General features: G+C 32.7%; 6 protein-coding genes across 6 annotated transcripts; 2 read left to right on the top strand and 4 right to left on the bottom strand.

Moving 5' to 3' along the window:
• Window positions 1–6,858: 6,858 nt before the first annotated feature.
• On the bottom strand, window positions 6,859–8,005 carry LOC120191689 (cytochrome P450 714C2-like). The gene is made up of 3 exons (XM_039194602.1): window positions 7,717–8,005; window positions 7,400–7,629; window positions 6,859–7,146 (listed from the first exon to the last, which is right to left on the bottom strand). The coding sequence occupies exons 1-3, from the start codon at window positions 8,003–8,005 to the stop codon at window positions 6,859–6,861; spliced, it is 807 nt and encodes a 268-aa protein (XP_039050533.1).
• Window positions 8,006–23,823: 15,818 nt separating this feature from the next.
• Window positions 23,824–24,608, top strand: LOC120191779 (actin-depolymerizing factor 7-like). The gene is made up of 3 exons (XM_039194697.1): window positions 23,824–23,906; window positions 24,001–24,260; window positions 24,381–24,608. Exons 1-3 carry the CDS (start codon window positions 23,904–23,906, stop codon window positions 24,529–24,531), a joined length of 414 nt encoding a protein of 137 aa, XP_039050628.1. The 5' UTR covers window positions 23,824–23,903; the 3' UTR covers window positions 24,532–24,608.
• Window positions 24,609–27,347: 2,739 nt separating this feature from the next.
• Window positions 27,348–30,316, bottom strand: LOC120192171 (pre-mRNA cleavage factor Im 25 kDa subunit 2). The gene is made up of 7 exons (XM_039195003.1): window positions 30,112–30,316; window positions 29,593–29,638; window positions 28,363–28,456; window positions 28,154–28,227; window positions 27,930–28,016; window positions 27,740–27,850; window positions 27,348–27,645 (listed from the first exon to the last, which is right to left on the bottom strand). The coding sequence occupies exons 1-7, from the start codon at window positions 30,228–30,230 to the stop codon at window positions 27,574–27,576; spliced, it is 603 nt and encodes a 200-aa protein (XP_039050934.1). The 5' UTR covers window positions 30,231–30,316; the 3' UTR covers window positions 27,348–27,573.
• An 8,974-nt stretch (window positions 30,317–39,290) lies between these two features.
• LOC120191858 (protein phosphatase inhibitor 2-like) lies at window positions 39,291–41,067 on the top strand. Its single transcript, XM_039194746.1, has 4 exons — window positions 39,291–39,336; window positions 40,026–40,141; window positions 40,312–40,488; window positions 40,910–41,067. Exons 1-4 carry the CDS (start codon window positions 39,332–39,334, stop codon window positions 41,065–41,067), a joined length of 456 nt encoding a protein of 151 aa, XP_039050677.1. The 5' UTR covers window positions 39,291–39,331.
• A 4,323-nt stretch (window positions 41,068–45,390) lies between these two features.
• LOC120191806 (berberine bridge enzyme-like 18) lies at window positions 45,391–46,998 on the bottom strand. Its single transcript, XM_039194714.1, has one exon. The coding sequence runs from the start codon at window positions 46,996–46,998 to the stop codon at window positions 45,391–45,393; it is 1,608 nt and encodes a 535-aa protein (XP_039050645.1).
• Window positions 46,999–58,380: 11,382 nt separating this feature from the next.
• On the bottom strand, window positions 58,381–62,540 carry LOC120192062 (leucine-rich repeat receptor protein kinase EMS1-like). The gene has a single exon (XM_039194916.1). It carries the CDS (start codon window positions 62,322–62,324, stop codon window positions 58,503–58,505), a length of 3,822 nt encoding a protein of 1,273 aa, XP_039050847.1. The 5' UTR covers window positions 62,325–62,540; the 3' UTR covers window positions 58,381–58,502.
• Between the last annotated feature and the right edge of the window lie 9,549 nt (window positions 62,541–72,089).

Genomic DNA, 72,089 nt, shown 5'->3' with positions numbered 1-72,089 from the left:
ACATGTCTTAACTCTAATTCCTAATAAAATAATAACTAAAAATATTGTTTTAACCCAACCTTATTTCCTAATAAAATAATAAATCTGATCCTAAAAGATAATTCATCATCCCATAATAAATTATATTACAAATAATCAATATAAATATTCGTAATATTTACAAAATCCCGTATTAATCCCATATAGGATTTCCTGTATGCACTGTCTTCAGTAAAATGGTCATATGGAGTGGGGGCTAAAGTTTTGGCTATAATTCAATTCTCGAAGGCAATGCGCAAGGAAGAGTCGACCTTCTTGGTTGTCTTGGTGTGTGATGAGCAAGTCACAACCAAGGAAGTTACCGACGTGGTGAGTCATGTTTTGGCAGAATTCAAAGATGTGATGTCTACTTAGTTGCCTCCAAAGAGTGAGGTAGATTACAATATTTAGCTTGTGCAAATACGGAACCAGCTGCCCGAGCCCCTTACGAATGGCTCCGCCCAAGTTAGAGGAGATATGAAAATAGTTGAAGGATCTCCTTGATGATGGATACATCCGACCATCCAAGTCCCCCTATGGTACACCAGTGTTGTTTTAAAAGAAGCATAATGGTTATTTACGGATGTGCATCGATTACCGAGCTTTGAATAAGTTCACTGTAAAGAACAAGTACCCAATTACTCTCATTGTGGACTTGTTTAATCAGTTTGGTGATGCAAGGTGATTCACCAAGTTGTATTTACGATCAGGCTATTACCAAGTCAGGATAGCCGAGGGAGATGAACTGAAGACAGCTTGTGTGACTAGGTATGGTTCCTATGAGTACTTTGTGATGCCCTTTGGCCTCATGAATGCTTCTACCACTTTCTGTACCCTGATGAACAAGGTTTTACAACCATTTTCGGATCGAGTCATTGTAGTTTACCTCAACTACATCGTTATCTATAGCAAGATGTTAGAGGAGCATATTGAACACTTGAGGCAAGTGTTCCTAGTTTTACGATAGAATAAACTCTTTGTTAAAGAAGAGAAATGCTCATTTGCCAAAAAAGAGGTTTATTTCCTTGGCCACATTGTTGGAGGTGGCAAGATTTGGATGAATAGGGACAAAATTTGATCCATTGATGAATAGGATATGCCAACCAAGGTGATGTAGCTAAGGTCATTCTTAGGGTTGGTGTTCGCGTGTTGTGAGTACTATAAATTATACGCAAATAATGTGCAAATATACACAATCGCTCAAGTAATATAATGATGAGTGAGTATCGTCTCCATAGGGATTGGGTGAAATTACAAAAGTCTAACCAAAGAAATGCACTATTCTATCTAAGTATAGTTAGTTTTGATATATACAAATGTCACGGCAATGTAAATGTGTATGCTGGTGGATATGGAGTGATGGTCTGATGGTGTAGCAAATAGAAATGCAATGGCAATGATGGATGTTTAATTTTGAGTATGGTGAAATGTAAAGGCAATGAAAAATGGTAAAAACAGTAAATAAAAAGAGAATAGAATGTAAAGAAAATAATCCTCACATGACAAGCTTCCAAGAGAATGAATGGTAGGGATTGATCTAAGTTTGCTAAACTTATTTCTCAAGTATATTTAAGCTACTTGGTCTTTACTTACTCGACAGAGCTTTCCTAAAGTGTTCAAAAGAACCTAACAGAATAGGATGCCAAGGCATCTGCTCTCACTCAACGATGTTGGCCAGCCTACCCTATTGATAAAGACGCCCTTTTTAGTCGTTGAAATCCTATCCTAGTCTCTTCCGAGATCTAAGGGATTAAGTTATAATATTCCTAGGCCGGTTCAAAGCCCCTTGAAAATACTATAACTCATTGCATATGAGGATCTTATCTTGCATTTCTTCCGAATACTTACAAGTATTTTTATTATAGGATTCTTCCGAATACCTAACTTTCATCTAAGAAATGGACATTTACATGCCTCTTACAAGCCTAGATGGTGAAGCATTCATAAGCAAAGAAAATAAAGAACCAAAATAAACTTAAATATACCATTAAAAATAAAGTTCAAACAACCATTAAATCAACCACCACCAAATAAGTTAGTTCATGGTGGGGTTCAAAATATCCAAACACAAAGTCATGAAAATATTTGTTCCAACAACCCACAAATAAATATAAAATAGCAGCAAAAAGGGAAGTTGAGAAGAAGCCTTCGACGTGCCACCGGAGGTCTCCTCTCGGCCACCGTGAACCACCTAGCTCGCTAGCTCATTTCGGAGCCTAGCTTGTCACTCCTTGGAGCTTTATCAATGGAGGAACATTCCAAAGAAGAAGAAAGGAAAAAGAAAATAAAAATCTGAGTTTTGCTACAGTATGCGTGTGCGTGAATCCTCTCTTCTTCTCTCCCATGAGGTGTCATATATAATAAAAAAATATCTAGGGGTAATGATGATATTGTTGGGTGCAAAATACCCCTCATACCCCTAGAATCACATGTTGAGCGTGAATTTTATCCTCCAAGTGGCAGTTGTCCTCTGGCGGCTCTGGCAGGCAGTTACAGCAGTCCTTCACGTGCAGCGACAGCTGTCTAGTGCCGGCTGTCCTTGTGCAGAAATATCTTTTTTTTCTTTTTATGCGCCAGAAATATCAAGGCATTTCATTTTGCTTTAGCAACGTGTGATGCCGCGGCATTGCTTCCCAAAGAATCCTTTTTCTTGCTTTTCCCTGCACACCACAAACAAACTGCACCTTTCCCTCAAGCAGTACCATTAAGAAATAAAATAACACTACCACCACAAATGCAACTATATGCAACTACATGATCCTAAAATGCCTAAAATGAGCTTTTAAACAAACAATAACTTAAGTGAAAAAGCCTTAAAAGTAGCCTTTTTAGGAAGTTATCAGTTGGCCAACTATTTCCGGAGGTTTGTCAAGGGTTACTCAAAAATCACCACCCCATTGACTAAATTATTGAAGAAAGACAAGACGTGGGATTGGGGCCCGAAGTGTCAAAGTGCCTTTGACGAAATCAAGCTTGCTATGTTAAACGAGCCAGTTTTGGTGTTGCCAGATCAACCAAGCAATTTGAGGTATTCATTGATGCATCCAACGTTGTCATTGGTGGGGTTCTAATGCAAGAAGGGCATATGATTGCTTATGAAACCCGGAAGCTCAATGAGATCGAGATGAGATACACAATCTATGAGAAAGAAATGATTGCAGTTGTACACTGTTTACGTACATATCGATATTATTTGCTTAGATCCAGTTCATGGTGTTTACCGACAATGTTGCCAACATTTACTTCTTAACCCAGAAAAAGTTATCATCAATGCAGGCTCGTTGACAAGAGTTTCTTACCAAGTTTAATTTATCCTTGTAGCACAAACCAAGGAAAGTGAATTCTGTGGCTGATGTCTTAAGCTGAAGGTATGACATGGAGCTTTTAAGTTTACCGACGGGACAGATGCATGAACGCATCAAGGAGGGGTTGTCCCATGATCCGATGGCCCACTTCATTGATTGAGTTTGCCAATGAGGGCAAGACTCCAAAGTTTTGGCTCAATGGAGGCTTGTTGTATGCTCAAGAGAACCACCTCTATGTGCTACAATTTGAAGGATTATGAAAGGAGCTCATGAATGAATGTCATGATTCCAAGTGGGAGGGACATCTGGGGATTCACTATACTTTGGCCTTGATAGCGGAACACTATTATTGGTCGTACATGGGCAATGATGTTGAGGCATATGTGAAGACTTGTCTTGTGTGCCAGCAAGACAAGGTAGAGTAGAAGAGACCAGTTGTTACAACATTTGTCAATCCTCGAAAGACCATGGGAAAGTGTTTCCATGGATTTCCTTATCGGCTTGCCTGTTTCCGATGAATTTTCTAGCATCATGGTCATGATTGATAGATTTTCCAAGTATGGAACGTTATTCCAGCATGCATCCAAAGTATGCCCAGCCGAGGAGGCAACCCATCTATTTCTCAAGTACGTGGTGAAGTACTAGGGTGTCCCAAAGACGATTATCAGTGACCAGGGACACAAGGTTTACTAGGAGGTTCTGGACAGAGTTGTTCAAATTGATGGGGTCAAGCTTGAACTTCTCGACGAGTGTTTATCCATAGACTGATGGGTAAAAAAGAGAGTGAATACAGTCGTAAAGATCTACTTGAGGCATTATGTGAGTGCCACGCAACGTGACTGACCGAAATTGTTGGATATAGCCCAGTTTCTTACAATTTGCTGAGGAGTGAAACGAAAAATCAAATTCCATTTGAGATTGTTACAGGGCAGCAGCCGCTCACACCAAGTTGTGACCGGGCACAAGGGGCCGAATCCAACAGTATACCAATTTGCCAATGAGTGACAAGAACAATATGAATTAGCCCGAGCTTGTTTACACAAGGCCGAGAAGTGAACCAAAAAGTGGGTGGATCGAAAGTGTCGTGACATAAATTTTGAGGTTGACGATCTAGTCCTTGCCAAATTAAGTGGGATCTTGTGCAACCCATACCACAAAGAGATTGTGCGAAGATACGAGGGGCCGTTTAAAATTGTGAAGCGGGTAGGCACTATGGCCTATAGATTGGAGTTACCTTCGACCATCCGAGCTCATCATGTGTTCCATGTGAGTTTGTTGAAATCGTACCATCAAGATGAGGAGGAGCTAGATCGAGGCAAGTCACTCCGAGTTCCAGTTGGTGTAAAGGTCTCTTACGAGAAAGAAGTAGAAGTCATCCACACCGAGGGAGTCTTTCATCGAGTGGGACAACGACCAAGGCATGAATACTTTATTCAATGGAAGGGGCTTCCCGAGAGTGCGGGAAGTTAGGAACCTTCTGAAGCCCTATGACAATTTCGAGATATGATAGACCAATTTCACTTTAGTCGTGCAACGAGGGCGTCACTAGAACTAGTAGGGGAGAATTTCATGGACCACCAGCCCATGATCGAGCCCAATTCTTTCAAAGCTGCCAGAGACTACCTTTACCACATTTTGGGCCTTCCAGAAGACCTAGAAGAGCTAGCCCATCCACCTTGGAGTGTGATAAGGTATGATAATTATTTGAAATTATCTTACAGATAATTCCCACAAGTATTCCTTATTTTTAGCTTGTAGGTAAAGTAGGGCTCTCATCTTGACCCTTGATGTAATCTAATCTTGATTGTTGATTGTAGGGGGCTCCAAATATAAAAGTAAGCTCACCCCCACTTCATTTACACACTTCAGATTAAGGAATACAAGTTAGCATTCACTCAAAACTCTCTCATTTTTCTTTGTGCACCCATCTCATTATCTTTCACCATTTCCTTTGTTTTTGCAACGTTCTAAGCTTTCTTGATTAGTGAAGGTTTGGGTTACTTAGTCGATTTTCGACCTTGAAAACGTCTAAGTCCGCACGAGCTTGCTAGCAGTAATCTAGTCCCGTGACATTATGCATATTAAGTGAATGAATTCAAATTATTATTTAACTGTAAATAATTAAATTTATTAATAAATATACATTTATACATTTTTTATTTTGAAATAGTGATTTTTTTTGTTATAAACCCAGCATAAATAGAATTTGATTTAGGGAATAAAAAAATGAATGGAAATAAATGTAGAAAAAGAAAAGTAAATTTGCGTTATATATGAGGAATAAAAAATTATTCTCTTCTTATTCTAAATTTGGGTGTTCCACTTTTATCCGTCCAATGCAATTAGAATTCATTAGATAAATTGCTTCTACTCAGTGTCGAATCCACAAATTTAATAATAGGGGTCTAAAATTTTAATTTTTTTTTCTTAAAAATAATGGGTATGTAAAAATTGTAATTTTTTCTTTTTTCCTTAACACATTAAGTTAAATTTAACCACATTTCTAAAATAATGGGGATGCACTTAACCCTTATAGAGGCTTAGTACATCCGCCACTACTTCTAGTTTCCATCGTTATCGGTAAGCGGTAGTTTCGTGAAGAAACCTTCCTCCATAAATTAAAATGGCATGGTGTAACAAAAAAAAAACTAATATTTCATCAAATAATCACTATAATCCATATTCTTCCTTTTTAAGTATTTTGACTCTTAACGATTTATTTTAAAGTAAAAAGACTTATATATAGATTGCAATTGTTATTTAACAAATTATTAACATTTTAAAATATGAATTTTTTTTTATCTTAAAATGAAAACTTTCAGAGCCAAAATGTAAATAAAAAATAACAATGGCAAAAGTAACTATTTGATCAAATGTTATGAGATTTTTTATCATAAAAATGAAATTTTAAGGGGCCAAAAATGTTCCAAAAGAAAGAATAAGGGTATAAATGATATTTTAGTAAATGTTTGGACTAATTTTGGTATTATGCCAATTAAAATTGGCTAAATATAATTTTTTATATTGGTTATCCAGCATTAGTCCGTCATAGAAGCACAAAAAAATTCTAGTCACTGTTTAGGCTTTATGGTTCGCCCGTAATAAGTACCATGATCAAGACATGTTAACGAGAAAGGAAGAACTAATTACCTTTTTTTGGTGCACAATGTGGTGATTTCTCCGGTGTCAATTCAAAGTATTCATGGTTCATATCTGCACTCCCCTGTTCGATGGAAACCTTCCACTTTCCCGATTGTAAAAGTGAATTTTGATAACCAACAATCAGTTAGTCTAGTGGGATAAGACACTAGATTCTATAAGTAAAGTCAATGATTCTAATTTGAGTGTTTGTGAATGAAGCAAACTGAATTAGGAGGATTGCCCTTGCCTTTGCAGTATCCGATCTAGATTAGTCGATCAATAAATTGAATACCACTTATTAACTCAAAAATGAATTTTGATACTTGATTCTCACTATCTCAAAATCAAGCATGGTCAGGGGTCATAATTGGTGGTCGTGGTATATGGCTATATATTAACAAAGTTTTCTGGCTTCTAGGTTTTTCTTGAGACAAACCCATTTGCTGAAAGGAACACCCACGTAGCGGTTGGAGTTGAAAAGTGTGATTTGTGCGGCTCTCAATTTTTCATACACTTCACTCCCCATTTGGCTGCTCAAACCGAAGCTCGTCCTCGCAATGATCTTCGCTGCCGTGGTTGTGATTTCTCTTTCCACACCGATTTCGGGTTGACCCGAGCTTACTAGGGTTGCCCACTTGTTCAGCATCATCGTGGTCGGCTCCACCATCAAACTCGCCATAGGCTACATTATCAAAATTAGAATCAATTTTCGTACGCATGGTACACAACGTGATTCAGTAGTATAATTAGAATAATTTTCGTACACGACGTGATTCAGTAGTAAAATTAAATATTATTCTTAAAAATCGTGTTTGAACATTTATATAGAATATACTTTGTTAATAATTAAAAAATATTTTAAACGAATACTATCTTATAATCACCGTAAAATCAAGGAAAAAAAGTATTTTACGAAAGTGGGAAAGAAGAGATACCTTCAAGTTAGATGGGGAGAATGCAGGAGTGATAACATGGCGATGACGAACCCAATCGTCTCCTTCAACCATCAATAATCCACTTCTGAACATAGGCTTCCTATCAAGTTTAAACACCAAGGGTTTTCCCCAGCTCTTCCCCACAACTCCCGAAGATATTTTCTTAAGGAACTCCGGCTCAGCAATATACAAAAATGGTTCAGTCCCCAACCAGTAGATGAAAACTTTTCCTGCAAACCAAACAGAACAAAAAAGTTCGTCACCATCAAATTCAGGGTTTGAAACTTACAAGTATATGAAACCAGGCAAAGACTTACCATGAGTCTTTTGCCACTTTGCAAAATAAGGAAACGCCGATGAGTGTATATCATGGGAAATACTTGAGAATCCAAGTGAAGAATCGTTAACATTCTTACTATTTTTCATCTCTGTAATATTTCCCAGTGGAAAACTAGGAGTTGGACCTCCAAACCCATTCTTCTTAATCCTAAGGTAAGCTCGAATGGGAAGAACCCACCAAGAGAATAACAATCTCAAGAAGAAATAAAGAAGACAAGCCGCCATGGCTAAGCTGAGAAAATCTTGGGATAGCTCCAAGAACTCCATGTATAAAGCTACTTAAGAATAGAGTGTAAGATGAATTTGATTTGATGTTGAATGAAGAGAATGGAATGGGTATTTATAGAAGACGAGGGGGGTAGTTCAACTTCAAGAATGTCGGAGTTTTGACTAATTGATTCACAGGTTTTTTTGTTTGAATTTTTGTTTTTTGTTTTCATCTTTTTCAAGCTTTCTTTTCATACAATATGCGTAATATATTCATATACGATTGCAATAATAAAAAGAAAGATTTTTCTTTTATTAAGTAACGACATTTCACATATATAAATATAAACACGTATTAAGTATAAAATGAAATGAAAAATTTAAATTACTCAAATAGTCATCACACTTTTAGGGTATTTGCATTTGGTCATTGAACTTTTAAAACTTGCAAACAGTCATTGAACTTTTGATTCACTTTTATTATGATCACTATTATCAACTGCCACTAAGAAATAGGGTAAATTGTATGTTTAGTACCTAAACTATTACTTTTTTCCGTTTTGGAACCTTAACTTTTTTTAAAAAAGCATATCTAACATTTAGTTTATGTTTCATTTTGATACTTTGTCGTTAAAAACTTAATGGAATTTTTGTATGTGGCATTTTTTATGGATAAATTATATCATTCATCACTCAACTATCTTCTCACTCCTATTTGGTAACTAAAGTTTAGAAATCTTCTATTTAATTACTCAACTTTCAAATTGTTCTGTTTTAATCACTCTAATTTATTTTATTAGTATTTTTTGTGAGATGATTTTTTATTATTATTTTATTAATATATAATTAAAATTGAAAAAATAAATTTAAAATTATACCCAAACTCAAAAATCACAAAGCCCTCGTATATTAATAAAATAAGTTAGAGTGATTAAAATATGAGTAATTTGAAAGTTAAGTGATTAAATTAAAAAAATAAACTTTAGTGACCAATATAAAAGTGAGAAGATAGTTGGGCGATGAATTGTAACATCTCAAAACAGGGTTGGTGACTAAAAGTTAAATTTTGAAAACTTTGTGCTCAATTTCGAAACAAGTTAAAAGTTCATGGACTTAATTAGAGAATTTTGATGTTGGATTGATTAGCAAAGTTGTAAAGATGGGAGGGTATAATGGTCATTTCATAAAGAAGATTTTTATTTTCCATTATATAGGATATAACAACGTGGAATGAGAGAAAAAAAAAATCTAGAACCTTGCATGTCTTCTTCCTCTGCCGTGAACTTCATTTCCAAAGGTAAGTTCTGAAAATTGGTTAGTTTCTTCAAATTTTTGGTGGTTGGTTTTAAGCATGGGTGTTATACAAGCTTAAAGTGATTTAAACTAAAAGATGGACAAGTTATGGGTGATTTTTAAAAAGGGTTTTTAAGTGAAATTGTGAATAAGAGTTAGTAAATGGGTTTTGAAGTTGAATTTGACTTGACATAAGTTGAAATAAGTAATTCAAAGTGTTAGAAATGAATTTGGAGCATGTTGATTTATTGGCATGATTATTGAATTCAAGTGTACAAGTTAGATATGGGAGGTTAAGATGAGTTAAATAGTTGATTTGAATAAGTGTGGTTGAGTTTAAAAGCTTGAAAGAAGAGTAAAATAAGGAAATTAGCTGAGTATGAGTGATTTTTCGGGTTAAAATAAATAATTTTAGGGCATGGGGTATTGGTATTGTTCATCTAGTACTGATACTTCAAAGCAAAATGAGTAGAAATTTAGCTTTGGTATCGATACTGAAGGAACAATATCGATACCATATGATAAAATCGGATGAAATCTTTAAGAAGTATCATACCTAAAAGGTGGTATCAGTATTGGTTGAAGGGGTATCGATACCAAGTATCTACTATCGATACCATTATCAAATTGTTGATATCGAATGTAAAAATGGTATTAGTACCGAAGAGGGGTATCGACATCATAGAAGAGTAGTATCGGTACTATATGGGGAGTATCGATACTATGGAATATAAAATGTTCAGTTAAGTGTTTCTTTCAGCTTATGTTTTATTGATTGGTTATAAACGATTTGAACTCTGATATTTATAGAAGTCGTATAATTGTGCAGATGTTAATCAGAAGCAAGTATCTGATGAGTCAACGAGATAAGATTGAGCAAGAAAGAGATAAGTGCACGACTTGAACTAGTGAGGATAAGGTGAGTGCATGTTATTATGTATAGTGTTTTATGAAAATAAGACTTGCGAGAAGTCTATTTATACTACTAGATTGTATGAATCCATGAATGCAAGTGTAATATTGATATAATTTCTTTGTGGACATGAATACATGCATATGTTTATATGTTAAGTATGTGATTATTAGCCATGAGAAAATATATTTATATGATACACTCTATGTAACCATGATATATGTGTTAGGTTATATATGTGACCACATGATAATATTATATAAGTTATGGGTTACTAAACTAATGAAATATGTGAAAAGGTGGTATGAGCTATGTGATGAGTATATATGTATTCATATGTTCATGAGAACATATGATAATAAGATATAAGTCATGTGACATGTGATATGAGATATGAGATATATGATAAGAAGATATGAGACTCCATGTGAGTATTACATGATATATGTGATAAGAAGCCATGAGTTTATATGTTTATGTGATATGAATATGTGAATGTGTGATAACATAAATAATAATGCCTATATTATGTGTTATGAGAGCTAGGGGTATAGTTGGCATGCCAAGAGTCGAGGGTTCTACGTGGTCCTTCAGGACATATATGTAATCCTTTAGAACATATATATGGTACTTCGGTACACTTATTTGATCCATTAGAATATGTATGTGGTTCTTAAGAAGTGGTCATTCGGGATATATGTGTTATATGTGGTCCTTCGGGATATATATGTGGTCATTCAGGACAAATCCTATATGCCCCTAGTGGGAATTATACGAGCTGTGGTGACAACATATGTGCACAACCTCTATGTACTCGTATATCTTTAGTTCTCACATGTGCACATAGGCTAATAAAGATATAACAATAAATATATTACATGTGATGCATATGCTTTTGTGATATGAAATGTGTTACAAAAATTATATAATGATGTGTACATTGTTTGGATAATAATGTTAGGTACAAGAGCTTATAATTAAGAGATATGAATGATAATAATGTTAATAAGGATAATGAAATGATAAGTATATGTATGTATTTATGCTTTGATGCATAATGTGTTCTATAGTTTAATATTATTATGAAGTATGCATAGTAGGAATTAGTAATGAGATGTTATAGTTAAGTTTAATTATGCATCACTGAGTCATCAACTTAGCGTGTGAGTGTTTCACACATAGGTTCCAAGAAGCAAGAAGAAAAGCTAAGAGGAGCAAGACAGGTCAGTCATTCATTTACTATGATCAGATCAGACAAGAGTATTGAATCATATGTATTATGTTTATTGAAAGTAGTTGGCATGTAATTAATGTTTTAAATTATATACGCTCTGATCAATTTTGAAGACATTTTATTTGTAATAATATGAATTATGAAATTTTATTTAATATAAGTGGAAATTTTTCATATTTGTATACAAGTATAAGTTTTGAAAAGTCAATGTTACACCTCGGATTTGGATCCGGGTCGAATACGGGTTGGGGTGTTACATTTAATGGTATCAAAGCTAAGGTTTAACCAATTCTAGGCTTAAGCCAAAGGTAAATGAGTTTTAAAATGTGTACATGCCAACACAAAGTGAAAAATTTCTGATCTGACGGTGTAAGGAGTATGTTGTTTTTCTAATAGAATAAGATTAAAATAATAGAAATCTGATTATGAGAATTTACGAAGAAAAGTGAGAGGTGATAAATCTGATGGTGGTAGTAATTCACCTGCCCTGGCCAGACAGGATGAAGAGCAGACACCTCGGGAAGTACCTCGTAAGATCAAATGTTGATTTTATAAAGTTGAAACCATGTTATAATAGTGATAGAAGATCTCTATTGTTTTGAATCGGAAAAGTGATATGGAGTAGTTTTGTTATTATGTGGATAAGATAGAATATGGTGGATAATTGTCACCATAAGAATGTTAAAAGATCAAAGGATATGGTTGGAATTTGTAGAAGAGTTCAAGAATAAGTGCCTTAGTGACAAATGTATAAGATAAATGAAACCAGAGTTTACGAGTTTGAAACAAAGGAATAGTATTATGTATAAGTAAGAGTGTGAATATGATAAAGGTTTGCATTCTAGATTGAAAGAGTTGACGTTGGCTAACAAGGGTATGTGATGGAGAGTGTATTGGAGCTATAAGATTTGAAGATATTGTCAGGTTAAGTTAACCAAATATGAAGTGGATCTGACTATGGTTGTGTATTTTAATCATGTAAATGTGATATAGTGAAGGAGATGAGGATTTGTATGTTTGAGTGAAGCTAAGGATTGATAGAAAAGTTTAAAATGATAAAAAAAATGATATGTGTATTGTGATTTGAACAAGGATTTTACAAAGAATATGATTTGTTTAAGTAATGTTGACTATTAGAGTTATGAAGATACGAAAAAGATTGGTGATCAGGGATAAGTATGAGTGATATGAAAAGAGTATGGAAGCATAAGGGAAAAGATATAACTTAAGTTATTAGGAGATTTTGATTTTTGGAGTAATAAATGAATAAGGAAAGTGAAAGATGGAGTTTAAAGGATCAGATATGATAAAGGTTATATTGAAGTATAGATTCTAAGGTTGGTTAAAAGTAAGAAAGATATGTCAAGTGATGTGAAGGATTATTTGATTTTGTAAAGTGTATGTTTTAATTATTTGATTTTGTAAAGTAAGAAAGATTATTTGATTTTGTAAAGTTTATGTTTTAATTATATATGATGAAGGTTTAAGGTTGTGTTTCTTGGTCAAGTAGACGTAGTTAGAGAGATAAAGAATGATTTATATATATTAAGGAAGTTTAAGAGGTAGCAAATGATGATAGAATAAAATTTTGGGTATTATTGCAAGGTAATTAGAGATTGATGAGGAAATTGATTAATTTATGATTTTGAGTGATAAGAACTGATGTTACTTTCTACATGATAAGTGACATGATATGGATTTTCAAAGGTCAAAACTAAGTGTACAATAGAATGAGAGAAAAGATAGAAATGGATCGGGTTCTTTAGAAATTGAAAACAAATTATTATTGCAACTACGAAGGGTTAGAGTAGAGGAAACAACATGAAAACATTAGAGGATATGTTCTTATCGGTGTGTGCAGTGAAAATTCTAGGACAAATTTTCTTAAAGGATGGGAGATTTGTAACATCTCAAAACAGGGCTGATGACTAAAAGGTAAATTTTGAAAACTTTGTGCTCAATTTTGAAACAAGCTAAAAGTTCAAGGTCTTAATTAGAGGATTATGATGTTGGATTGATTAGCAAAATTGGAAACATGAGAGGTTATAATGGTCATTTCATAAGGAAGATTTTTATTTTCCTTTATATAGGATATAAAAACGTGGAATGAGAGAAAAAGAAAAGAGAAGTCTGGAACCTTGCTTGTCTTCTTCCTCTGCCATGAGCTTCATTTCCAAAGGTAAGTTTTGAAAATTGGTTACTTTCTTCAAATTTTTGGTGGTTGGTTTTAAACATGGGTGTTATACAAGCTTAAGGAAAGCTTAAAGTGATTTAAACTAAAAAATGGACAAGTTATGGCTGATTTTTAAAAAAGGGTTTTAAGTGAAATTGTGAATAACAGTTAGTAAATGGATTTTGAAGTTGAATTTGACTTGACATAAGTTGAAATAAGTAATTCAGAGTGTTATAAATGAATTTGGAGCATGTTGATTTATTGGCATGAATATTGAATTCAAGTGTACTAGTTAGATATGGGAGGTTAAGATGAGTTAAAGTGAAAATAATTGATTTGAATAAGTGTGGTTGAGTTTAAAAGCTTTAAAGAATAGTAAAATAAGGAAATTAGCTGAGTATGAGTGATTTTTCGGGTTAAAATAAATAATTTATGGGTATGGGGTATCGGTATTGTTCATCCAGTACCGATATTTCAAAGCAAAATGAGTAGAAATTTAGCTTAGGGTATCGATACTGAAGGAAAAATATTGATACCATATGATAAAATCGAATGAAATCTTTAAGAAGTATTGATACCTAAAAGGTGGTATCGGCATTGGTTGAAGGGGTATTGATACCAAGTATCTAGTATCGATACCATTATCAAATTGTAGATATCGAATGTAAAAATGAAATCGGTACCGAGGAGAGGTATCGATACTATAGAAGAGTAGTATCGTTACTATATGGGGAGTATCGATACTATGGAGTATAAAATGTTAAGTTAAGTGTTTCTTTCAGCTTATCTTATATTGATTGGTTATAAATGATTCGAACTCCGATATTTATAGAAGTAGTATAATTGTGTAGATGTCAATCGGAAGCAAATATCTGATTAGTCAACGAGATAAAATCGAGCAAGAAAGAGATAAGTGCATGACTTGAACTAGTGAGGCTAAGGTGGGTGCATGTTATTATGTATAGGGTGTTTTATGGAAATAAGACTTGCGAGGAGTCTATTTCCACTATTAGATTGTATGAATCCATGAATGCAAGTGTAGTATTGATATAATTTCTTTGTGGACATGAATACATGCATATGTTTATATGTTAAGTATGTGATTATTAGCCATGAGAAAATATATTTATATGATACATTCTATGTGACCATGATATATGTGTTAGGTGATATATGTGACAACATTATAATATGATATAAGTTATTGGATACTAAACTAATGAAATATGTGAAAAGGTGGTATGAGCTATGTGATGAGTATCTATGTGTTCATATGTTCATGAGAAGATATGAGAACAAGATATAAGTCATATGACATGTGATATGAGATATGAGATATATTATAAGAAGATATGAGACTCCATGTGAGTATTACATTATATATGTGATAATAAGCCATGAGTTTATATGATTATGTGATATGAATGTGTGAATGTGTGATAACATAAATAATAATGCCCATGTTATGTGTTATGAGAACTAGGGGTATAATTGGCATGCCAAGAGTCGAGGGTTCTACGTGGTCCTTCGGGATATATATGTAATCCTTTGGAACATATATGCAGTACTTCGGTACACTTATTTGTTCCATTGGAATATATATGTGGTCCTTAAGGAGTGGTCCTTCGGGATATATATATTATATGTGGTCCTTCGAGACATCTATGTGGTCCTTCGGGACAAATCATATGTACCCCTAGTGGGAATTATACGAGCTGTGGTGACAGCATTTGTGCACAACCTCTATGTACTCGTATATATTTAGTTCTCACATGTGCACATGGGCTAATAAAGAGATAACAATAAACATATTACATGTGATGCATATGCTTTTGTGATATGAAATGTGTTACAAATATTATATAATGATGTGTACATTGTTTGGATAATAATGTTAGGTACAAGAGCTTATAATTAAGAGATATGAATGATAATAATGTTAATAAGGATAATGAAATGATATGTATATGTATGTATTTATGCTTTGATGCATAATGTGTTCTATAGTTTAATATTATTATGAAGTGTGCATAGTAGGAATTAGTAATGAGATGTTATAGTTAAGTTTAATTATGCATCACTGAGTCATCAACTTAGCGTGTGAGTGTTTCACACTTAGGTTCCGAGAAGCAAGAAGAGAAGCTAAGAGGAGTAAGACAGGTCAACCACTCCTTTACTATGATCATATCATACAAGAGTGTTGAATCATATGTATTATGTTTATTGAAAGTAATTGGCATGTAATTAATGTTTTAAATTATATACGCTCTGATCAATTTTGAACACATTTTATTTGTAATAATATGAATTATGAAATTTTATTTAATATAAGTGGAATTTTTTATATTTCTATACAAGTATAAGTTTTAAAAAGTCAATGTAACACCTCGGACTCAGATCTGGGTCAGATACGGGTTGGGGGTGTTACATGAATAGTGTAATTTACCCATAAAAAATGTCACGTACAACAGTTTCATTAAGTTTTTAAAGGTGGGGGTGCTAAAATGAAATCTAAACCAAACATTACGTATGATTTTTTAAGATTTAAAAAAAAACTAAAGTTTAGATACCAAAATAGAACAAAAGTAATAGTTTAGATACTAATCATGTAGTTTACCCTAAGAAATATTAACATGGCACATTAAAATTATCTTCCTTCCTAGAAAACCCTAAGTTTATCAAACCTAAAATTAAAAGTCATTGCTCTATTTTTTGTCGTTTTTATAGTTGTTTGGTGGTTTTTTTGGTCGAAAAGATTACCAAACTACTATTCTTTTTCTTCTCTTTCTTTCTTTTCAGTTGAAAATTGAAAAATAATCTTCCAATCTCCTCAAATCTCAATTGAAACTAAAAGTTATTTTTTTATTTGCCACTATCAACCATTGAATCTACTTAAAATTGAACTATGTTAATATTCTGGCTAAACGAGGTCTTCTCACCATTAGAAATGATTGAAATCTACTTTGTTCATCCAAAATTTGCCGAGGCTAAGATGGATAGTTTTCTTTCTTTTTTTTTCCTTTTTTTTTGTTGTTTACTATCTATAATCATTGGTAATTGTGATTGTTGACGAATACCAAATAAGATTTTTGATGGTGGCTTGGGGTTAGTATGGTCATGAATAGTGATTGTTGCTTGTGGTTGTGATATTTAAAACTTGGATGAAATGGTTATCGTGGGAAGATGATAAGACACTTGATTATGATGAGTGTTTAGTTTGCAAGTGACGATGATCGAAAGAACGTCGAACGATAACAACACAAACGAAAAGAGGTTGATATATGCCAGTTATTTTAATAAACTTATGAGTTTAATGACTCTAAAGTTCCACGTTAGACGAAGATTGTGATTCTATTGAGAGCAAATTAAAAGTTTTATTATTGTAGTATAAGTTTTAAAAGTTTGATAAACAAAATGTAAATATCCTAAAATTTTGATGACTATTTATACAATTTACCCTTAAGAATTGTTTCTTTTTGATTTTGCCGCGTGATTATTTTGTCTTTGTCAAAGCTTCGTTGGTCATGCATAGGAGTGTAAACGAGCCGAGTCGAGCTCGATTATTGTGGAGCTCGACTCGACTCGAATCGAAAACTCTAAAATGGAGCTCGACTCGACTCGAAAACTCGCGAGCTTAAAATTTTCAAGCTCGACTTGAACTCGAAATTCTGAACTGAAGCTCGTGAGCAGTTCGAAAAGGCTCGAAATGAAAAAAATTTCTTAAACTTAACTCTATTAAAGCCTCAAACTCAAACATGAACCTTAAATACATGAAATCTTACTGTATTTTTAAAAAAAATCAATACATAAATATTAATATTATTATTAATTTATTTTTTAAAATAAAATCTTAATACATTATATTTTCGAGCTACTCACGAGCTTTTCGAGTCAAATATCGAGTAGCTTGTTTCAACTCGTTAAGAACTCGAGTCGAGCTCGAGTCGAGTCCATTCGATCCGAGTATTTATCGAGCCTTGATCGAGTTGATCTCGAATAACTCGCGATCTGTCTCGTCTCATTTACAGCCCTAGTCATGCGGATTAACCATACACGGTAGGAAATAAACAATGTTTTGAAAACCGGATCGGTCGGTTCAACCGGGAACCGCTCTCTGGTTCGGTCTATTCTAACCTGGTTGAACCGGTTCTAGTGAACCGCAAGAAACCTTTCAAACCGGCTTTGAACCGCTAGAACCAGACCGGACCGTGAACCGGTTCAACTTAAATTTTTTTGATTTTTTATTAAATGTTTTTGATACTTTTATTTAATTTTTTAAATAATTATGACGTCGTTCGATTTTTACGACCGATTCAACCGGTTAAATTAGTGAATCGGTAGTACGATCGGTTTGCTGACCGGTCCGGTTATGAAAATCATAGAAATAAAAGTCTGGTCAGCTTCTGCGCAATAAATTCACTCCAAGTAGGATACTTTTGACACATTCACCTCTGCTTTCCACACTTAAAGTTGTTTATATATATATATATATATCCATTAATATATAGGAAGCTTACCTTTTTACTCACAATTTAATGCAACTTTTTAAAAAAAAAATAAATTAAAATATCTACCGTTGATACTAATAATCAATTTTTTTATTATAATGCTCTTTAAAAATGATTCGTTACAAAATATTTATCGTTTTCTTAAATTTATTACGAAAAACCATACTAGTTTAAGAAATTATAAATATGTGACCATAAATCATTTAAAAATCCCCACCATAGATATTAAATAACACCTTTTGTTCTTCCCTGGTTTGGACAGTGGGAGAGTGGAATTCCCTATTGGATTCTTTGAGGAATAATATGATGATTTATATATTTAATGAGTTTTTGACTCAGCAGGGTTTCACTGTTTGAAATATCATCTGTTAAAAGTCAAAGCCCACTTATCATATTCATAACATTGATATTATATGTATTCTTTATTTTTTTTTAATTTTATTATACTGCATCTTTACTTTTCTCTTATTTTTTTAGTTTTTAATAACTTTATTTTTATGGTACGTTTTTATCTACCTTTAAAATATTGGCATGTTATTTTACCTTTTTTTGTCAGTCGTTTGATATTCTTTTCGTTTAATTATCTCATGGTTAGATTTGACATCATTATTATTGATTATTATCAATAGTAAAATACAATTGGACACATGATCATATGTTATTATATATTTCACGTCAAAATAAAAATAATTTCTACATGAATTGTACTAATTAAAAAATTAAACGAGTAAATATAATTCAAAAATAATTTTAGTACACAATAGTAGATATGGAATTATCAGTACATTTATGAAACTAACCTTGAAAATGATCATGTGTAAAAATTAAAAAAATGAAATTAAAGTTGGACCTCAATTAGATAATTTTTGTTTTAAAGACTGAATTGAACAAAATACAAAACTAAATTTAAGAATATATCAATATAATTTAAATTAATTTAAGAATATATTAAATATAATTAATTCCAATCTTAGGTTAACCTAAATACTAATTTTGTCTATAATATAAGAATTTTGAGGTTTGGTCTAGTGGTTAGGTGTTGCCTTTCTTTCCTAAGAGACTTAGGTTTAACACTTTGATTGAGATCCTTATTTTCAAAAAAAAAATTCTTCAATAAATGATGGCATGGCATGTTCTTATTGGATGGTATATTAAATAAAAATATTATAAAAAAATATTGGACTAAATTATAAAAAAATAAAAATGATAGTAGTGAATTTCAAATTAAATAAACTTTTTTAGGATTAAATTGAAAAATAAAATAGTATAAATATTTTAACTGATGAAAATACAATGTAGACCCAAGTTAAGTTGCAAATATTTCCTAGGAATAGAACACAAATCACTTTGAATTTGGTAATTTTAATAAAATTGTTTTCTAATTTGATCAAATTTATTTTTAATCTTATCAAATTAACCGCTCAACTTTTATTTTAGTCAAATTTATCAAAGGTGGCTTGCAATCTCAACTTAGGCCGCCACCAAAGTAAAATTAAAAGCACCTTTAGTACTTAAATTTTCAAGTTATTTACAAATTAGTCTCTAGAGTTAAACTAAATGCATGTCTAATTATTTTTCATTTGAGATAATCTCAACCATCTCTCCCGTTTAGTTATATTTTTTCCCACTTTCTAAAGAAATTTTATTTGTTTGTAATAGTTTGGGGACAGTGAAGTTATCATCCGACGGTAACATCTGAGTAGATAACATTGCATTGAACCTCATAAATTCGATATATTTTTATTATTTATTTTATCTATTCAATATTATATTTTTTCATTGTATCTCGATATTCAATAGTTTGAGGGGTTTATCTGTTGTGCATTTCAATAGTTTTAATCTTTTCATTTCAGCTCAGTTTTGAAGTTACATTCGTGTGAAAAAAATACTAAAATTTTCTAACAAAATTATCCCCTACACTTAGCAAGTTTAATCAAATTTACCATAAACTTTGAAAATATAACACAAATTGTTCCATAAGATTAACACATATTTTTAAAAATGAAATTAAAACCGTCATTATTTATCGATAATGTCACAATCTTAATGGTCCACATTGATAGAATATAAAAAAAATTAACACAGTTAATCTTATAGACCACTTTATGACACATTTTCAAAGTTTGGGGATAATTTAACCAAACTTATTAAATTCAAAGACCAATTTAACCAAAATAATCTCAGGACCAATTTGATCAAATTTAAAGGAATGACTTGGATTTTGGAAAGTGGTATGGTTTGAAAGGGAATTAAAATTTTCTGCCAACAATTCCTCCTCCCTCATGCATTCAACTCCAGAAACGGCTGCAATATTCAACTCCCATACACACATATTATATTTACTTAATTAATACTCAAATATATTCTTATTTCTGTAGTACAAAGATTATTTATGAACCTTTCACTTTATCATATATTCATGTAAAAAAAACAGAGACGAACATATAATTTTATAATAGGAAACATATTTATAAATTTTTAGAAAACGAATTTATGAAATTTTAGATTAAAAACATATTGTCAATAGAACATACTTAATTATTTAAGGATTTAAAGTTTTCAATCGGTCCCCTAAGTCTTTCCTTGTAAATAAATTTCACTTGTTTAATTTTTTATTCCTTTAGCAAGTGTATTAGATAATTATTAATAGATTAATTCGCAAGATCAATTTTAAAATATTATAGTACATTAAATTAGGAAAAATGTACACGTAATGTCTATCCTCTTATAATATAGGGTAAACTCACGTTTAGTACCTTAACTATCACTTTTGTTCTAATTTGGTCACTCTACTATTTTTTTCAAAATCATACATAATTTTACGTTTTGACCACCCACTGTAAAAATTAACAAAACTGATGGTGTATCATTTTTTAATTTTTCAATGATGACATGACATTATCTTATAATGACAGATCATTATCATTAATTTTTAACGATAAGTAATCAAAATGAAACAAAAATAACAATTGAGATACTAAACTTGCATTTTACCAAATAATATATATATATATATATATATATATATATATAAACACGAGTTGCATGTCCAGCTCATTTGGTAGAGCACAAGGCTCTTAACCTTGTGGTCGTGGGATCGAGTCCCACGGCGGGCAATTCATAATTCGGAGGTCTCCTACGGAAGTTGCTCTCAATCTGACGTTAGAGACACAGTCTACTAACCTGACGTTGGGGACAGTCTACTATCCTACCTCCCCCTTACTCAATTACATATGGGAATAAGGGTAAGCTGGTTTTATATATATATAAACACGCGCACAAACAGAGAACATTTTCCAAGCTTGGAAAGTGTTTAGTTGGAGTCAAAGATGAAAATGTTGAATACGTGTATACTGCGAAAGGGGAGTATTTCTAGAAGTAAACTTTTTTTTTTGCCCCCTTAATTACTTATCTTCTGTATTTAGGTGCTGTTTTTCTTTAATTCAACAATGATATTCTAAAAACAATTATAATATAATTATATACGATACATAATACATTAAAAAAAGAAGGAAAGAAAGAGACACGAGCACCTGTCCTTGACACACAAAATTTCAGGTGCCCGACAAAACAATAATATAATAAACTCTTTTGTACGAATAAAAAAGTCAAAGTTGGTCGGGCGAGTTTTTTTTTAATTTTTAATTTAATTATAATCTATTTTCAAGTTTCGTGTTTAAGCTTCAACGATGATTAAAGTGTATATATTTTTTACATTTTAATTTTAATCACGTTCTTACTTAAAGTGAGGAAATGAGAATTTAGGGAAAAAAGATGAGAGTACTCCTCAACGAGTCTAGATTTAATAATCTAAGTAAAGATGAGCAGTTTGGCTAATGGCCAAATGTATTTGCTCATTAAAATATATTTTAAGATACTAACAATCAATTGGTCTTATAAGATAAGATATTAAATCTATTAAGTAAAGTTAAAAATTTAAATTTTAATGTTGTGAATAAAATATAATAGATTAGGAGGATCGCTTTCATAATCGATCTTTATAATACTTGATATGGATTAATTGGTCAATAGATTGAATATCAATTATTAAGCAAAAATATATATATATATACTTTTTAATATGGTAAAATATACCATGATCACTAATATTTTATTTTTTTTATTTTAGACACTAAACTTTTAAAACTAACATTTTAATCGTTAAAATTATTGACAATTTACATAATAAGCAGTGAGACGTTCTCTCTCATTAGATTGATAACATGAGACATTAATAATAATAAGATCAAAAAATCAATTTAGTTCATCTATCACATCATCAATCACTTTGAACGGTCATGTCAACACCGTAAATTACCATGTCACTATCGTGAATCACTATGTCAGCACCGTAAATTGATATGCCAGTATCGTAACGGCCAACGACGAAAAACGTTGGTTAAAGGATAACAATATTGACTTTGTTTTCTAAGTTGAAAGGTCATATTAGATAAAAATAATTTAATTGTCACATTAATTTTTTTCTAAAATAAAATGCAAGTAACTCAACTATCTTTTTACCAATAATATATAATTATTCTATAATTTACAAGCATTTATGATGGATAAGTCTATAGCACACGTCGTATACCGTAACGTATACCGAAACGTATCACAAGTAAATTTGCCCTTATTATGTTAATATTAAAAGGTATAAAGATTTATTTAGAATTAATCATTTATTAAAATTTAATTGTAATGTTAACTTATATAACTTAAAAATTCTAATTCTAAACAAATTAAATTACTTAAATTAATTATTAATTTTAATTAAAAATTATATTTTAATTATAATTCTATTAAAATTTAACGAGAACCGGAAGTCATGGCTGGTCTGGCTGGGATGGACAACGGTCGAGAATAATTATTCGAAGGTTACCGTGCATAAAAAAAAAGGAAAAACAAACGAACTACAGTTGACGCAAACAACAAAGCTTCTCTTTTGGGACACTCGCTCTAGCGAAGCCAGTTTATTATATTTTGAATTTTTTTTTATAAATTTAGTATAAAAAAATAATAATAAATAAATATATCCTCCCATTGCCATATCCTCTACACATGAGTGCACTATAGAACCTCTTACACATAATGTGATGTGCACTATAGAACCTCTTGCACATGAGTGTAGAAGTGCAAATTAGTCTCATCCGAGGAGAGGGCGAATCTATCCTCCCATTGCCATATCCTCTACACAAGTACTCTCGATAATTCTCTTGAAGCCTCCGAATAATTTTATGTTTCAAATTAATATTTCTGTACGGTAATATTATTTAAGGTTAACTATTATTTTATTATTATTGTATTATTTCTAATAAGTACTATTGATACTTGATTTATTAGTCGATTAATTTAAATCATATCTTACCGAAGATAACTATAGAACAATCCTCCAAATTCATTTTTCTTCGTTCGCAATATAAAGATGTGAATGTATGACTTTTGATTAATGTACTTAACATCTTGGTAGTTGTTACTATTATCCTTATGATATGCCAAAATTTTTGAGCTTCTGTGATAAAACTAATCTGATAATAAGGGATAAAATGTCAAACGAAACAAGTTTACTGAAAATAGGGAACAGAAAACTGGCCATGTAACCAGAAACCAACGAGCGTTTTGCTGATATTCAAAACAATTGTTGTTGTGGACATGGTTAGCCTTTGGAGAGATGTTTACCATTGTTCTGCCCTCAAATTTCTCTTCACCACCTTATTCCTCTCAATATCTTCCCTCTTCCCTCAACTATGATCTCTTCCCCATCCTTCTTCATTTCTTCCTTTCCTCTTCTTCTTCCTCTTTTCCCTCTCACAGAATTTGCTTCCCTTGGACACGACAAAATGGTGAGTTCCCTTTCCCCCACATTTTATATTGATTTGATTCATATATTTATTGATTCTCTTTTATGTCACATGTGGATCTTGAACTTGGAATTAGGCGAACGCGGCATCTGGAATGGCTGTAGATGATGCATGTAAACTGAAATTCTTGGAGCTAAAAGCGAAGAGGAATTACAGGTTCATCGTTTTCAAGATTCATGACCAGCAGGTGGTGATCGATAAACTCGGCGGCCCTGGCGAAACCTATGAAGATTTCTCCGCAGCTCTTCCTGCCGATGAATGCCGCTATGCTGTCTTCGATTTCGATTTCACCACTAATGAGAACTGCCAGAAAAGCAAAATCTTCTTCATTGCATGGTATCGGTCAGGGACTTAAATTGCTTTAAGCGTCCTTATTTATCGTGATCACAGACATAATGAATATCATTGCACTCATTCATTCATCATAGATTCGAATAAAAGTCTCTAAACTTACAGGGCACCCGATGCATCGAGGGTGAGAAGTAAGATGGTATATGCAAGCTCAAAAGACAGATTCAAGAGGGAATTGGATGGCATTCAACTTGAGTTGCAGGCAACAGATCCAAGTGAAATGAGCTTCGACATTATAAAAGCTCGGGCATGCTAAAAACGCAGCCTTCTTGCTTCTCCCTCTCCCTATGCATATTATTACCATTTGAGAACATTGCCTAATTGCATTGTTTTTAAGAATTTTTCTTCTTGTCAAAACTCTTTTTTTTTTTTGACTAATTAATGTGTGGGTTTTACAGTGGACTCTTGTAGTTTTAATGTAACATTATCCATACTTTTATGCAAAAGTTTTACTTTTTTCAATAATTTCTGGTTGGTATTAGTTACATGTCTTGTACTCTTAATTTGTTTGAAATTTTCAGAACTTCGTTTGGCGTGAAGAACAAATTTTATTTCATTTAATTTATAAACAACGAAAAGCTAGAATTATATGGCTGTTAAAGGATAAATATTATACAGTATTTTAATTTGATTTAATAGGACATTATTTGGGATAAATATTGTATATACAAATAGTTATATTTATTTGATATGAAAAATAATAGATGTGTTTTTATAATGTGTATAATTGAATCAAAATTTAAATTTTATGTACAACTAAATCAAAATAAAATTTATCATATATGACAGAACAAAATCAAAATCAAAATCAATATATAATATTATACATTTGATGGAAATTTATATATAATTTTAATTTATATATATATATATATATATATATATATATATATATATATTTTAAAAATCTAAATTAAAAGTGTATTAAAATATTGTTGGTTGATAACTAAATAATATGAATTAAAAATAACTGTTAAAATAGAATATAAAGATATATGTGATTTGATTAACTATTTACTATTAGTGTTTCATGCACTCTGACTTACTTAGACGCAGAAACAACCAAGAATTGTAAAGGATCATCTAAGGTTGCACGTCTCGTCATAGCGAAAGTATAGAAGATAATGGCAAGTCTGGTGACCGCGTAATAAAATAAACACTAAGATTTCACGTGATAAATTAAATAAATTTTTTTTTGAAAAAAAATCATGAGCAAAAGAAGAAAATTGCCACTAATGTAAAAAATAGAAGAAATTTGCATAGTAATAAATCTACTCTAACTATGTTTTATACACTTAATCAACGTAAAATAGAATATACTTCATACTTTCAATCAAACTAGGTTTCTTACTTTCCACAATCAATTTGAGTCAGATTGAAATAGGATCAAATTCTAATAATACTCACCTTGTTACGAATTTTGAAAATACAATGAGTTCAAGACAAAATCTCAAATTTGATGAAACACCAAAACTAAAAAAAACAATTCTTCACATCGACAAACAAGTTGTCCACCTTTTCTAGGAAATCTCTTAAATGGATATTATTCAAGAATGATTGTCAATCGAGTCCAAGCCAGATACTAGCTTGAATATACGAGGTAACTTGGTCTTTACATCGATAAGATCATCATAAATGCCAAATATACTGACAATTAATTGTATCATCACGAGTAATATACTACACAACATAATCTCTATCATCAACAATCAATTTGAGTCAGATTGAAATAGGATCAAATTCTAATAATACTCACCTTGTTACGAATTTTGAAAATACAATGAGTTCAAGATAAAATCTCAAATTTGATGAAACACCAAAACTAAAAAAAAACAATTCTTCACATCGACAAACAAGTTGTCCACCTTTTCTAAGAAATCTCTTAAATGGATATTATTCAAGAATGATTGTCAATCGAGTCCAAGCCAGATACTAGCTTGAATATACGAGGTAACTTGGTCTTTACATCGATAAGATCATCATAAATGCCAAATATACTGACAATTAATTGTATCATCACGAGTAATATACTACACAACATAATCTCTATCATCAATGATAATTATATCTTTTTCGTTGATTATCCTATTAGATTCTCTTAGATGTTGAATTTATGGAATAGGTAGTAATAAATTTAATAAAATATATCAACCGTATTAATGATTGGACTATCATTATTAAAAAAGTTATTATGATTAAAATTTTAAATATAAGATGGAACCATAAAATTTACTAAAATGTAAGAACTAATGGTATATTTTAACCATAATAAACTTTTAAATAGGCTCCTGATTTTGACCAGTTAAGTCAAATAGGCCCCTTAATATATTTGGGGTCAAATTTATTTGGATTTAATTATAAAAGAAAAACATTTAAGAACCTAAAATAAAAATATAATCTAAAATTATATATATATATATTATAAAATAAACCGAACTTTTAGGTACCTATATGGCTAAACCCCTTAACATGCAATATTTAGTGGGTTGGGTTGAAATTTTTTTAAGGTGAAGTACACAACTTCTTACACTAAGTCAACGTATCAATGAGCCAGATATTTTGAATCGAGTATTTTTTTTTTGTCTGATCCTCTCTTACCTGCTGATATTGATTGACGCACTCTGATTTTTTTAGTAGGGTGAATCACGAAGGATGTTTGTAAACAGTACAGTGGGCTCAATTTTTTCTTCTTTTGCAAGGCTGTTTTACTTTTTAGGGTATTAAGACTACAAGAATATATCTATGTAGGCGTCTCTTTAATAACCTTAATCATCAATATGCGCTCTTTTCCCTCTTATAATTGGAGGGGATTTTTAATGAGAGATAAGGTAAACTTGATTGACCATTGTTCTTCAATAAAAATCATACATTGCTGAGAGATTAAAAAAAATACCTACACCGGGAGCTATGCAGTTGTACATGAAAAACATCCACATCCATGACCAACATACAACCCATTAAAACCACACAACCATAGCTTGTTAAGCATTCGTAAAGCGTATTAAACCATTAAATTAAACCATCTAAGTTGGTACACTACAACCCATAAAATAGTTTTGCCCAAATGGTACGTAAACAAAGTACGTGAGTTTACCATACGTTATATTCTCAGTCAATCAACTTATGAAACATAAGTAATGTAAAAGTCTCAATGAACCATAAAGAAAAAGTAATGCAGAAGTCTCGTTATATACTGTCACGTACAGGCTATAGCTCTTGAACCCAAACCGATATCTTCCCATGTAGCAGCCAGAAAGCAAGCAGAAAGATTCGCAATTTTTTACATCCCATGCCAAGATCATGTACTGATCATATTGAATTGGAATCTAGAAAGCTGCTGGGGAATGGTTGATATGACTGGCCCATATCTCTGTTCAACATTTTAAATGTGGCTTGTTAGAAGGAAGAATCAGAAGAGCAACAAAGCTTATCATTTTTCCTATAAAGTAGGGTATACTCCTAACCTGCACATTATCATAGAGCTCAAACAACGGTACAGCAAGTAATTTCAAATTCTTCGGTACTGCAAAGTACTCTTTCTCAGACAAGTGAACGAGGAAGAGCTTCTTGCACTCCTGCAATATTAATGATATATGAGGAAGTTAAAGAAAGCCTGGCATAGCTCATAAGTAGACACATGAAGTTGTGGATTACCTTGGGTTTTGTGATGTGGGGAGGGCAATATGGATACATCATCGTCTCAAAATTGGGCCTCCACCAGATGGCCACGGCCTCACCGATCTACAGCAAGTAACAAGTAACAAAGTTGAGCATTAAAAGAAATTGTTTCCAAACTATATCGCTGCAATGTTCAAAGGTAAGTGTGAGGAAAAACCTGCCCTCCTCACCCTGGTGAGATAATTACTACAAATCTATACCTGCCAGTCTGGCACAAGAGCAGGTGAATTAGCTCCAAGCTTGCTCGTCAGCTTCCTCTTCAAGCCCTCAATCTCTGAAGTCAAAAAAGGATGACCATAGGTGTTATGATCAACACGGAGTTTCCACAATAGCACACCAGAAACGACGTATGGTGAGAAGATGACGGTATGATGTACAAGGAAAAAAGTAAAAAAAAATAAGACGATACCATTTTCTCCGGGCTTCAGTCGCCCACCAGGAAGTTTGCAAAAAGTATTCCCAATTTGCAGAAGAAGAATATGAGGATGATTATGTTCTTGGACCTGCATGAGAAAATGGAAAATGGAAAATGAAATAGAAGAACAAGCATTAAAAGGATCTCTTAGAATCCTCGTTTGCTGTAAACACTGGATGATAATACCAATCGGTATGTTACAGGTAAAGGAGAAAGTAGCAAAAGTACAACATAAACTCATAATGGCAAAAAAAGACCACTAATTCTTTAAGATATTATCATAGTCAACAAAAAACATTTAAAAATTTTGAGCCTCTAAAAAGGAATTCATCATGAAATATGATGACATTCCTCTTTTTCTTGATGCATAATCTCCTCTTTACATATGCAAAACATAGTTGTAAATTTCTGCCAGATTGACTAGTGGTCAGACATAAACACTTTTATAAGCTATAGACCTTTGTGATATAGAAACCTCCCATTCTATGAAAAACAAAATTCAGCAATGGGCCAGATATACTGACCACTGATGCTTAAGCATGAATCAAGCTGTGATACTGATTACTGGATCAGAATTAATAAAAACGACAAGCTGATATACAAGAACATGCTTCTTCCTTCTTGGCTAAAGGACTAATACCCTTACAAATGAACGAGTAACAGCCTAAAATTGAAAAGTAAGAATTAGAGGCCTTCTAACACATTTGAATGACCTTTTCTTCCAAGTGGAACAACTTATCAGTAACCGAATATGGGACAAATAAGCCTTTAGATGTTTACATCTACAAATATAGTAGTTCCAAAGTCCTAGAGGCCGCAACGTTAAAGTTACTAAGTCATTCATAACATAAAAATTTAAAGGGTATTCTATTTTTTTATAAGAAGAATGATAAAGCACCAAGTCCCCAAAAAACGCATTTATCGTTCCATAATAAAGGCAGATATTGTCGTGACAAAATTAAATAGAACTACGGCATAGCCTTTCCAAAGTTTAAATGCAATGAATATAACTTGTCAACATAAAACAGGTAACAGAGGAGAATCATATAAATAATTCAAAATAAAAGCAATGAAACATGACTGCTCAACTACTGTGCGGAGAAATCTAGGAGTAAAAAGTATTATCATAAATTTTCACAAAAGATAATGAATCATAAAAATTACAATGTAAATTCAATCATAGTATGTTATGGCATGATGCAAATCAGAAGCACAATGACATACCAATAAAATTGCTTCAACGCTTGTCCTCATGCCCTCTTTCATATAACTGCAACTCACAATCAGAAAGCAGCAATTACAAACTTGTGCTTGTATAAAGTCTCTTAGGTTTCAACATGCCAGTTTTCACAGTGAACTTATTACATCCATAATTAATCTTTTAACGGGAACTTTTAGTTTATAATTAGAGCATCAATTTCTTGTTATTTCATCAAAGATCAAACCTTCCCAGAAACAGGGAAAAAGAGAAGTCGACAATCTGCCTAAACCAAAGTTCAAATCTAATGATACATTAATTAGTAATTTTATTTTATTTGATCAATCAGTTCCAAACGAATATCCTTCTGATCAAACCTTATTGATTAAAACATAAATGAATCTCATTCGGAAATTAAAAACAACTTTCTATTGACAATAGGGGAAACCGAAAGGGAAATCGGAGGTTTATTTAGGGTTTTTAAAAAACCCTGCAAAACTTGTAATTGAAGAAGGAAAATAAAAAGGAGGAAGTGATAAAATTACTTGACTTTCATGCGAGCAAGGCGATCGGCGACGGAGGTGTCCTTCTCCATCTTGGGTTCTTTGGTGCCAAAGGTGTAGCTGGAGAGTGGATACGTGTTGACCACCGGTGACGTTACCATCTCTTTCCTCTCGCCGGATTCCCCAAAATAGTATAAATTTATCGAAACCTCTATCTCCGGCGGCAAAATAGACTTCTAATAAAACTGCGAGGAGGCAGCAAAGGTGAAATATTGAACTGTATTAATAAATTTAGGATAAACTACGTCCAATACTACTGATCTTTAAGTTCGGACTCGAAAATGTCACTAACGTTTTAATTTTATCAATTTTAGCATTGACGTTTATGCTTCACTGCAATTATGCCATTCCGCCTTTAATCTGTTAACGGGACAATAACATGGCTTCTAATGTCGTGACGGTGATGACATTGATGATTTTTTAAAAGTTATTTACTCCACATAGGATTGTTGTTGGTATTTGATTGGTACTTTGTGTGATGTAAAATACTAATTTATAACTCTTAATCCTAAATTACCCTATTTGCTTTATTTTATCTTCTCATCAGCAGTATAAGAAATATGAAGAAGTTCGTCGGTATAAGAAGCAGAATAATGGAGCAATCCCTTACATATCTGGTCTATGGGTTGGATATCCGGCTCAACTGAGGACATCATGGTCCAATGATAATCCTGAGAGAAGATTTTTTTGCTACAAAAACTATGGGAGTTTGGTTATACCTGGTTGTCGATTTTTCTGCTGGTTTGATCCTCTAATGACTCTACGAGCACACATTGTTCTTGTGGGATTGTTGAAGAAAATCAAAGCAACTAAAATTAGAAGGAGGAATGAGCGAATTGTTTGGAGTGTTATTTTTATTTTAGGGTTTATATTGGGTTGATACGTAAACCATTGATGTAACTACAATGGTGATAAAATTTTAGGGTGGAATTTGTGATGGTGGTACTTTTGGTTTGTAATGGGACGAAAAATTGAGGATGAAAATTTTAGGATTAATGGGTTGGTGCTTTTTAAAAATGATGGTGCTTGTTAGATGATTTTGTAAAATTAACTGTTGAACTTTGTTGTTAAAAAAACTTGGTGCTTTGATGCTTACAGTTTTTTTACCTTTAAATATCACACTGTGAAACTATGCTTGTTAAAATAACTTGGATGATAAACAAGTTATGGATGTAATTGAAATAAAAAATTCAATTAAAAGATGACATTCAATAACATAAGACAACATGAATGATAAACAAAATAAATGTCATTCAATTAGAGTTGTGGTTGATAATAATCACATGTGTACAAAAACATAAAGTGCACATAAGCACTTAAGTTGAAACGGTATCAACCTATAAAATCCAACAAAATATGAAACAAAATATCAATGTGAATAAACACATGTGTTCAAAAGACCTAGTTCATCAACATAAGTATTCAATCCAAAATATCAACTCCAGTATCTAAGTTCTGAAATCATCTAAATAAAGTAGGAGAATAACAACCTATAACATCCTTGGTCGTTTTGCAAAAATAGTTCCACAGTCTTCTTGGGAAATTTGGGTTATAGTGCTTGACTGGCTTAAATGTTGGTTGCCAATCACATCTTCTTGTGAGGGTGGCATCCATCTAACTGTCATTACAGTTTCTGTTTGTTGGTTGGTTGGATAACATGTGTGGCCTGGAGTAGAAATAAAGACAAATGGACTAGCAACTTGTGATGATGATGGTGCTTATGATGTTGTAGCTTGTGATGATGGTGCTTGTGATGTTGCAGCCTTTGATGATGGTGTGATCCTTGTTGTAGTTCTTCTCCTAACATGTATCCATAAGTGTACCAAAATATGAAAACATAATTGTGATATAAGGTTAAAAAAGAATAAGAAATATATACATGTAGTTTTGTCCTGACGTGTATTGATTCAACCCTTTTTTGGTTAGTTTCCTTTGCTGAGTTGAAATTAGGTCGCCTAAGTGACATATTGCCTCTAATTATCCCTTTGCAGGTCCTCTGGTTGTGTCCTGGTTGACCACACTTGGAGCAGTACATCATCAGACTTTTCTTGCTCATTGTAGCATGAGATTTTGATGGCTCATATGTTTCCTTTCTCCTATTTTTGTTAGGTCTTCCTGGTGGCCTTCTAATTGTTGGTGGTATAACTGTTTCACAAGTGGTGTCAGTTAGCCATTGATTAGGGCCTCTCATGGGTTGAATGAAGTGACTATAAATTTCTCGCTAAATGATTACAAAATAAGAGTTGTGAACATAAGCTTCAGGCCTTTGATTATTTAACACCATTACAAAAACAACATGTATGCATGATATTCCTATCAATGGAATAAATAAAAGTAGTTAAATTAATAAAGTAAATGAGAACAATATTATAGCATAAGACACTTGATACAAACTAAGAACACCCTTCCTTGCAAACAACATACACCCTAACACTGTCAGTTCTTTTGAATCTGATATCAACCTTATTCTTAATCACATACTGCCTGACAGCCTCTTTGAACTTAAACTTATCACCAAAAATCATTCCAACTTTAAACTGTGGTTTTTCCATATCAGTTTCATGGTTAAATTCAAGACATCTATGTTTTCCTCGATCATCAGAGTCAGAGTCAGACTCAGAATCAGATTCATTTTCAGTATACAATGTCTCTACTCCATCAGTTTCATTTTCATCATTCGAAGATGCATCAATATTTCCCTCATCTCTATTGTTTAACCCATTAAAATCTTTTTCAAAATCTACTCCCACATGTACCTAATGTACAGACCCCTCTTCCTCACTCACATCATTTTCACTGTATTCAAAACCACTAATAGAAGAATCAGTGTCATCAGCAACATATTATGTATCTTGTTCAGAGTTTAACTCAGTCTTGAATGTTTCATAAGTTTTATTAGTTTCATGCATTTTAGTTATAACATTTTCATGAGTTTCAGTTGCATTATGATATATGGTTTTAGTGGTTTCGTTCGAAAAGTTTGCTTTATTTTCTTCCAAATACAAATGTATGTGCCTATTCATGGGCATATCTTCTAACATACTAATGATATCACAATTTGTTCTTAATGGCTTAATTGTAAATTTAGGCCCAAATCGTTTCCAAAACAAATGCCATAAACCATAATAACCTAACTCTTCCACAATATCATATATTTCAAGCATTGACATACTATCCACATGGCACATATCAATAAAACTTACCTCATTTCCAGTGTATTTAAAACCAGATGAACTTACCATAAAGCCACCATGGTGCATAACAATTGTGAAATATTCAGATTCTCTACCTGTCAAAACTCCTTAAAAAACAATTAGCATTAAATTTTTACTTTACAATAATGGTGGTCCCCTTACCCTACTTTTAGAAAACTGATAGAAAATATATAAAATCAATAGATGGGCCATCATTAACTTGTAAAAAAACAAAATTTGGGACCATCATTGATGACAATTTTAGAACAATTAATCGACGGTGCCAGAAGGAAAGGACGACCAAGGCGAAAGTGGGAAGACTGCTTGAGATCTGATTTGAGGGATTTAGCCCTTACCGAAGACATGACCTCTGATAGGAAAATATGGAGGCTAAAGACTAGGGTAGTCGAGTAGTGTGGGTCACATCTATAGGGTGTATCATCTCTGTCTTCTTTTAATGTTTTTGTAGTATTTTCCATGACTTATACTTTTTATACGTTTCTGTTATTGGTATTTATGAAGGATTAGAACTGGGCTTGCTAACGTTGACTTCTGTGTATCATTCTCTTTATGTTTCCTCTTTTAAATTTAGCCGGATCTTATGTTTCTGTCTATATGCAGAGATTCTTTCGCAGGGATTATTATGCAGGGATTAATTCCCGTTACAGACGCACATATGGTTTTAATGACTGCATATGAATACTGTTTAGCTATGTATTTATGTATTTATTTATACATGCATTGCATTTTATCTAAATTTTTAATTTTTCTGACTGCCGGAGGTCTTCCACGGAAGCTACTCTCAACCTGGCGTTGGGGGTAGCCTACTACCCTACCTCCCCCTTACCCCATACATATGGGAATTGGGTTTTGTTGTTGTTGTTGTTGTATGGATAAACTATTCATTCAATACAGTCATATGCAACAACTTTATATTCATGTGGGAAAACAACAACAATCATATTTAGATTGTATAAAACGCTAAAAACCCAACAAAAAACCTCGGAATACCAAAAATCATCCCAACAAAAAACCCCATAATTATCATATTATATCACAAATCTATAAAAAAAACCTAAGAAAGAAAACCCGATTTAAGTTACATAATTAACGAAGAAAACAACAAATACTTAGAGATAGAGTGTTTTCATAAAAAAAACCTAAAAGTATTTCGAACAAATCTTAAAAAACATTTGATTTTCAAACGCCATTACCATATTTCATGCTCACCATTCCTTTAGATCGCAGGAATCGTTTCTCCATTTTGCTTTTGCAGTTAAAGATGAAATGAACGAAATCTTTTTCAGTGATAGAGAATTTTTAGACTTTTTCAACTTTTGGTTCCTTCATCTGGTGGGTGGTATTTGGAAAACCATTTCAACGTTTTAATTTTGTTTTGGAATACTAATGAATAGTTTAATGGGTTTCGTAAATAATAAAACCCTAAATTATAAAACTACACCATTTTAGGAATAAAAATAGTCATTTAAAAAACTATGTTGTTTTAATAAATAAAAAATCGTTCATGTCATCACCGTCACGGCATTGGAACGCCATGTCATCATCCCTTTAACGAATTAACAGCGGAGTGGCATAATTGCAATGAAACATAAATGTTCGTGCTAAAATTGACAAAATTGAAACGTTAGTGTCATTTTCGAACTCGATCTTAAAGATAAGTGATATTTGACATAGTTTACCCATAATTTTATTTTAAATATCTGATTTATATGATGGTTAAAAAAATCATCAATCATTCAAAAAATTTATTTTAGAATTAAAAATTATTATTATTATTAAAAGAAAACCCTAAAAATCTAAAACATCAACTTCGTCGCCGACTATCCTTGTCACCGTTATTATCAATGATCATCTATCCATCCACTGTCAAAAAAAATTCTGAAAAAAAGAATAAATTTCGTTGATAAATTTAATTTAAAAAATGTATATCCCATCCAACAAAATTGTAGCATGACCCTTGTAGCGTGTTTTTGGACTCAATTCGTGTTTGATTTCTCTCATATATGGATTCTATGCATTTTATCTATGTCCATAGCTGATCCGAAAACATACTACACATAGCCAAACTGGTATTTAAAAATAAGAAATTGTCCATATAATGAATTACAAAAAATAAATATACAAGTCTAGTTTTTTAAGTGATGGTTTCAGCTGAAATTCCTTATGTTTATAGGATTTCAAGAGGCATCGTTAATCATACATGAGCAAGAAAATGATTCAGAAAGTTCCCCAGCTGTTTACCAAAATGAATTTGTTTTCCTTAACAATTGTAGGATTTATCGATGATGAACTTATAGGTTTACAATCTTTTGCGAAAGTGGATGTACTTTCAGTGATAATGCATAAAGTAACAAATCTCATCACATTTAATTATGATGAATTTGAAAGATCCATAATGGAAAAAACCTCATAATGAGCTCTTGGAAACCTCAGACGAGACCCGTTGCTGATGATAGAGACTAGTAGTAGTAGCCCCCAAGAGATATGAATACAATGGTTAAAAAGCTCATATTAAGCTTAGGTACAATGGAAGGGGTAAAGGTGAAAGGACAGGTGACTTTACGTTAACCATTTTCACTTTCTGAGGGTTGGCAGTTGAGATGAGCATTCACAGCCATTGACATTTCCAATCATATGTACAATTTATTCAATGCTTTGGTCCCTTAAAACACCACTAACCTCTCCTCGGAAATGACAGGTGACACGTTCAATCAATCTTGGCTAAGAAACCCTATTTGCCTTCCAGCGTTTTACCACCAAAATTATCTCACAAAATATGGAAATCTTGCTGGATTTCATTAACATATGCCGACTTAAAAACTTCATATCCTATAGATTTTGGCCTAATAATGATTACAATATGGACATTCATGTCATTCTAACAGGTTGCCTGTTGTCCATTATATATAGACTTGAAACCTGGAAATCCAATTCAGAAGATCCATTTCCATTTGGCAGTCCTTTCAGAGCATGAGAACTCTTAGTTATTTTCTTCTGGTTTTCGCAATTATGCTGACAACAACCCATCTTTCTAGTTGTCGGCAACTGTTCACTTGGGCTTCCTACCGGGAAACACACCATTCTTCTGCAACTTCTCTCACTGTTTCTGGGAACCAGAGAAAGTACACGCCGGCTCACGACGTATCACATCAAGTCGTCCCCGGTGGACCAAATCCACTGCACAACTGATACCATTTTCTGTTTATGTTGTTTCATATGCAAAAGCTTTTTCTTTTCCAGGAATGTATGTGGTTCTTGGCAAGAAAGAATGGAAGCAGTTTCTTTCTTTCCTGGAACCAAATATGATCTTTTCCATTAGTTCCTCTCATGTATTGTTGACAAGCATGTTTCAATGTTAGGTGAAATGAAAATAAGCATGCATAGGGAAGTTAAATAATTGGATTATGAGACGATAAGACTGCATTTATAGTTGGCTGTTCACTATGTCAGGTGTACAGAAATCATTTGTGTCAATGCATTATCAGTAACATATTGTTTTGTCAGCATTTTATATTATTATTAATATTTAGGTTTGATCATTTTATATGGGAATAAATTTATTTTTTTTAAGAAAAAATCAATAATTTTATTCAAAATATGAAATATCTTACATTACAATAAATATTTACAATTATAATTATTAATTAAGCATATAATTTGAACAATTTCCTATGATTATTGAAATAAAACTAGCAACTTAAGATCACATAAAGACAATACAAGGAAATATTAAAATATAACAAAGTAAACTCGAACAAATATAGATATAAACAAATCTGATCGCATAGACAAACAAGCCATAAAAAAGGATCAAGCTATTGAAAGACCACCGACAAACTGCAAATCAGAATTGAATGACGTGAAAAGCTATCCACGAAAGGATAACGGATATCCAAATCCAATCCGAGGGTCCAAAGTAGGGAATATCAATAATATAATAAATAAGTGACATCTTGATCAGTTGTTGCGATGTCAAATCAACCCTTAGAAAAATATAAGTGAAAACAACGACCAAACGATCGAAAAATGTGCCAAAAGACAGAAGAAAACGTGTCATAAAAGGAGATGAAAACGTATCATACAAGCAAACTTATTGAAAAGAAAATATAAAAGAAAACAAATATGTAATATAAGAAAATAAAAGAACAATAAAGAATACTGACAGTCGGCAACCAACATTAAAGTTGGTGATTCCACTAATCAATAAAGACAAAAAGAAAAAAAAATGAACGGTTTACCGATGAGAGAAAACTATGATATATGTATAATCTTTTAAAATGTTTGATATAATATATGAATTATGACTTTATATAATAAAATAAATTTATTCAGTTTGTATAAATGTAATTTTGATGTGATCCAATTTTCATAAATTGTTATTAAAATTTTCAAATATAGAATCATTTCGAGCTAGTTGTATGTCCTTAAACTATAACCTTCATTTTAAATTGATCTTTAAATTTAAAAAAAAAATTAATTTCATCATCAAACTATGACTTTCATTCTAAATTAGTCCTTAAACTTTTGAAAATTCTATTTTCATCCTTAAACTATGACCCTCTTTATAAATTGGTCCCCAAACTTTTAAATATTTCAATTTCATTTTCAAAATCATGCAAATATGTAACTAATTTCAATCATAATTTAACCTAATTTTTTTCAAACATATAATAATATAACTTGGCCTAATGATTTTATTAACAAGTGATGTGATTAGTATATAAGTATAGTTTGGGATGAAATTTGAATGTCTAAAAAGTTTAGGGGCTAATTTAGAATGAACACCATAGTTTGGGGATGAAATTAAAATGTTCAAAGTTTGAGGACTAATTTAGAATGATAGTCATACTTTAGGGATGAAATTAGAACATTTAAAAGTTTAGGGGTCAATTTAAGTTGAGGGTCATACTTTGAGGACATATGGTGTAGTTGACTCAATCATTTTACATGGTACCATATTGCAAATATAAATAGGGATGGCAATTAAACTCGAAATCAATAAATTTTGACCTGACCTAATCCGATAGTCATATTTAAAAAAAAATGGATTCGGGTCGGGTCAGATTTTATAAAGGTGTAAGGTCAATTAGGTTAAGGTGGAGGGTGAAAAAACTCCAATCCGACCCGAGATGAGGGTAATAGTGTAATGTTTTCAAATAAATTTATAGATAATTGTTATAACGCTCCCTCTCTTTATTATTATTTTAATTAAGTCCTTATTTTATATCGGATTATATTGGATTTATATTCTAAAAATTTGGGTCGGGTCGGGATTGGGTGGAAGATATATATATTTTTCGATCGGGTTGGGTTGACCAAAAACCCGACCCAACCCGACCCATTATCATCACTAAATACAAATAATTATATTAATTTAATATATTTACTTTTTAAATATATATATAATTGAATCAGAATAAAGTTTTATGTATATAATTTAATAAAAAAATAAAATTTTATGAGTAAAATTACAATAAATCAAAGTTTATGAATCACAATACACCTTAAATCAAAATTTATGAATAAATTTAATATTTATCTCTTTTATATCAAATTTCAAATATATAATAAATACAGGGACCGAGAGTAGAATTAGACCTATATTTGAAGTTTATTTGAGGTGGCAAGATGTGCGGGAGTCGTTAAAGGCTGAATTCACATTGCATCCGAATTAAACTCAACCGTTAATTGCAATTCACATATCATCTTTCTCGCGGGAGCGATCCAAAGGTACAGATTTCTCATGCAATTGAAATTTTCATTCAATGAATTGGATTTGTTATTTGTATATCGTTCAGTCAATGTATAAGGCGTCATCTTCTTTTATTCTGATTCTAGGTTTGATTTTGTGATTGGGGCGAGTAATCAATGCTTCCATTTCATTTTGTTTCTGGTATCTGCATAATTCTTTTGATATGTGATTCTTATAATGTTTAAATGCATCAGGTTTATTCGAAGCTTGCTTTTGGCACTAAGGAGTTTTCCGGATGAAGTAATTCTAATATCTTACCGTATTCTTCCCTTCCCTTTTTCTTTTTCTTCTGGAAGGAGATGGATTTTGCGGTTAACTTGTTCATATTTGAATTTTCTTTTTATTTTTATTAATATCATGTGATATGAATTTATGCTATACTTGATGCATTTTCTTGTATTGCTAAACAAGCTCAATGTCTCTGGCTCCAATTGTTCATCCGTAGTTTGCCTATTTAGGTTTCATCTTAGCAGTTGTAAATGTCGCTTTATTTTGTGTATTGATCATGCAGATTCTTCATTTTTAAGAAAGGATGGATTGTCCAATCACTTAGGATCATATTAGTTAATGGTTTGATGATGTAACACTAGATGAGCCTATTGCCCTAGAAGAAAAAAGGGGTAGAAAATCTACACATTTTAGTGTTACGCATCTGTTGTGCCAAGTGACAAAGCATAATGTAGATGTGACCCTTTAATGAGGAAGGTTACGTTAACTTCTTTGATTAGGCTATGGCTGTGTTCCAGTTTCGTGACTCAACTAGTCAAGTATTAACTGTTTTTGTACTATATTCGCATTTTGCATCATACTTGTTCGTTTTCCTGCTTCCACTTTCATTTCAATACAGATTTTTCTGCTGAAGAAATGTTTATAGTTATATATATAGTTCCCAGTTGTGCTTTGTATCTAATAATTCATTTTTGGGGTAGCAGTAGACGTGTAAGATGGAATGAGGAAAAGCTTCAGGAAATTGAATCAAATAAACCTGTACGGCAGAAAATAACTGAACCCAAGACGCCATACCACCCTATGATTAATGACGATGGTATACTCATGTACCCTTCTGATGATGCCTGTTATATTATTTTTGGTACACGTTTTCATGTTAGATAATGTTATTCTAGTTTTGCTTTCACTTTTTTCTGCATTAGTTGAGGGCATTTCCCCTGAAAATTGAATTGCATTTCTCACCATAAAATCTGATTTGGTTTGCAGGGTCTTTATCTCCTGTTGGAAAATGTTTCAATGATTGTATCAATGATGCTTTGGATGCAAAGGAATCATGCTTTTCTTTGAAGGATGCGGATTCACCTAGTAGAAAAACAACTGGGTGCTCAGGTGGCTGGACATCGTCTGCCGATGAAGCTGATGCTATTGCTATGGATAACGAAGGTCTCCTTACATTGCTTTTATGTTTCCTTTTTTTTTCTTCATAGAATATTGAGAAATGTTTTACTTTCCCTTAAGTTGGTTAGTATCTTTTAAGTGATTTAAAATCTCTCAGTCAATATAATATGAGGTTTGCTCTAGCAGGCAGCCTTTTGATGGGTAAAGCCCTTGTTTTTCCTGGTGAAATTTATCATCACAAGAAATTTTTTTCTTCATTTGAGAAAATCAAAACTACGAAAATAAATGACATGTCTACGTTACATTGGTCCAAAGGAATGAAGATACACCTCTTTTCACCACTCTCCACCATCCAAATTTGTCTTAGATCTTTAAGGTCATCACTAGTTTACAGTTTATTATCTTGTCTCTATCTTTGATTGATGGGTTGCAGACTCTGTTCCACTTTTATCATATTCTTAAACAGATCGCAGTGGTAAGAGTTTTCAGGAGCAACGAAAAGCACACTATGATGAGTATTTCAAGATTAATGAACTAAGACGCAAGTGTTCTTTCCTGGAGGAAGAAGATGATGGTGTTGAGGGTGATTCATCTTCATCTAAGACGTTGGCAAAGCACACTTAGCCCTGAATGTCTTCTGCACTGCCAGCTAATGGATGGAAGAAGTCCACCGACCAGTCCGAGGCTTAAACCCGACTCTTTGGACACCCCCATTGTGGTATTTTGAAGCCTTTTTTTTTCATTTGAGTTTACTTGTGTATAATTTCGCCTAACTTGGCACGTTCTTGAGAAATGTACGTAGCGGCCCCGAACTTTTATTCTTTGGCAAATAATCAAATCTTACTCTATTGTACCACAAATAAACAAACTTGAATAAATGGGACGAAGAAAGAAAGGCTCATGCCTGTAAGGTCAGGTATGAAAACGTTATAAAACCTCTCTTTAGCTAAAAGAGAAGGAATCCCTCAATTAATTCTAGGGTAAACTACGAATTTAGTCACTCACTTATTCCCGCAATTTCATTTTGGTTCTTCAACTACTTTTTTAAATATATCTAATGTTACGTTTTTGTTCTATTTTGATTTTATTTTAGTCACAAACAGTTAAAAAATAAATAGAACTGTTGATGTATTTTTTTTATTTATTTAATAATGACGTGATATTAATTTTAAGTAACTCGAGTAATTCTATTTATTTTTTAAAGGTGAATGATCAAAACGAAACCCAAATATAATGTTAGGTATAATTTTGAGGAAAAGAATAGTTCAGTGATTAAAACGAAAGGCTAAAATAAATAAATGATTAAATACATAGTTTACTCTTAATCCTTTAGCGGCTTTAGTCAAATGACGTGATAATGCTTCATTGATCAAAATTGAGATAACTATGATTATAAAATAATAATTTAAATATTTATTTTGATAAAAAGTAATTTAAATATGGGTAAATTATATTGATGATTCCTTATGTTTTTTTATCTGTTTGATTTGGTCATCGATTCAAAAAAAAATGTTTGGTTTTAGTCTCGTACGTTATCGGTTCAATATATTTTAGTTCTTAAGTCGCTCACTCCTATTAATCTAAGGTTTAATGCAAAAATAAGTGTCTAAACTATATCCTAATTTAACTTTAGGTGCTTAAAGAATATTTCGTTAAAAATAAATGTTTAACGCCTTTATTATACTTTTAGATGTCTATGCAGTAATGATCGTTAAAAAATCTTTAAGTGTTACGTATCATGTTTATATTTTTATGAAATTTTTATTTTTTTAAATTAACTTAAAATTATTATTATTTTAAAAAAATCCAAATGTTTTAGAAATATCAAAAAGGCCATAAGATTCCTAAATCCAAATCATCCAACTCCTTTGTTGACTGACATTGCCGCTGTCGCTAGCCGTATACTCACTAATCATCCCTTTCTATGAGGTCAAAAATCCCAACAAATCCTCTTGTTTCTGCCATCTCCGCCACTTCCATTAGATATATTTTTACACGTTTTTATTGGTATGGTTTTTTATTGAACAATTTTATCCAAAAATCACCCAAATAAGCATAAGTCGCTTCCTGTAGAGTTTTCCTTTATTGAGTGCGATGCCACATGTGCAAAGTGCATTATGTAAAACACGCTTTATTGTCATGTAGTATGAATGAGTGTTAGATCGATAAATATTGATACAATGATACTATTTTGATATTTAATTATTTTTAGAGTGATTTTTGGATAAAATAATTTTCTTATTGTTGTCATGATCATTCTTTGATGCATTGAAAATGGGAATTAAAAGCACTCTATTTGTAAAAAATTTCACTCGCGTCAATGTTTTGGACTAGTATTCCTCTTGAAAAATGTATGAAAATCTCATTTCTTTTTCTTGGTTATTTTGGGTGGTTACGAGCGGGGATTTGTGATCTCATGAGAAAAGATGATTGATGGGTATGCGACCGACGACGGCGGTAGCGATAATGGTGACCGATAAAGGAGTTGGATGATATGGGTTTAGAAATCTTACGGTTCTTTTTGATATTTTTGAAACATTTGGGGTTTTTTTAATAATAATAATAATAATAATATTTTAAAGTTAATTTTAAAAAATAAAAATTTCAAAAAAAATATAAACGTGACACGTGTCATTTGACGGTTTTTTTACGATCGTTACTGTATAGACACCTAAAAGTATAATAGAAAAAACGTTTAAGCATCTATTTTTAACTTAAAATTCTTTAGGCATATAAAGTTAACATATAGTATAGTTTGGAAATTTATCTTTGTATTAGGTCTTAACCTAATAATAAAAGTTGGACTTAGCATTTAGACTTGATGCAAAAATAAGTCTTCAAACTATATCTAAAGTTAACTTTAGGTGCCTAAAAAAAGTTTCGTTAAAAATAAGTACCTAGCGTTTCAGGTATTACACTTTTAGGTGTCTACCGTTCAATTCAGCCGTTAAGTGACACGTGTCAGGCTTATTAAAATTTTGAAATTTTATATGCCTAACACGTGTCACTTTTCTGTCGAATTTAACGAAGTTAACGGTCTAGACACATAAAAGTGTAACGTTGGAAACGTTATATACCTATTTTTAACGAAAAGTTATTTGGGCACATAAAGTTAACTTTATGTATAATTTAGACACTTACTTTTACATTAATCCTAGCATTTTAAAAATAAAATAAATGATACTTAAAAGCCATTTTTTCTAATATAAAACATAAAGGAGTAGTGATAAAACATGTCTAGTTAATCAATGTTTTCGAATCCTACCACCCCTGGCTGAAGTTGGGCAGCTGTCATACCAAGGTTGACCATCCATCTGCATGGATCTATCTCTTCCTCAGGTGGCTCGGTCAGTGAAACTCTGATTGTGTCGCCTAAACCATCAACTGTGGCTCGGTGAGTGAAAATCACAATAGCTGTGGAGCAGTGCAGGACCACAACATGAAAACTTTTATGGCAATTGCTTCCATTGACCATGTTAGTATGTTATATGTATACTGTGAAGCTACCTGAAGGACAATGCCAATCGCAGATTTGATCCTCACCTTCTCCAGCTTCAGTGACTCCCAGATGTAGCGGAAAATCCCAGCCATGAACATAAATTTCAGCGATGAGCAGCCGGTATGCCGGGACCATGACAACTGGATTGCTTGCCTTCATTGAGAAGACGGAATTATGGTACTTCAACTTTCTACATATCCTAGCAAACTCGAATGCAGGTTCAACGTGTTAATGAGATAACGAGAGTTAACAGTCGAGGGATCAAAATGTAATAAATCGATAACGTAAGATATCAGAATCAAACTTTTTTGAACCTGACTAAAATCGAACAAACAAAAAATGTAAGGGACCAACAGTGTAGTTTACGCTTTAAATAGTTAAAAATACTAGGTATGGGCCCACAGCCCATGTTATATTTTACTGTTTGCGTTGGCAAATACACTGCTGCTCCCATCTGATGCTAATGCAGCTTTTCTGAGGTTGTTTGTCTTTTTGGATTTTCGAATGCTCATTTCCCCTTCTAAAAAGCTCTTTTCCTGCGGTAAAGTATAAAGCCGAAAATATGGTATGATGAACAAAAACCATACGAAAACTGCGGTAAAGCAATGCTAAAAGTAGTGAATTCTGCAATAAATCATTCACAATGACAGGGATGTCATTCACAATGACAGGGATGTTCATTACTCGAGAAATTCATTGGATCAACCATGGTCTTTACATCGCTTGAAGTTATTCTTGAAATATTTGACACCCCAAATGCTGGCTTGCTCGTGACCTGTGTACGCAATGGAAAGTTGAGCAGATCGAGGATGACAAATGGAACTTGAGAAACACCCTCGCCACCACTTCGAATTCTAATCTGTATACCGTGTTTCTTCGAGCAATGAATTGTTGATTGGATATGGGATATTTATGGTGCTGTTACGATGACAAGGGGGTGTTGGTGTTGTGAACCTGGTGTTTTGAAATCGTAGAAGAGTTTGATGAACCAAGATGAAGGCAATGTAGGAAATTCACATGAGAATCAGCTAATAATACTTGCAGAATTCCTCATCTCTTCTATCAAAATGAAGATGTCCCAGTCACATGGGATATTTATGGTGCTGTTATTTAATTAATAACAAAGTCGGTAACGCCTTTTTTTAGTTGTATATTAAGGGTGTTGCATTGTAGAACTTCTCATATTTACAGCTTAATTTGTTCCATCAACAACAGGTTTAATTTGATAATGCATAACATGTTTATATATTATATATATGAGAAAAAAAACATATGTATACTTGCATGCATACAAGTACGTTAAATTCAACTTTATATATATAATCAAACAGAAATTTGGTGAAATAAATGGTAGAAATCTATGTTACAGAAAATTTATTCTTCTACCCATTCAACTATCATGAAACTGGTTATTTTGCCATGTAATTGGATTGTATATTCACAGTCCTTTAATGATGTCTTTTGTTTCTTGAAGACAATAAAGGAGGGATGCTTTGTTCGTGCCGGAAGAAATTTTGTGGATCAATCATCGTCTTCACACGCACCAACCTATTGAAGTTATTTTTGAAATATTTTCGACCCCAAATGCTTGCTTCTGCATAACTTGTATTACCATTTTCATAGTTTGTTCCAATGTCAAGATCTCTATAATTTATATACGCCTCTCGTGGAGATTTCGAAACGAAAGAAGTCATGTAATCGTAAACTCTTCGAATCCATGTTATGTATCTTTCGGAGTTTACATTGTCATCTTCTTGCCAACCCACATTGTATAAGATCTTTAACAAATTACCAGCTCTATGTGGGAATGGATTTGCAGTCTCGGGGATCTCATCCATTATCCCGCCATAGGCGTAAAATCCGAAAACCGCCGACTCTGCTTCTTCGTCGGTAAGCATAGACCATAAGCCTCTCAATCCCATTTCAGGGATTGGTTTCTTGACGTAGTCGGATTTGGCTTTGTAGTAAGGGCTTGTAAGAGGGCTTTTGAAATTCCTATCAAGCAAGATCTCCAATGGTTCGTTCTGGATTAGGCCGAAGTAACGAATAGAGTCGATCCAACTCATTTCGCTGCAGTCTTGTTTAACCAGTCCAAGCTCCGGGAACCTCTCCTGCATTAATGAAACGAGTCCATTGCTGTCACCCAGAAACAATGAACTAAACGAAGCAATTACTGTTCTGTTCACCCTGTTTAGAGTGACAGATGAGTAGATTCCGTTAGGAAGCTCATGTGCAATGTATTGCCAACGATGAACAAGTTTGATTGCATTTTCTTCGAGGGTTTTGGTAATGGTAAATGCAGTCACCGTTTTCGGAACCGAAACCAAACGTAGCTTCCACGAAAGGACGATCCCGAAGCTGCCCCCGCCGCCTCCTCGAATCGCCCAAAACAGATCTTCCCCCATTGATTTTCTATCGAGAATTCTTTCATTTACATCAATGAGTTGAGCATCGATGATGTTATCGGCGGCAAGACCGTATTTTCGGAACAATAAACCATAACCTCCACCGGTAAAGTATCCACCAGTACCCACAGTGTGGCAAGTACCTGCAGGGAAGGCCAGAGTGCTACTTTTCTCAGCAATCCTATAATAAAGTTCACCGAGGACAGCACCGGATTGAACCAATGCAACTCTATTTTCTACATCAACATCAACCGATCCAAAATTTACCAAGTCTACGATGATGAATGGAACTCGGGATACATAAGAAAGGCCTTCGAAATCATGACCGCCACTCCGGGTTCTAATTTGGAGGCCATGTCTACTGGCGCAATAAATCGTTGCTTGAATATGGGATGTGGTCGATGGTGTCACTATGAACAAAGGTTTCGGCGTATTCGATGCCGAGAACCGAAGGTTTCGGATTGTAGACTCGAAGATAGATGAAAATGTAGATTGGTGAGGGGTGAAGATGACATTAGAAATGGAAGAGGAGTCATTTGAACGAAGGGGAAGACAATGAAGAAAATCTTCATGTGGCGAAGTTGCCAATGACGATGAGAATAGAACAGCTAAAAGAAACGTCAACATCGAAAAGCAATGGGGAGACTTCATTATTTACTTTGTTTAATTTCAAAGATGATTTTGTGGTTAGACATTGGCTTGAGAGGCTTTCTATTTATAGTTTGGTTTATCATTGACAAGGATGTGGATTCAAAGGTTTTACTATGGAAAACAAGGATTTGAATAATTTGTATGGTAAGCTTATCTAGCTCATAGCCTATTGTATGTCCCACAAAAAATAAAAAATAATTTAAATAAAATTATGTTAAAAAATATATTGGTCTAGTTGATATATATTTCTAGATTAAGTTTAAATATATATAATTCTCATTATGTTTTTAAATTAAAAGATGCATATAAATTATGTTAGATAATTTTTTTTTTATTTATATTGGTCCACTTGATATAATTTTTATGTATTTGTCATTGGGTAGTAGTACCATCTGAAATCTCTTTTTGTCAAAAATAGGGGTGTGAAGTGCTTCCCACCAATAACTATTGATAGCGGTAATAATTTAACGGGTAACGGCCATCAACGATAATAGTAGATTATTATTCTCGTTATTATTTCGCTATGGTAAAATAAAAAATAAAACCCTAATTTATGCTAATAATTAAAATTATTCTGTTTTATAGTAAATTGTGTGTATTTAAAAGATGTTCACAGTTATGATATCTACAATAATATCAATTATATACATAATTACGATAAACATAAAACAATAAAAAAATATGATTGTAATAGTAATTTAAATTCCTAGGATATGGTTGGGTGAGGGCGAAATTGGGCAAAAAATCTAGATGGGTGGATTATTTGGCCCAATAGGACAATAGGAAATTTATTTTGGGATCTAGGGCAAATGCTACAGTGCCCATGGAACTCGTCATTCCGGCGTGATGAGTTCCATGGGATATATTTTTTAATGGCCATGTCACATGGGTCCCACAACCCGAATTAATTTAATATATCATAGGGGACTCGTCATGCCGATGTGATGAGTTCCAACAAATAAAATTTTGAATTTGTTGACCGTTGTTGAACGAACAATTTTTTTATAAAAATATCAATGAAACTCGTCACACCGGTGTGACTAAATCCAACGACTATTTTCAATTTCAAAAAACTAGTTGTTTATAGTCTTTGGGTAGAGTAGTGTAAATAGATGTTTGAGTTGTATTGATTTTTCACTTGGAATCAAACATTCTATTGAGTTGTAAATAGATGTTTGAGTTGTATTGATGATGTTCATATTTCGTCGACCAAACTGACTACGCTAAATTTAATTTATTTTATTTCATTTTAGTTTTAACAAAATTATAGTATTAATAATAATTATTTATTTAATTGTATTAAATAATTTATTTTCAAATTGTAGCGAGAAGAACGAATCATTCGTCATCGATGAATGACGAATGAAGAGCCACATGAGCGGATTGTGATATATCTTTCACGATCCGTATTATATAGAGAGACATTTCTTCGCATATTTAAGGTGATGTCGACACTGATATCGGCTTTGATTGAGCGTTGGAGGCCTGAAACATATGCATTTTATTTTCCTTGTGTTGAAGTGACGATAACATTGTAAGATGTCGCATATCAACTTGGCGTTCTGATTAATATTATGTCATTGGTACTTCGCAACACTTATTCTCTAAATGATGTTAATTCAAATTTATTGGGAAATGAAGTTTCAGCCTATGTCATTGATGGGTAGTGGATACGGATGACGTGGTTGGAAAGAGAATTTAGAATAAATGAACAATCAACGGATCAAGATGTGATATATGCAGCTCGAGCATATCTTATGACGTTGATTGGAGGGATTTTACTACCGGATAAATAGGGCAATTTGGTGCACACCTAATATATTTCAGTAATAGAGGATTTAGCTGTATGTCGCCAATATAATTGGGGTTTTGCAATTTTGGCTTTTTTGTATCGTGAACTCTATAAGGGGATCGTAATCGTTAGAGGAAAAAAAAGCGGATGTAGCGGGTTGTTTAGTTTAATTCCAATCATGGGAGTGGTATCGTCTCCCATTTATGACGCCTATTACATCCGCTCATATGGAGTTTTCTCTCCGCAAGGTAAATTCATGTATTTAAAGTTTTGATATTTTATAATATTTATATAAATATTTTGAAAATGACTATAAATAATGTATTTTTTTAGATGGCGACACTGAATAATGGATACAAAGTTATCGGGTGCAACCAAAGTAGATATTTGGATGAGAATTGATATCGCCAGTAGACGTGCGGTAAATTTTAATATTTTTTACATTAACTTTGAAATTGTAATATTAATTGTTTAATTATACTAACATAATAGGTTTGACAGTTTAATTTGATGCCTTACTATGAGTCAGATATCCAACGGTGTCTACCACCAATGTTCTTTGAAAGAGCGGAGACATGGTGTGCCGTAACACCATTGCTCTATTTCACAATTGTTGAGATCCATGTCGCCTATAGAGTTTTACGATAATTTGGGTTTCACCAACCGATAGAAATGTTCATATTTAACATTGACGATTTGCATAAAATAGATGCGCGTGGGAAGCATAGCAAAGATTGGCCGAGGAAGCATGCTATATTCATTCATCAATGACAAAATAAACATTTACGATTGCCTAATTGTTCCGAGGTACAACCTGAAGATTTTGATTTCAATGTTTCTCCCTCCCTCAAAAATTATGAAGCAAATGAGAAATCATACTTGACAACGTTGGAGGAGCAGTCCGAGTGGGAAATAATGAAGGCAAAATATGGGGGAAAAAATCTACATCTTCATCAACATCTTCATCTTATGCTTCCGCCAATTATTATTCATCGCAAGAAAATTATGGTGGATATGGTGCATATCTAGGGGTGTAAACGAGCTAAGTTGAGCTTGAATATTGCTGAGCTCGATTCGACTCGATAACTCGCGAGCTTAAAATTTTCAAGCTCAACTCGGAATCCTGAACTGAAGCTCGTGAGCAGTTCGAAAAGGCTCGAAATGAAAAAAAATCTTAAACTTAACTCGATTGAAGCCTCAAACTCAAACTCGAACTTGAACCTTAAATACATGAAAATCTTACTTTATTTTAAAAAATAATACATAAATGTTAATATTATTAATATTTTATTTTAAAAAATAAAATCTTAATATATTATATTTTCGATCTGCTCACGAGCTTTTTTAGTCGAATATCAAGTAGCTCGTTTCGGCTCGTTAAGAACTCGAGTCGAGTCCATTCATTCTGAGTATTTATTGAGCCTTGATCGAGTCGATCTCGAGTAGCTCATGATATGTCTCGTCTCATTTACAGCCATATGCATATCAACCATCGATAGAGAGTTAAGTGGCGTGGGTGGGATCAAGTGCCACCTTCACAACAATTTTCCTCAGAACCAAAAGAAAGAAGTCCATGGGATCATCTTCTTCATCACGAACAATCTCAATTTGAGGCGATGACGTCAATGATGACGTCAAATACCTTGAATACTCCATCGTTTTCACCCGAAGATGTAAATCAAAATGGTGGAGTAATGTTCAGTACACCAAAATCGGAAGAAGATAAAAATGACGAAGGTGGACGACCACGATGAAATCGGCGAGCACTACGTCATTACTATTCTACCACTCCTCGACATCGGCAATAATTGTGCAAATATAAGTAATAAATTTGTTTATTTAAGTTTTTGTACTCAATATTTAATTGTATAAAAAATTATTGATAAGTAATAAAATTTAATTACAAAAATTTCATTCATATTTAATGCAGTTTATAAAAGTACAAGTAGTATTTGTACTCCTTTTATGGGTATCGATACTTCCTTTATTATTTTTAAACAAAACTAGCCGTTGGGTCTGACGGTATCGATACTGTGACCATGGTATCGATACTACTATGTAAAGTTGTATTGATACCCCTTTGGGTATCGATACCTATTTTGCATTCTGAAATTTGAGAAAACTGAAAGTATCGATACTATCTAGATAGTATCGATACTTCTCTTACTTAGGGTATCGGTACTGTATGAACAATATCGGTATTGTTCATATAGTATCGATAATGTCAGAATAATATCGGTACTTCATACGTGAACTTTGAATTATTTTTTGAAAACTTTTGAAGACTTTGAACAAATTCAATTAAATCCAAAAACATTTTTCCTTAATTTGTTACATCAAAATATTACAAAACATGGTTCAACGTAATACAAGTTAAAAAAACATAGTTAAAAAAGACATAGTTACAGTACAAAAAATACATAGTTAAAGTACATAATATTTTTAACGCCTATTTTAGCGTCCAACTCGATATTTTGGAATATGTGAACAATGTTTTTTGTTATAACCTTCACCTCTGCAGTGGCCACAAAGTTTGGGTAAACCTAGCTCTCTTTGCGGATTATCCATATCGGTATGAATTCTGTTAGATTCATGTCGACCCCGTAACTTCCTACGCAATTGAGTATTTGGCAACCATTTCTCAAAACCTGTGCATGTAGGTCAGTATGCTTCATTTGGGAGGTACTTGAACTCATATCTGTAAATATTGTGCTTAGTGTGCAACCTATAATAATCATCAACATATAAGTATGGGTCAACATTGATGTACATATATACAACAACAACGTGAGCGCATGAGAACCTAAAAGCTTGAAATCGACCACAGTCACACCATCTTCTATTCAGATTACCAGTGTATGTTGTAGAATTACCTCCCTCATGTGGTCGAACTAGTGCTTGGACACCAAAATCATAATCAAATATGGAAAAATTATGGACAAACATTGATGTCGCATGTGTTGGATTCTTTTGCATTGCCTTCTCTAAATCCGGAGCCTAATTTCTCCCATCATTGATCATGGCATCAATTTGTGCACTTTTGTCTGCCCATACTTTACCCAACCTAAGGTAAGTCTCCCTAACAATACTTACTATCGGGAGATGTCGATTCGCTTTCAGCACTGAGTTGATACATTCAGCAAGGTTGGTTGTCATATGGTCATAATATCGACCCTGAACATCATATGCTTGTGACCATCTCTCCCTATGGATTTCAGTTGCAAATTCATATACATCATCTCCGTATCTTCTCAAATTTTTAAGCCATGCACAGAAGTTTGGTTGGAGTAAAGCATACCCTAAAAAACAGTAAATTAAATGTTATTGAGAAATTTAAAAAAAAACATAAATGAAGCAGAAATAATTAATGAAAAATGATATAATACGTACCCATGTTGATAATCTCATTTTTTATCTTTTTATGCTTAAACATTTTCATTGCATTCGACACGATATGACGTATACAATAAGTAGGATATGCATGTGGAGGCGTCCATATATTTTCGGGTCTAGAAATTGTGCTTAACAACCCAGGTGACCGATATGAGATCATGCAAACCCCATCTTGAGTGACAACATGAGAACACAAGTTAGAGAGAAAGAAATTTCAAGTTTCCTCCGATTCATTTTTAACAATGGCGTAGGCAATGGGGAAAATATTTATGTCTTTATCTTGTGCAACGACTATCATCAAGATGTGTCTGTAGAGCCCATACAGAAAAGTGTCATCGACTTGAATCATTTATTTACAAAATCTAAACCCTTCGATAGCTGACTTAAACTCTCAGAACAAGCCACCAAAAATTCTCTTCCCGGGGATAACGTCTCCCTCAAGCGTGACTGCAGGATAAGTATAGTACCTAACAATGGTTTCAGGCATAAAAATTTCCATTGCTTGCAGCAGACGTGGTAGCTCATTATATGACTTATCCCAATCACCATACAATAAGGTCATTGCTTTCTGTTTAGCCATCCATGCCTTGTAATAAGTCGGAATATAACCAAATATATTCCGAATGGATGCCACTAACACAGAAACGGGCACTCTTGAATTTTTTCCACCAACAACTTCACATAAGAGCATATAACATCTGAATCTAAATGTTTGTGGTCTTGTATCAAGGAGGTAATTGTATATGCGTGTTGTGCATTGAACCTTGTAACTTCTCAGAACATCTTTCGTTGTAGGTATGATACTCGTATCCTTCATTTACAACCAACATCATGGTGTATACATCGTACGAAATAAGTCTTTTGATCCGACTTCGCCACATAGAAGTGAAGATGAGCTTTTATGCAATACTCTTTGATTGCTAGTTGTGTCTCTCTTTTTTGTTTCAAACTGAGACCCAATGGTCAAATCAGATGACCGCTCGTCTGAAGAACTCCAGTGGGCAGCACATAACTCTGACATATCATATATTTCAGGATTCCACATAGTATCGTAGTTAATGTCATGCATTGCAACTGCATGATGATACCGAGGTAAATCACGACGAGGCATTTTAGGTTGAGGGTATGTTTTTGCCCAAACATTTGGAATATTCCGCAATCCTTGACATCTTGAAAGAGTTGTCTCCCTTACAGCAACCTCAATATCCACACCTTGTCCCTCTAAAGCAACCTTAAAAACATCAGACTTATCAACTAATTGTGTGTCGTCATTGTCTACCAACGGAACAATATCTTCATCATCTTCGCTAAATTCAGTAAGACTTTCACTGAACCGTCCAACAAGGTTATCATCACCATCACTTGCATGTAGTTCAGTGGTGCATACTTCTTCTGTTCTTCGAGCTGGTAATGATGTGGTTAGAATATCAGTTGTATTCGTGGTTTCAACATACATTTCCAACATATTATTATTTGATGATTTATGAAGTCCAACCATAGCAGCAACATCGTCATCATCATCAAGCTGAACTTTTCCATATGTAATTGGATTTGAGGAGATCATGTGCCGATAACTTAAACATGAAACAGAAGCACCAAGTTTTCTTTCAATTTTTTGCTTCATTTGGCGATGAGATACATCTATAGGGAACATCATATTGATGGGCTTGTGTGACTTAAACACAACACCAACATCAGTTTGTAGAATTTCGCCATTATAATGGACAACTATGAAGAATTTGTTGCTTATTGTTTGAAATATATTTGGTTAGAAGAAAGAAGTTTGTTGTGTAAGAGATTGAAGATGAAAGGAGTGTTTTGTGTGTGTAAGAGATGAAAAGAGTGTGTTATGTATGTTAAATTTTTACATTGAATTTAAAAAAAAATTGTATGTTCAACCACAGTCAATCCAACGGTCAACAAATTCAATTCTTTACCCGTTGGAACTCGTCACATCGAAGTGGCGTGTTCCATCAGTAATAAAATAATATTTTTTCAATGATTTTATAAAATTCAAAAAAATATTTTTTATTGGGACTCGTCATGCCCGCTTGAAGAGCCCCGTAACATATATTAAATTAATTCAAGTTGTGGGACCTACGTGACACAGCTCATTAAAAAAATATCTTATGGAACTCATCACGCCGGAATGACAAGTTCCATGAGCATTATAGCATTTTCCCTATATCCCAAAATAAATTTTTTTATTGTTTTATTGGGCCAAATAATCCACTTGCATGGATTATTAAGCTAAAAATTCCGTTGGGTGAGCCATCATTTAAGATTGAGGCGGGGGCGGCCAGTGCCGGCTACTAGAAAGGTAAAATTGCTTATCCAAGACAAATATTTTGTTGGTTGACATAGAAAGCGCGCTATCAAAGATTTATAATTTATAATTTTTTTCTTTATAGCATGTTTTTTTGAAGAATTATGTAGAGATTTAAGATGAAATTTAACGTAATCGAATGAGAAGTCGTCATGTTGCGTAAGGAAAAAAAATTTGGACCCAAGTCTTAGTTTTCGTCGATATTCGCAGAGTTGGTGACAATTGTTGTCATCTTTGATTTGGTAGTAATTTTTTGTGTCACAGGAACTAAATTGAAAGGAAATTAAAATTACAAGGAATAAAATGAAATTTTCAAATTATATGTAGTAAAAGTACACGTATCAAATATTTATAAATATTTATATATTATTTTATAGAAAAACTATTTTTTTAAGTTTGACAGATTGAAAAAGAAAGAAGTCAAAGATTTATAATTGTTAATAAAAATTAAAATTAAAAGTATTTTTTGGCACAAAATGGTGTAAAGGCGTCCTCCACGTCTTGTCAGCATGTAAGGTTATATGTATAAAAAAAAGATCTTCTCGACTAAACACTTAGGCCCAGGGATGGAGGTCCATTAGGGCCCAAAGAGTTCCGATGCCTGTTGTGATTTATAAATTTAATTTTTATATTAATATAAGAATGTAAAAAATTAGATAAAGTATAAGTTTAGTATTTAAATTATTATTTTTATTTTATTTTAGTATCTAAACTTTATTATTTTTAAAATCATATCTAACATTTAATTTAAGTTTTAATTTGGTACCCATCATTAAAAAATTAAGATAACTATTGACATGACATTCTTTTTATTTTCCAATGAGAACGTAATATTATCTTATGGTGACACATCAATATCACCATTAAGTTTTTAACGGTGGAATATCAAAATGAAACTTAAAGTAAATGTTAGATATGATTTTGAAAAAAATATAAAGTTTGGGTACCTTCATAGAACAAAAATAATAGTTTAGATATTATTTATCTTAAAATTTACAGAAATTTTATCTTTATCAAAATATAATATAATAAATTGTAAAGTATTCGTTGTAAATTACGAAATTCAATTCATGATTTGATCATAGATGCGGCGAACTTGTCAATGACGACGAGAAGAGAATAGCTAAAAGAAACGTCAACATTGAAAAGCAATGGGGAGACTTCATTATTTACTTTGTTTAATTTCAAAGATGATTTTGTGGATGCTTCCTATTTGGTTTATCATTTGACAAGGATGTGGATTCAAAGGTTTTACTATGAAAAACAAGGATTTGAATAATTTATATGTTTATCGGAATAACAGTCGTTATATAATATTAGTGATATAGATATATTTAAAGGTGAGCTTACCTAAGTCATAGCCTATCGTATGCCCTACAAAAATTAAAAAATAATTTAAATAAAAATATGTTAAAAAACTATATTGGTCTAGTTGGTAAATATTTTTGGATTCAGTTTAAATATATATAATTATTATTATATTTTTAATTTAAAAGATACATATAAATTATATTAGATACTTTTTTTATTATATTTATATCGGTCCACATGATATAATTTTTATGTATTTATTATTGGGTAGTAGTACCATCCGAAATCTCTTTTTTCAAAAATAGGGGTGTGAAGTGCTTCCCACCAATAACTATTGATAGCGGTAGTAATTTAACGGGTAACGGCCAGCAACAATAATAGTAGGTTGTTATTCTCGTTATTATTTCGCTATGGTAAAATTAAATAAATAAAACCACAATTTATTCTAATAATTAAAATTATTCTGTTTTATAGTAAATTGTGCGTATTTAAAAATGTTCACAATCGTGATATCTACAATAACTACAATAATATCAATTATATTTATAATTACGATAAACATAAAACAATAAAAAAATATGATTGTAATGGTAATTTAAATTCCTAGGATACGGTTGGGTGAGCCATCATTTAAGAATGAGGCGGGGGCGGCCAGTGCCGGCTGCTAGAAAGGCAAAATTGCTTATCCAAGTTTTGAAATTTTGACAAATTAAACTCCATTCAATTTATAAAAACACATCCTGTGAGTAATTTGGACCCAAGTCTTGGTTAGTTTTCGTCGATATTCACAGAGTTGGTGACACTTGTTGTCATCTTTGCTTTGGTAGTAATTTTTTGTATCATAGGAAGTAGACCCTATTCTCATATGTAATGGGGTGAGGAGAGGTAGGATAGTAGGTTGCCCCCAACGCCAGGTTGAGAGTAGCTTCCGTAGAAGACATCCGACAGTCAGAATTATAAATTGTCTACAGTGAGACTCGATCCCACGATCACAAGGTTAAGAGTCTTGAAAGTACACATATCAAATATTTATATATTATTTTATAGAAAACTATTATTTTTTTAAGTTTGACATATTGAAAAAGAAAGAAGTCAAAGATTTATAATTGTTAATAAAAAATTAAAATTAAAAGTATTTTTTTGGCACAAAATGGTGTAGTGGCGTCCTCCACGCCTTGTCAGCATGTAAATCTCGATTAAACACTTAGGCCCAGGGATGGAGGTCCATTAGGGCCTAAAGGGTTTCGATACCTGTTGTGATTTATAAATTTAATTTTGATATTAATATAAGAAATGTAAAAAATTAGATAAAGTATAAGTTTATTACTTAAGTTATTATTTTTATTCTATTTTAGTATCTAAACTTTATTATTTTCAAAATCATACTTAACGTTTAGTTTAAGTTTTAATTTGGTACTCATCATTAAAAAAAATTAGCATAACTATTGACATGATATTCTTTTTATTTTTCAATGATAACGTAACATTATCTTATGGTGACAAGTCAATATCACTATTAAGTTTTTAACGAAGCGGTATCAAAATGAAACTTAAACTAAACGTTAGATATGGTTTTGAAAAAAATAAAGTTTGGGTACCTTCATAGAACAAAAATAATAGTTTAGATACTAAACATATAATTTACCCTAAAAATTATAGAAATTTTGTCTTTATCAAAACATAATATAACGAGTTGTAAAGTCTTCGTTCATTAAAGGTAAAGGTGAATCACGAAATTTAATTCATTATTTGATCATTGATGTTAACTTAGGATTATCTAATTTTTTTGAATAGGTTGGTTATAATTACTCAAGATGCCTTAATAAATTAATCTCGTCTTAGTTTATCGTTAACCAAAAAGACGTTTGAATGATTAATTTTCTTGTTAATTAGAAAACCACACATAGACGCTCTTAAGATTTAATCTATTTAACAACTTTATGACAAAAAAATCTCTAACATTTGATTAGATAGTCACTTTGGCTCATATTTCTTTTTAGAGCATTTTGGACCACAACGTCTCATTTTGAGATAAAAAGACCCATATATGAACAAAAATTGTTAGTCGAATAATCAACACTGTAAAATAGAGACCTTTTTTACCCTAAAATAAAACGTTACGAGCCAAAATGCTTCAGAAAAAAGGAATAATAGCTAAAGTAATTATCTAGTCAAACTTAAGAGTCTTTTTACCCTAAAATGAAATGTTGGGGCCAAAATAATCCAAAGAAAATATACGAGCAAAAATGACTATTTAATAAAACATTAGGATTTTTTTTTTGACATTATGCCTTTTTATTCTTCTAAAGTGTTGAAGTTTATACTTCCAAACGATTTTTGATATGGAAATTAACGAATGATCTATGATTATAGAGAAAATTATATATTTTTCATTTAGTAAAGACTGAAGTCTGTGTGATCCAAGTTTACTACTTATTGATTGTTAGTGTAAGGACTAGCCTTAGATTGTATCAGGTAGAGTTGATACTTATCTCTTCCAATAATGAAAGTTTATATAACAATATATATATATATATATATATGACGGAAACTGAGAAGGGACGATGATAAATATATAATTAGATTAGAAACTGAATCTGACAACGTAGCCATACATATTCCAACTTGTTTGTAGAGGGGGAAAAAACTTTACAATATTATTACATGGAAGCAGAAAGACGGTTAATCCTCCATGATCTCCTCCAGGAGCTTCAGCACATGAAGCATTGTTGGTCTATTGGCAGGATTTTCGGACAGGCAAACTTGAGCAATACTCAGTACCTTGAGCATCATCTGCTTTGAATCTACATTCAACGCCATTGCATCTAAAACATCAGCAGCCTGACCCATTCTCGTCTTCTTCGACACCCACCCGACCAAGTTCCCTCCTTCGATCTCCTTGAAATCGGGGCCTGTTGGTTCTTTTCCCGTCACCAGTTCCATTAGAATTACACCGAAACTATAGACATCTCCCTTTGCACTGCACCTGCTGCTCTGTCCGTATTCCGGTGGGATGTAACCCAAAGTCCCTGCAATGTCCGTGCTAACATGCGTTTCACATGCACTGATAAGCCTTGCCAGCCCAAAGTCGGCAACTTTAGGTTCAAAGTCTTCACTCAGTAAGATATTGCTGGCTTTGATATCCCTGTGGATGATATGAGGGATGAAACCGTGGTGAAGAAAAGCCAACCCTCGAGCAGCACCCACTGCGATTTTGAAGCGTTTTGGCCAGTCAAGGATATCGAGAGCTCCAGTGCGGTTCCTCAACCAAAGATCCAAACTTCCATTGATCATGTATTCATAAACAAGGAGCTTCTCCTCGCCCAGGGAACAGTATCCAAGCAATGGGACAAGGTTTTGGTGCTTCACCTTACCCAAGGTTTCCATTTCAGCAATGAATTCCCGATTGCCCTGTGTTTTTGCCTGGCTTAGCTTCTTGACCGCAACTGTCTTCCCGCTAGGCAACTTAGCTTTGTAAACCGTTCCAAACCCTCCATCTCCTATTATATTTGTCTTACAGAAGTGACTGGTGCCCTCAACAATGTCACCTAAGGTGAGTTTCAGGAGTGGCTGCTGGAACATTGCTACATTGATGCTCAGAGGCTCCTTCGATCTGATGCTACCCAAGAAATAGAGCTCCTGATCTATAAAGGTCTTCAGTTTAGTTTCCTCAGTTTCTTCCGGATCATTTTGCCGACTACTACTCACAATCCATCTCCGTAGAACAAAGGCCAGAGTAAAAATGATGAAGACAGTTGCAGCTGCGATCGCAGCAAGGCCCCAAGCATTTAACAAAGAGGATCTCTCGAGACTTGTGATCCGGCACTCTAAACCCATGATTCTGCCACACAGATCATTGTTTCCAGCAAGTAAAATCCTTGACAGGTTTTGGCAAATACCATTCCGGGGTACAGGACCTTCCAACCGGTTTTCTGCCAGATTCAAGTAGAACAGATTGAACAGCTCGCATATTTTCTCCGGAATCTCTCCTGATAATCTGTTTCCCGATACATCAAAATATTCAAGTTGCATCAAGTTACCAACTTCTGAAGGAATCTCACCAGTGAACATATTCCCATGAAGATCTAAGTAAGTCACATAAGACAAATTGCCCAAAGAGTGTGGCAAGTGTCCACTGAAAATGTTGTTACTCAAATTCATGTCTTCAACCTTCCATGACAGGGAATCGGAGAACAGATTAGCTACCCCACCAGAGAGCCTATTCTGCTGAACATATAGCCCCACCAGGTTAATAGTCTCCGACAGCGAAGAAGGTAGCTCCCCAATAAGATCATTTCGGCTTAAATCCAAGTGAGTAAGCTCATTCAAGTTCCCAAAACTTGCAGGAATAACACCTGATAACTTATTGCCAGTCAAGTTTAGCTTCACCAAACTACCAACATGACCTAAGCTTTCAGGGATGGCGCCAGTAAGCTCATTATTCCCCAAATACAAGCCCTGAAGCTTGAGAGAGTCACCAAATTCAACAGGAATTGAACCTGTTAGCAAATTTCCAGACAAATCCAAAGTTGTAAGATTTTTCAGTCGAGAAAGTGATCCTGGAATCTTGCCAGTGAGCATATTGTTGTTGAGAAGAAGATCCACCACCACCACACAGTTTCCCAGTTCTTCAGGTATTGGACCAGTCAATCTATTGTTCGACAAATCGAATACTCCATGGTGCTGAACAAAGCTTAAATCAGGCATATTAACCTGACTGAAATACGATGATGGTTTTGAAGGGATTGAACCTGATAGATTATTGTGAGAAAGAACCAGGCATTGCAGCAGTAGCAAATCTGCAAGTTCCACCGGGATTGATCCACTCAAATTGTTGTTTCCAAGATCCAATGTTGTCAATCCTCTGCAGTCTCCAATTTCAACTGGTACATGTCCTTGTAAGAAATTTGAGTTCAAGTTAAGCACAGAAAGAGCTGTTAGATTGCCAATCTCCTTAGGTATACCGCCCTTCAAGCGATTATGATTAAGAACAAGGGTCTGCAATGTAACAGCATTACCAATTTCAACTGGCAAAGAACCTTCTAGCATATTATTTCCAGCTGAAAACTCCATCAAAGTTTCTGTACTCCATAAGCTCACAGGTATACTACCAGTGAAATTGTTGGAGTCAAGGTCAATAACCATCAATGGAAGCTCTGAAAGATACTCGGGCACTGAACCATTGATATGATTCTTAAACAAAACCAACTGAGTGAGATTTCGACATTTCACAAACACATTTTCGATAGTACTCGACAGGTTATTGCCATCAAGATTAATCTCCAAAAGTGATTCCGCATTGCATAACTCACTCGGTATCGCACCCGACAAGTTGTTATTGCTCAAACTAAGGTGCTTCAGCATTGAACAACTCCCAATCTCAGGAGGGATATTACCTGAAAATCGGTTGCTCGAAAGCAGCAATGACTCCGCTTTGTTCCATTTCCCAAGCCAAGGCGGCAATGGCCCAGAGAGCTGATTCATTTCAGCTGAAAATGTTAACATAGGCAAATTGGAAAGCTCTTCAGGCAAGGACCCGGATATAGAATTAAAGGACAGCATCAACATAACCAACTTCTGGCAATCTCCAAGCTGTGCTGGTAAAGAACCATTGATCTCAGAGTAAACAAGGGTCAATATACTCAAATTCTTCAACTTTCCTATGGATTTTGGGATGGAACATTTCAATGGGTTATATGAAAGGTCAAGGTTGGAAAGCAACTTTAGACTGAATAGTTCTTCAGGTAAAGGCCCTGTTATGGAACAGGAGGGTGCAAAGAAGTTCTGAAGCAGTGAAAGGTTACCAATTTGAGGTGGCAACTGCCCCGTGAATTGATTACTACCAATGTAAAGAGCGGTCAGGTTTTTAAGGTCACCAATTTCTGGTGGGATGTTACCAGAGAATGAATTGTTGGAAATATCTAGAGAGGTTAAAGATTGAAGGTTTTTGAAGAGAGTTAAAGGGAGAGAACCTGAAAGGAAATTGTTGGCTAGGTCCAAGAACTCTAACCGAGTCAACTTCCCGAGCTGAGCCGGCACTGTTCCACTGAATGCATTGGTGGAAAGTTCAATAGTACGAAGAGCTTTCAGGTTGCCGAGCTCCGGAGGGATTTTTCCGGTGAGAAAATTGGACCCGAGTTTGAGAGTCTCCAGCATAGTCAACTCAGCCAACTCAACCGGTATTTGGCCAAACAGAAAGTTGGAGGACAAGTCCAGAAGGGTGAGGGTGGAGAGGGAGGAAAGGGACGGAGAGAGTGGACCTTTCAAAGACCTAGTTGTAAGTGCAAGAACGGTGACTCGACCGAGTTGGCACACGACACCATCCCATTCACAGTGATGAGCTTTCCGGTTCCATGCAGAAAGGAGATGAGGGTTCTGAAGCCCTGTTTTGAAAGAAATAAGAGCTTCCCTTTCTGGGTTTCGCTCCTCTCGAGCTCTAATGGCGCCCAACAACAACAAATGGAGAAGAAAACAGAGGAAGTGAAACGAAAGCTTAAACTCCATGGCCAAAGAAGTGAACTTTACAGGGTGAAATGAACAAACAGTGATAAAGACATGAATGATCAAAGTAGGGAAGAAAAAGAGAGGGATATAAATAAAACAGAGAAGAGGGAAAAGATTGAAGCTTGAAGAAGCGACATGGCAGAGATAGAGGGAGAAGGGTATTTTGGCAAAGAAGTCGTGTGTCAGAGACTGTGGACAACGTAGCTCACGTGGGTTGAGCTTTTGTAACGCCAATTCTCAATCTTTTTCTTTCCGGGGTTTCAAAGAAATCCTTGGCTATTTTGTGAAAATAATATAAAGATAAATTATATGTTGAATATTTAAACTATCACTTTTTTTAGTCATTTAATTATTTTTATAAAATAATATTTAAGGTTATATTTTAATTTTATTTTAATCATATATCTTAAAAAAATTATCAAAATTACTGACATTATAATTTTTTTTTAAAATAATGATAATGTGGCATTCCTCTATGTTGACATGTCAGCATTATCATTAATTTTTTAATATTAGGTGACTAGTGACGAATTTAGAAATATTTTTGAAGATGAACACATATATATCAATAACAAAAAAAATTGTATGAGGTTAACACAAATTAAATTTGAGGGTGAACACTATCTATAAAATATACAATTAACATAAAAAAATTCAGATTTTAGCATGACCACGTGCCCACCCTGGAGCACATCTACATTCATCGTTATGGTTGACTAAAATGAAACCAAAATTAAATGTTCAGATGTTAGGTATGATGTTGGAAAAAAATAGATAGGTGACTAAAATAAAACAAAAGTGATATTTAGGATATTAAATCTGTAGTTTACCCATTATATAAATGAAAGTTAGTAGTAGTCCATTTTTTGGTTAGGAATGATTAATGTTGGAACCAAAATCTTATTATTAAATTTAATGGATTAAAGGGTGTCCCTTGTAAATTTAGGAGACAGTTGGAAGTGTCAATGCGGTAAATGAATGGCATTTGTTATTGAATTATGTTAGCAGGTGAGTATTAGTAATATAGTTTTCTTCTGCCTTTAATTTAAAATAAATGTTGAAATTATATTATTTTTATTTAGGTAGATAATTTTTGTTAAAATAAATATTTTATATTTTATAATTATTTCTAAGTCGATTGTAAAAGAACTAATAAATGAGTGACATGTAACTTTTGATCGTCTTTTTTATCTTTCTTTTTCAAATTTCTAACGAAAAAAATGATCTTAATAACTCATCAATGTAGGATAATAATTTTTTTACCAAATGGCCTAAAAATAATTAAAGAATGAAACATTACACACATGTACTAACTTCAAAAAATCAAGGCATGCGAAAAAAAAGATCTTAATGATTTACAGAATAGTTATTTTGATACATTCTTTTTTTTTTTTGGCATTTTGAAACACGACCCCTAAAAAAATCTCTTGATATTTGATTAAATAGTCACTTTAACTATTATTTTTTTTATAGAGTATTTTAGCCCTTATAATTTTATTTTAAGGTAAAAATGTCTAAATTTATTACCTTTAATTTTTTTGTTAGACTAACAATTTTTACCTATGAATATACATTTTTGTCCCAAAATAAAACTTTAAAGACTAAAATACTCCAAAAAAATAATAAGGACCAAAGTAACTAATTAATCAAATATTGAGAATATTTTTAATCATTATCCCAAAACTTAAATATCTATCTATCTATCTATATATATATATATATATATATATAGGTGTGTGGTTAATATCTTTTTTTTTGGTACAAAAAGGTTTAAGTTAGAGGTAGCTTCCCTAGTACAGTATCATGACATACCTAAGATCAAATTGAGATTTACATAGAAATTTACAAATTGTCAACCAATAGTGACGGTGGTAGGATTCAAACTTAACCTTACAAGCTCAAATTCCTAAATCCCAACCACTTGAACCAACATTCGTTGGCATGAGTAAAAATAATATACATTTACATAATGTAAAACTCTTTTACTTTTACACATATTTAAGATTTTTGGATGAGTGAAAATAGATAGCTAAGATTGAATCTTTTTTCTAGTAGATATCTTCTAATCTCCTACTTTTTATCTCATCCATCTATTTTCATTCATCCAACAATTTTAAATTTATGTAAAACTAAAAGAGATATACATCTCATATATATATATATATATATATATATAACTTTAACTCTTGTTTTATAATAAAGTATTTTTCCTTTTTACCAAATTTATTGGGTTTAGGTCTTAGGATGGGGGACTTTATTAATTAAAAAGAAAATAACTAAGTAGCTTTTATTTGCAACGTGTTTCCTGCTCTTAAGGGGTAATTATTTTTATTCTTTTTATGGCATTAAAAGTAGGGGTGTATTCGGTTCGGTTCGGTTTTTTACTAAAAATTGAATCGAACCGAAATAAACGGGTTTTCAATATTTAAACCGAAACCGAATAGTTAAAAAACCGAAAAAACCGAAACCGGTTTTTCGGTTCGGTTCGGTTCGGTTTTTTAAACGGTTCAGATTTTTCGGTTCGGTTCGGTTTATCAGTTTTTCAATAAAAAAATCACTTGAAATTATAATTTTTTTTTACAAAAATTGCCTATTCGGTTCAATATAGAACAAATGGGTTCCATATGAAAAACCTGAACCGAACTGAATTAAAAAAATAAAGCCTTTAAGCCGAACCGAAAATCGAACCGTTTAAAGCCAAACCGAATCGAACCGAATTATTTTACTCGATTCGTGTCGATTTTTCAATTTTCTCGATTTCGTTGCTCAGCCCTAATTAAAAGTTTCTTTTCTTTTGTTCTTTTCCTAGGGTTTCCTAGAACGTGATCGGGGATCATGCAATGAATCGATTATGATTACGTATAATAAGTGTAATAGAACAAAAAAGAAAATAAAGGTTAATAGAATATGTACTATTATTTTGAATGCATGGATAATGGGAGATCTTATCTAAATATCACAATTAAAAAATTATTTTAAAATCAATATTCTTTTCTTGAACGTTTACTGCCTAGAAAAAAATAAAAAGAATTTTATTCTTTACGGTATTAAAACAACAACATAAGGGAGAAAAGTTATGAGCTAAGAGATTTTAATCATTTACTTAAGAGATTATTAATAAATTAATATATTTCTGATTATTATTTGAATATGCACTCTTTTTTTCCAATCTTGTCCTTAAAATGTTAAAATAAATGCATCAAGAATATGTTTATTTAGATCTAAATCGGAAGATATTTAAGAAAAAAAAGAAGGAGAGACGACGACTGAGACGACACTTTAAAAGAAAATCGCATAATCACTTTAGAATGAAAACTACAAAATCATTTTAGAGAGAAAATGAGAGCTTGATTTTAGGGTTTAAATTTAGTATTTTTTTTATTACTCTCGAGTGATTGTAAGATTATATTTGTTTAAAAATTTTATACTTCAATGACGAGGAGTACTAATTCATTAAAAACGTTATGTATATATATATATATATGGGTACAACAGGAAAGGTTTGGAAGGTAAAAATAAAGTTATTTAAAGGTTGGTCTATTTGATCGACTTGATAGAGATTCAATTTGCATGGTCAATTCCTAGAGAAGGATTTTTTAGATTATAGTTAGACCAAATTACCCAAAAGTGGTGAATTTTATTTGTTTAAATTTTATGTGAATAAATTGGAAGGGTACTTGCCCCTAGGTTAGAAAAGGAAAATTGTATTTTTGGCTCTTATTAAAACCAATTATTTAATTTAATCTTTTTCATTTGGGAAAGTCCCCGAACTTTAAAAAATGGTTTAGAGAATCTCAGTTGTACTTTGCTTTCTTTTTTTCTTTTCTGCCCATTTCTCAATCCTAATTTTTTTGGGGAAAATATCGTTGTAAACAAAATCTAGATGAGGTAAAAGGTAAAAATAGAAAAGGGTAAATAACAAAAAGGGGCCCTGATTATTGAATGTTATCATATTGAGTCACTCAACTATTAAAAGTTATAAAATGATTCATTGACTATAAACTGATGCTTTGTTGAATCTCTAATTATAAAAAGTTACAAAATGTTCATCCGGCTATTCATATATTTCAAACTCATCATTTTTCGTTAAAAAATGACGGTCATATGAGTTAGACGTAAACCTATTGACTGATATATGATAAAATATGATCTCAAAACCGTTTGAGTTGTATTTTATGGATTGGTTATCTGTTTACATTATACCATCGAGCCAATGCTTAAAATATTATGCCATCGAGTCAGAGCTTAAAAGCAACAGAGGTGCCAGTAGACATCATTAAAAATGATTTTATTATATGTCAGTCAACAGATTAACGTCCAACTTAGATTGATAATTTTTTAACAGAAAAGAATGAGTTTAGAATATATGAATAGTCAGATGATCATTTTGTAACTTATAATAGTAGGATGACGCAACAAAACAATGCCCTTTAATTGAAGACCATTTTATAAATTTTAATAGTTTAAGGACTCAACAAAATAATATTTTATAATTGATGGATCATTTGCCACTTTACCCAATAAAAAATTGTAATTCAGGAATAAAGGTTTGTAAACGTGAATTATGTGTGGCCTTCACCTATAAAATGATCTTTTTACCTAACCCCAACACAACTGTAGAGTAAACTGAAGAGGTGAAAATTGAAATGCATGCATTGGGAACAACATAACTACCGACTCTATTCATTGACACAGTAAAATCACATTATAAAGCAAAAGGAAATGGTATAAATTAATTGATGTCTATCATTTAAAAAAAATGACTTCAATTTCATTTCATTAGATATTAATTAATATATTTTAAAACATATAAAGCCAAAGTGAATAGTAAATTATAAAAATACAATTTATTAATATAAGACAAAAGAAAATATAAATCTATTATAAATAATTTTTTTTTATCAATAGCATGATTTTTGGATTAAACATATATTTTCGTTGTATCTGAAAATGTTACAAATTTATATAACTTTTTCAGTTGTAAGTTCTAAACTCCTCTAATATAACCTTTTTTTCTTCAAGTGGTAATAAATTTGATATCGCTTAAGCAAGATCTCGAGTTCGAGTCCTTGTTGTTGGAACGATCCTTAAACTTTTTGAGGCTATGGCGGGGAGCGATCCAACTTAATTTTAGAAAATATTAGGTTTTAAAATAAATGCACAGATAACTAAATTTGGAGTCGTTATCGACCTTTAGATTAGGTAGGTCAAATACCTACAAAAATATCCTTTAAAATATTTTTAAAAAAATAATTTTAAAAGGTAAAAAGTGATATGCGTTTAATCATAAACTCATTTTGAAAAGAATTCCGAAATCGATTACGCGTGGGGAATGATAAACACCTCACATCGTCCAAAATCGATACCTAAGAGATTATACGTCATCTAAATATTGAAATTTGTAAATTTGAATATACATTTAAATTATGATTCAATTAGAAAAAAAATTCGAAAAGGGTTTTATTTCGTACGGACAATCCTACAAAACACACTCCTTAGTTAAGGCACATTTATATGGATTTCCCATACAAAATAATATTGATTTATTTTTTTGTTTAAAAAATAAATACTTAACATATAAAAACATTTGAATGCAAAAAGAAATATCACTTTGTACGAACAATCATCGAAAATACGCATCTGGTCAGTTAAGAGGTGTTCCTATAGATTACCTTTACAAAATAATATTTCTTTGGTTATTTTATGAATAATATAAAAATATTTAATATGAATAATAATTGTAGGATAGTATAGGATATATATATATATATATATATATATATATATATATATATATATATATATATATATATATAAAGTATGAAACGTACCATATATATTACCTAACATGATATTACGAAACACGGGGAAGCAAGCGAGCTATATATGTATATATAATATATATTATGATACATGGCAAAGTATATACATATGCATGAAAAAAATGAATGACATGAATATTAATATATAAGTAAGGGTACATGGTAGATCCAAATGTAAGGTACATAAATTATATGGGCATAAATACAAACATGGTAAAGAAACTAGGATCGAAACATGAATAGGCTAAAATGAAATACTAAATATAAAATAACAAATAACAAATGAGCAGAAAGGTATAATAGTAAACATGGCACAAAACATGACAAAAATGCAAATTTCTTACAACATGCATACTAGAAGTGAAATAAACCCAAAAATCTTATGCATGACTAAAATGATTAATATAAAAATAAGGTTCTAAATTTAAGAGAATCCCAAAACAATGGCTGACAAACAAACAAGGACTAAAGTGAATCTATATAAAATAAAGATTCAAATGTACAAAAAACAATAAAACATAAGTTAATAGGCATAAATGACTAAAATAAAAGGGAGGGAAAATTAAAGGGACTAAAATAGAAAACATATAAATTAACATGTTTTAAATAAAGAAATGCAACTTTATTTAGTGACTAAATCGAAAATTTACAAAGCTAGGAGGACTGGGAAAGGGTTTACCCACGCGCTAGGCACTCACTCTTCCCTCCCTAAAACGACGTCGCATATCATGGGGTATATAACCCCAAAACCATGGCAAAAAATGGCCTAAATACTCATTTATAACCTCTCTTTTTCCTTTCTAAATAGAGTAATCTCTCATTTCTCTTCCCTCTCTCCTCCTCGTCTCCTCACCGAGGGAGGTTGACTCCAGCCACCAAAATCAACCACCGGGGATGGTGGTCAAAAAACCTAAAACCCCTCAAAATGACCATTGTCCCTTCCTCAAGCTAGATCTAAGCCCCTTTCCATCTAAAGTCTCATGAAACACCCTAGATCTACGGGGTTACATTCGAAAAAAAACTCTCCAACGTTGAATGGACTCCCCGGTGAGAATAACAGTGAGCTTCCTCTTTCCTTCCTTTTTCTTTTTTCCCCTTTTGTTTTTTTTTTGTTTCTTTAAAATATCCTCCTTTTCCCATTTCTTTTCTTCTGGTTTGCTTCGAATATATGTAGATATCATTTTCCTGGTTTATTCTTGTGTTGCATGTTATAGGAAAAGAACTTCCTGATTTTCATTCTTTTTTGCTTCTTTTGACTTTTGTGCTCTGACCAAGGATTGTAAAATCCGGCGGTGACTTGGGCAAAAGGACGGGGAAAACATTTTACTCTGAGGCTTGTTTGTCTACTTTCGAGGCAATCGACGATGAATCTGGTGATGGCGCCAGGTCTCGGGAATCAGTGAGTCACAGACGAGTTTCCTGGTCCGGCACGTGTAGGAATGATCAGCTCGTGGAGGCAGTGGGCTTGGCGTGTGGTGGCAGACGAGTTTAGGTTAAAACCCTAAGGTTCACTTTATCTGGGTCGTTGGATATCAACAGATCCAATGACTGGTGCTCCTTGGTGGCGGCTGGAATATAGGAAACCCTAGGGTTTTGGGTATTGGGCTGCTATATTGTAATGCAAGTTTTGGCCCGGTTTAAGGCCTGTAACCAAAAACCTGTAATAATAATAGTAATAATAATAATAATAATCCGGACAAAATGGGTGCCTACAGTTGTCCCCTCTTTGCCTATGCTTTTGTTAACAAGAATATGGCAAAGATAAAAAGACTACACGCTTTTGTCCGGTTTCATCTCGATGTCGTCTCAAGTGAGACTGACAGATAACCCGAAAGATTTAATCACCATGCTCGAAAAACTTACTGATAGCCCGAATGACTTGCCAATTTTGGAAGTAGTTTAATAGGTAAGAAACTTTGGAAATTACTTTCTTACTTTTCAAAAATTTCATTTTTGAAAATACTAAATGAGAAACTTTGAAAATCGTTTTCTCATATATTTTTTTGAAAATCATGTGAGAACATCCTGTCCGAAGGTCTTATAGATGGCCTGAAGAACTTATCATCTTGCTCGAAAGACTGACAGATAACCCAAAAGATACAATCATCATGCTCGAAAGACTGATTGATGACTCGAAGGACTTACCAATTTTGGAAATATTTTACTGGGTAAGAAACTTTGGAAACCGTTTTTTACTTTTCAAAAATTTCATTTTCTGAAAACATTAGATGAGAAACTTTGAAAATTGCTTTTCTCATTTTTCACAAACATTATATGAAAACATACTGTCTAAAGGTCTTATGGATGGCCCGAAGGACTTATCATATTGCTCGAAAGGCTAACAGATGACTCGAATGATTTAATCATCATGCTCAAAAGACTTACTGATGGCTCGAATGACTTACCAATTTTGGAAATAGTTTACTAGGTAAGAAACTTTGGAAATAGCTTTTTTACTTTTCAAAGATTTTATTTTGTTAAAACATTAAATTAGAAACTTTGAAAATTGTTTTCTCATTTTTCAAATTATATAAAAATAACTTAATGGTTGGTTAACATACCATGCTTTTACTTCAAAGTAATGCTTCTTATATGGATTGAACCCATATGTTCTTCAGGTCCTGCCTTTCTAAAAATGATTCCCTGCATTTGAGGTTTTAATTCCAATTTTCACTTGTTGGAATTTTGACATCATGAATCTTCTCTTCTCATTGGAAGATTTGTAAAAAGCATGCGTTTATGTATGAAACATGAATGCAATTAAATGTATCAATGTAATGCATTTTCTTTTATGTAAATAATGTTCTCATGAATGCATAAATGTTGATTCAAATTTTCTTTGACTCCAAAGTGGAAAACTCGATTTTCTTCCACTTGATCACTATTTTCTAGAGTTTACTCATATATTAGTGTATCAACTTATAATTTCAAGCTTGCTTTTTTTAAGAGCCATCTTATCATCTTATGTCTTTGTGTCTTCTTTGCCTCTTATCTGTATTAAAGTCTCAGAAAAAATGTTTCGTTTCTCGTATTCTTACTGTAATCAGGAATATGACCTTGATGCGCATTTCTGTCCTTGACTCAATTGTGCTATCAGAGTTGTTTTCCAAGGACTCTACAGTTAATTGACGCTTGACTGATTTTCTTTACAAAGTAAGCTCTTCTCAAATTCAGGGTATGCTTCTGACACTCCAAGTTGTGAGGCTCATTCTCAACGTCTTTTTGGTCTGAACTGTGTTATCTCAACATGATCTGGGTTTTTGGTCATGCCCCAATGTGGGTATTTTAATGACTCATCCCTATTTGGGTGCCAAAATTTTATCCTTGTCTAGTCTCATTTTTGCATCATTTATCAACAATCACAAGCCCTTCTTATTAAGGCGATTGCCTGTTTCATGGTATATTATTGATGTTGATGATGTCACAACAAAGTATGAGAAATTTTTGAGTCGTTTGATCTTTAAAACTTCATTGATTCAAAAGAAAACGAAGAATGTCTTCATTTCTCCAATGATTTTTATTCTTCTTACCTTGGCTCTTATTATTTCCTCTCACTCCTTCATTTCAGGCAGAACACATCTAATTATCTTCAGGTGTATTCTTCATTCTCGAGAGATTGTCCTTTTTGAAAATATTTTCCTCATTTATATTATCTTTAAGTTTCAAAAGAATAAAAGAATTTTATAAAACAAAAGAATACCCATTACTTCGAGCTCACAAAAAAAATGATCAATTCAATGAATATTGGGTAAATAAAATATACATTTTTTCAAAAATACATATGGTATACATAGCTCTTTGACAAGTGTTAAGATTAAGGGTTGGTTTTGGGTTGGTTTTTTATTTTTCTAAGGCTTCAATCCTTGAAACGTCCCTTCTTTTTTGGTTATTGCAAACAATGTGACATGCCACAATATCTTGGCTTGACATTTTAATCGGATGC

The sequence above is a fragment of the Hibiscus syriacus genome, unplaced genomic scaffold, assembly GCF_006381635.1.
Source record: "Hibiscus syriacus cultivar Baekdansim isolate YM2019G1 unplaced genomic scaffold, ASM638163v2 tig00116971_pilon, whole genome shotgun sequence".
Classification (NCBI taxonomy): Eukaryota; Viridiplantae; Streptophyta; class Magnoliopsida; order Malvales; family Malvaceae; genus Hibiscus; species Hibiscus syriacus.
This window is presented reverse-complemented; position numbering and strand designations above follow the sequence as displayed.

Bases quoted from the DNA above. Each gene is read 5' to 3' on its own strand.
- LOC120191689 (XM_039194602.1), bottom strand. From the start codon at position 8,005: ATGGAGTTCTTGGAGCTATCCCAAGATTTTCTCAGCTTAGCCATGGCG. The intron at 7,630-7,716 runs GTAAGTCTTTGC...TTTGGTTTGCAG, and splicing joins AAAGTGGCAAAAGACTCATG to GAAAAGTTTTCATCTACTGG. The intron at 7,147-7,399 runs GTATCTCTTCTT...TTGATAATGTAG, and splicing joins TCTCCCCATCTAACTTGAAG to CCTATGGCGAGTTTGATGGT.
- LOC120191779 (XM_039194697.1), top strand. The intron at 24,261-24,380 runs GTATCGGTCAGG...CTAAACTTACAG, and splicing joins AAAATCTTCTTCATTGCATG to GGCACCCGATGCATCGAGGG.
- LOC120192171 (XM_039195003.1), bottom strand. From the start codon at position 30,230: ATGGTAACGTCACCGGTGGTCAACACGTATCCACTCTCCAGCTACACC. The intron at 29,639-30,111 runs GTAATTTTATCA...TGTGAGTTGCAG, and splicing joins CTTGCTCGCATGAAAGTCAA to TTATATGAAAGAGGGCATGA. The intron at 28,457-29,592 runs GTATGTCATTGT...TTTCTCATGCAG, and splicing joins GCGTTGAAGCAATTTTATTG to GTCCAAGAACATAATCATCC.
- LOC120191858 (XM_039194746.1), top strand. The intron at 40,142-40,311 runs GTATACTCATGT...TTTGGTTTGCAG, and splicing joins CCCTATGATTAATGACGATG to GGTCTTTATCTCCTGTTGGA. The intron at 40,489-40,909 runs GTCTCCTTACAT...ATTCTTAAACAG, and splicing joins TATTGCTATGGATAACGAAG to ATCGCAGTGGTAAGAGTTTT.
- LOC120191806 (XM_039194714.1), bottom strand. From the start codon at position 46,998: ATGAAGTCTCCCCATTGCTTTTCGATGTTGACGTTTCTTTTAGCTGTT.
- LOC120192062 (XM_039194916.1), bottom strand. From the start codon at position 62,324: ATGGAGTTTAAGCTTTCGTTTCACTTCCTCTGTTTTCTTCTCCATTTG.